We start from the raw sequence: 72,089 nt of genomic DNA, 5'->3' as shown, positions 1-72,089 counted from the left end.
ATATGCTTTTTTAACATCACACTTCATTGCAGCAAGTCACATGTTTTGAGATCTTTTTTTGCGGGTCATGTTTTGGGATCTTGGTTACAGGGGATAAATAAGCTCTTCCACCTCCTATTTTAGTGGGATTTGTTGTGGTGTTTTGTTCTATTTGTATATGTCTAAATGATCTAGCTTTTTAAAAAAGAGGTATACCCTCTTTTGGTTGTGATTGTGAGTTGTCCTACAACGATCACGACACTAGGAACACATGTTGCCTGGCTCCCATAAGTTAAAGTGTCTTACTTAGGAGTTTATGTCCCATTTTGGCTCATCTGTTTGCATTTGTTCGCATATGCTTCATAGTGTTTGATACGTCCAATTTGCATCACTATTTTATATCATAATTTGCTGTTATTCATTGATATATTTCATATTTGGAGATAATACTTATGTTATTTCATCTATTTTGCATGTTTCATGATTATTGGAGGATCGCGCACCGGAGCCAGGATTCTGCTGGAAAAAGCGCCGTCAGAATGCAATATTTCGGAAGATCAACAGTTGATGGAAATTATACGAAAAATCCTATTTTTCCAGAAGACGAAGTGAGCCAGAAGAGGGAGCCGAGGGGACCCGAGGTGGGCCCACCCCATAGGCCGGCGCGGCCCAAGGCCTGGCCGCGCCGCCCTGTGAGGAGGGGGCCCATAGCCCCCTCTCGCCTCCTTTTCTTCGCGTATGCCTTCATCCCGAAAACCTAAGCTCCAGAGGGTACCTCGCGAAGAGACACAGCCGCCTCTGCGGGGCGGAGAACACCAGAGAGAAAAGAGCTCTCCGGCAGGCTGAGATCCGCCGGGGAAATTCCCTCCCGGAGGGGGAAATCGACGCCATCGTCACCGTCATCGAGCTGGACATCATCTCCATCACCACCATCATCATCTTCATCATCATCACCGTCGTCTCCACCGCTGCACATCGTCACCGCTGTAACAATTTGGGTTTGATCTTGATTGTTTGATAGGGAAAACTCTCCCGGTGTTGATTTCTACTTGTTATTGATGCTATTGAGTGAAACCGTTGAACCAAGGTTTATGTTCAGATTGTTATTCATCATCATATCACCTCTGATCATGTTCCATATGATGTCTCGTGAGTAGTTCGTTTAGTTCTTGAGGACATGGGTGAAGTCTAAATGCTAGTAGTGAAGTATGGTTGAGTAATATTCAATGTTATGATATTTAAGTTGTGGTGTTATTCTTCTAGTGGTGTCGTGTGAACATCGACTACACGACACTTCACCTTTATGGGCCTAGGGGAATGCATCTTGTACTCGTTTGCCAATTGCGGGGTTGCCGGAGTGACAGAAACCTAAACCCCCGTTGGTATATCGATGCAGGAGGGATAGCAGGATCTCAGAGTTTAAGGTTGTGGTTAGATTTATCTTAATTACTTTCTTGTAGTTGCGGATGCTTGCAAGGGGTATAATCACAAGTCTGTATTAGTCCTAGGAAGGGCGGTACATTAGCACAGGTTCACCCACACAACACTTATCAAAACAATGAAGATTAATTAGCCGTATGTAGCGAAAGCATTAGACTAAAATCATGTGTGTCCTCGAGAACGTTTGGTCATTATAAGTAAACAAACCGGCTTGTCCTTTGTGCTAAAAAGGATTGGGCCACTCGCTGCAATTGTTACTCTCGCACTTTACTTACTCGTACTTTATTCATCTGCAACATCAAAACCCCCTGAATACTTGTCTGTGAGCATTACAGTGAATCCTTCATCGAAAGCCTTGTCAACACCTTACGCTCCTCGTTGGGATCGACATTCTTACTTATCGAAGATACTACGATACACCCCTATACTTGTGGGTCATCAAGACTATTTTAAAGGCGCCGTTGCAGAGTGAAGCGCTATTGGTAAGTGGAATTGGTAAGGGAAATTTCTACTGTTTGTGCTGATTTTATTTCTGCCTGCTGCCATAATTCATTATGGAGAGATCTTCTCTTGAGTTTTTATTTGGAAAATCTACTACTACTGCAAAGGTAGTGGATGAGGCGCCAGGTGAGGAAGAGATACCATACAAAATACCTATGAAAATTATTGAACGTGTAGTGGATAACCGTTATACAGGGGATGGAACTGTCCACCCTGGAGATCATTTACTGTTCTTACATGAATTATGCGGTTTATTCAAGTGTGCAGGTATTGCTATGGATGAAGTGAGGAAGAAATTATTCTCTATATCGCTGTCTGCAGTAGCGGCGCATTGGTATAAATTACTGGATAATGGGGATTCTCTTGAATGGAATGATATTGTGCCCCGGTTTTATTCTAAGTTCTATCCTCCAAGTGAAATTCACAAGGATCGGAATCGCATATATAATTTTTGGCCTCATGATGGAGAGAGTATTGCCCAAGCATGGGGGAGATTGAAGTCTTTAATGCTCAAATGCCCCATTCATGAGCTTCCTGGTAATGTTATTATTGATAATTTCTATGCAAGACTTTCTTTTGAAGACAAGACCTTCTTTGGATACTTCTTGTTCTGGATCATTTACGCGCAACAAAGAAGAGTTTAAAAGGGACCTTCTTAATCGGATCCAGGAGAATACTGAAGGATGGGAGAACGACAAAGATAGAGAATCAGGTATAAATTATAATTATAAATGCATTGAAGCTTTTATGGATACTGATAAATTTCGTAATATGAGTGCTACTTATGGTCTTGATTCTTAAGTTGCTGCAAATCTTTATAAAGCTTTTGCCTCTCATTATGAATTGCCTAAGAAGAATTTTGATAAGTATCATGAACCGTATAAAGATAAAATTGATTCATCTATTAATAAATGCGTTGTAGTTGAAACTGTTGATCATGTTATTCCTGAAGCTTATATTGAAAAAACTCCTTTCCCTGCTAAAATGAAGGAGTACTCTGTTATAAATAGTGCGGTTCATAAAAGTGAAAAGAAACCTATAGAACTGAAGAACAAATAAAAGTTGAACCTCTTTGTTGCAATAGTTAAAGATCTTGTGACTGAAAATATGGAGGATGGTCATATTATTTTCTGTGAAGATGCTTCTAATATTGTTTCACATCCTAATAAGTCTAAGAAAGCTAGTGTTCCTATGCTATCTGTTAGAATTGGTGATCATTGTTATTATGGTTTATGTGATATTGGTGCAAGTATTAGTGCTATTCCTTATGAGCTTTACACGGAGATTATGCACGAAATTGGTTCTTGTGAACTTGAAGATATTGATGTGGTTATTCGGCTGGCTAATAGAGAAACTATCTCTCCAATTGGTACTGTTCGAGATGTGGAAGTTCTATGCGGTAAGATTAAATATCCTGCTGACTTTTTGGTACTTGGTTCTGCTGCTAGTAAATATTGTCCTATCATTTTTGGTAGACCTTTTCTAAATACTTGTGGAGCTATTATAGATTGCAAGAAAGAGAAAATTTTGACTAAATTTGCTGGTGAATCTTATGAGTTTAACTTCTCTAAATTTACCAAAACTCCTTATAAAGCTGATTTGCCTAATAATGATTTTAAAGTTGAACAGTGTGCATCTATTGTTCTTGCTCCTAATAATCCCTTGCAGCAACATTTGGAGAATAGTGAGAGTGAAGTTTTTAGGGAAGAAAGAGATGAGCTTGATGAAATTTTCCTTCGTCAACCTATTCTTAAGCATGATTTACCGGTGGAAGATCTGGGTACAACACCACCACCAAAGGAAGATCCTGTCTTTGATTTAAAACCATTGCCTGATAATCTTAAATATGCTCATATTGATGATAAGAAAATATATCATGTTATTATTAGTTCTAAGCTTACAGAGTTTGATGAAGAAAGGTTATTGGAAATATTAAAGAAACACCGAGGTGCTATTGGCTACACTCTTGATGACTTGAAGGGGATTTCTCCCTCTATTTGCCAACACGCCATTAATATGGAAGATGATGCCAAGCCTGTTGTTGAACCTCAACGTCGTCTAATTCCTAAGATGAAGGATGTGGTAAGAAATGAGGTATTAAGACTTCTTGAAGCTGGTATCATATATCCTATTGCTGATAGTAGATGGGTTAGTCCTGTGCATTGTGTTCCTAAGAAAGGAGGAATGACTGTTGTGCCTAATGATAATGATGAGCTCATACCTCAAAGAGTAGTTGTAGGGTATAGAATGTGCATTGATTATCGAAAAGTTAATAAGGTTACTAAAAAAGATCATTACCCTTTGCCTTTTATTGATCAAATGTTAGAAAGGTTATCTAAAAATACTCACTTTTGTTTTCTTGATGGTTATTCTGGATTTTCACAAATTGCTGTTAAAACTAAGGATCAAGAGAAAACCACTTTCACTTGTCCCTATGGAACTTATGCTTATAGACGTATGCCTTTTGGTTTATGTAATGCTCCTTCTACTTTTCAAAGATGCATGCCTGCTATTTTTCATGGCTTTTGCGAGAGTATTGTAGAGGTATTCATGGATGATTTTTCTGTCTATGGGAATTCTTTTGATAATTGCTTACGGAACCTTGATAAAGTTTTGCAGAGATGTGAAGAAACCAACCTTGTTCTTAATTGGGAGAAATGCCACTTTATGGTTAATGAAGGAATTGTATTGGGACATAAAATTTCCGAGAGAGGTATTGAAGTTGATAGAGCTAAAGTTGAAGCAATTGAGAAGATACCCTATCCTAGGGATGTTAAAGGTATTCGTAGTGTTCTTGGTCACGCTGGGTTTTATAGGAGGTTTATTAAAGACTTCTCCAAGATTTTAAAGCCTCTTACTAATCTTCTTCAAAAAGATGTACCTTTTGTTTTTGATGATGATTGTAAGGAAGCTTTTGAAACTCTAAAGAAAGCCTTAACAACTGCTCCTATAGTTGAACCTCCTGATTGGAACTTACCATTTGAAATTATGTGTGATGCTAGTGATTTTGCTGTAGGCGCTGTTCTTTGGACAGCGAGTAAATAAAAAATTGAATGTTATTCATTATGCTAGTAAAACCCTTGATGCTGCTCAAAGAAATTATGCTACTACTGAAAAAGAATTGTTAGCTGTAGTCTTTGCTTGTGATAAGTTTAGATCTTATATTGTTGATTCAAAAGTTACTATACATACTGATCATGTTGCAATTAGATACCTTATGCAAAAGAAAGATGCTAAGCCAAGACTTATTAGATGGGTGCTTCTGTTGCAAGAATTTGATTTACATATTGTAGATAGGAAAGGTGCTGATAATCCTGTTGCTGATAATTTGTCTAGATTGGAAAATATTGCTTATGATCCTGTTCCTGTTAATGATAGTTTTCCAAATGAACAATTGGCTGTAATAAAGGTGAGCTCGCGAGACAGTCCCTGGTATGCTGATTATGCTAACTTTATTGTTTCCAAGTACTTGCCTCCAACCTTTTCAGCTCAGCAAAGGAGGAAATTCTTTTATGACTTGAGGCATTATTTCTGGGATGACCCACACTTATATAAAGAAGGAGTGGATGGTATCCTGCGAAGATGTGTTCCCGAATATAAACAACAAGAGATATTGAGTAAATGTCATGGTAGTGCTTATGGAGGACATCATGATACGTCCAATTTGCATCACTATTTTGTATCATAATTTGCTGTTATTGATTGATATATTTCATATTTGGACATAATACTTATGTTATTTCATCTATTTTGCATGTTTCATGATTATTGGAGGATCGAGCACCGGAGCCAGGATTCTGCTGGAAAAAGCACCGTCAGAATGCAATATTTCGGAAGATCAACAGATGATGGAAACTATACCAAAAATCCTATTTTTCCAGATGACGAAGGAAGCCAGAAGGGGGAGCCGTGGGGACCCGAGGTGGGCCCAGACCATAGGCCGGCGCGGCCCATGGCCTGGCCGCGCCGCCCAGTGAGGAGGGGGGCCCACAGCCCCTCTCGCCTCCTTTTGTTCGCGAAATCCTTCGTCCCGAAGACCTAAGCCACAGAGGGTACCTCGCGAAGAGTTACAGCCGCCTCTGCGGGGCGGAGAACACCAGAGAGAAAAGAGCTCTCCGGCGGGCTGAGATCCGCCGGGGAAATTCCCTCCCGGAGGGGGAAATCGACGCCATCGTCACCGTCATCGAGCTGGACATCATCTCCATCACCATCATCATCATCTCCACCATCATCACCGCCGTCTCCACCGCTGGACATCGTCACCGCCGTAGCAATTTGGGTTTGATCTTGATTGTTTGATAGGGGAAACTCTCCCGATATTAATTTCTACTTGTTATTGATGCTATTGAGTGAAACCATTGAACCAAGGTTTATGTTCAGATTATTATTTGTCATCATATCACCTCTGATCATGTTTCATATGATGTCTCGTGAGTAGTTCGTTTAGTTCTTGAGGACATGGGTGAAGTCTAAATGTTAGTAGTGAAGTATGGTTGAGTAATATTCAATGTTATGATATTTAAGTTGTGGTGTTATTCTTCTAGTGGTGTCGTGTGAACGTCGACTACACGACACTTCACCTTTATGGGCCTAGGGGAATGCATCTTGTACTCGTTTGCCAATTGCGGGGTTGCCGGAGTGACAGAAACCTAAGCCCCCGTTGGTATATCGATGCAGGAGGGATAGCAGGATCTCAGAGTTTAAGGCTGTGGTTAGATTTATCTTAATTACTTTCTTGTAGTTGCGGATGCTTGCAAGGGGTATAATCACAAGTATGTATTAGTCCTAGGAAGGGCGGTACATTAGCACAGGTTCACCCACACAACACTTATCAAAACAATGAAGATTAATTAGCCGTATGTAGCGAAAGCACTAGACTAAAATCCCGTGTGTCCTCGAGAACGTTTGGTCATTATAAGTAAACAAACCGGCTTGTCCTTTGTGCTAAAAAGGATTGGGCCACTCGCTACAATAGTTACTCTCGCACTTTACTTACTCGTACTTTATTTATCTGTTACATCAAAACTCCCTGAATACTTGTCTGTGAGCATTTACAGTGAATCCTTCATCGAAACTGCTTGTCAACACCTTCTGCTCCTCGTTGGGTTCGACACTCTTTCTTATCGAAGATACTACGATACACCCCCTATACTTGTGGGTCATCAAGACTATTTTCTGGCGCCGTTGCCGGGGAGTGAAGCGCTATTGGTAAGTGGAATTGGCAAGGGAAACTTCTACTGTTTGTGCTGATTTTATTTCTACCTGCTGCCATAATTCATTATGGAGAGATCTCCTTTTGAATGTTTATTTGGAAAATCTGCTACTACTGCAAAGGTAATGGATGAGGCTCCAGGTAAGGAAGAGATACCATACAAAATACCTATGAAAATTATTGAACGCATAGTGGGTAACCGTTATACAGGGGATGGAACTGTCCACCCTGGAGATCATTTATTGTTCTTGCATGAATTATGCGGTTTATTCAAGTGTGCAGGTATTGCTATGGATGAAGTGAGGAAGAAACTATTCTCTATATCGTTGTCTGGTAAAGCGGCGCATTGGTATAAATTACTGGATAATGGGGATTTTCTTGAATGGAATGATATTGTGCCCCGGTTTTATTCTAAGTTTTATCTTCCAAGTGAAATTCACAAGGATCGGAATCGCATATATAATTTTTGGCCTCATGATGGAGAGAGTATTGCCCAAGCGTGGGGGAGATTGAAGTCTTTAATGCTCAAATGCCCCATTCATGAGCTTCCTGGTAATATTATTATTGATAATTTCTATGCAAGACTTTCTTTTGAAGACAAGACCTTGCTGGATACTTCTTGTTCTGGATCATTCACGCGCAATAAGGAAGAGTTTAAAAGGGACCTTCTCAATCGGATGCAGGAAAATACTGAAGGATGGGAGAACGACAAAGATAGAGAATCAGGTATAAATTATGATTATAAATGCATTGAAGCTTTTATGGATACTGATAAATTTCGTAATATGAGTGCTACTTATGGTCTTGATTCTCAAGTTGCTGCAAATCTTTATAAAGCTTTTGCCTCTCATTATGAATTGCCTAAGAAGAATTTTGATAAGTATCATGAACCGTATAAAGATAAAATTGATTCATCTATTAATAAATGCGTTGTAGTTGAAACTGTTGATCATGTTATTCCTGAAGCTTATATTGAAAAAACTCCCTTCCCTGCTAAAATGAAGGAGTACTCTGTTATAAATAGTGCGGTTCATAAAAGTGAAAAGAAACCTATAGATCGAACCTGAAGAACAAATAAAAGTTGAACCTGCTGTTGCAATAGTTAAAGATCTTGTGACTGAAAATGTGGAGGATGGTCATATTATTTTCTGTGAAGATGCTTCTAATATTGTTTCACATCCTAATAAACCCAAGCCAGCTAGTGTTCCTATGCTATCTGTTAGAATTGGTGATCATTTCTATTATGGTTTATGTGATATTGGTGCAAGTATTAGTGCTATTCCTTATGAGCTTTACACGGAGATTATGCACGAAATTGGTTCTTGTGAACTTGAAGATATTGATGTGGTTATTCAGCTGGCTAATAGAGAAACTATTTCTCCAATTGGTATTGTTCGAGATGTGGAAGTTCTATGCGGTAAGATTAAATATCCTGCTGACTTTTTGGTACTTGGTTCTGCTGCTAGTGAATATTGTCCTATCATTTTCGGTAGACCTTTTCTAAATACTTGTGGAGCTATTATAGATTGCAAGAAAGAGAAAATTTTGACTAAATTTGCTGGTGAATCTTATGAGTTTAACTTCTCTAAATTTACCAAAACTCCTTATAAAACTGATTTGCCTAATAATGATTTTAAAATGGAACAGTGTGCATCTATTGTTCTTGTTCCTAATAATCCTTTGCAGCAACATTTGGAGAATAGCGAGAGTGAAGTTTTTAGGAAAGAAAGAGATGAGCTTGAGGAATTTTTTCTTCGCCAACCTATTCTTAAGCATGATTTACCGGTGGAAGATCTGGGTACAACACCACCACCAAAGGAAGATCCTGTCTTTGATTTAAAACCTTTGCCTGATAATCTAAAATATGCTCATATTGATGATAAGAAAATATATCCTGTTATTATTAGTTCTAAGCTTACAGAGTTTGAAGAAGAAAGGTTATTGGAAATATTGAAGAAACACCGAGGAGCTATTGGCTACACTCTTGATGATTTGAAGGGGATTTCTCCCTCTATTTGCCAACACGCCATTAATATGGAAGATGATGCGAAGCCTGTTGTTGAACCTCAGCGTCGTCTAATTCCCAAGATGAAGGATGTGGTAAGAAATGAGGTATTAAGACTTCTTGAAGCTGGTATTATATATCCTATTGCTGATAGTAGATGGGTTAGTCATGTGCATTGTGTTCCTAAGAAAGGAGGAATGACTGTTCTGCCTAATGATAATGATGAGCTCATACCTCAAAGAGTAGTTGTAGGGTATAGAATGTGCATTGATTATCGAAAAGTTAATAAGGTTACTAAGAAAGATCATTACCCTTTGCCTTTTATTGATCAAATGTTAGAAAGGTTATCTAAAAATACTCATTTTTGTTTTCTTGATGGTTATTCTGGGTTTTCTCAAATTGCTGTTAAAACTAAGGATCAAGAGAAAACCACTTTCACTTGTCCCTATGGAACTTATGCTTATAGACGTATGCCTTTTGGTTTATGTAATGCTCCTGCTACTTTTCAAAGATGCATGTCTGCTATTTTTCATGGCTTTTGCGAGAGTATTGTAGAGGTATTCATGGATGATTTTTCTGTCTATGGGAATTCTTTTGATAATTGCTTGCGGAACCTTGATAAAGTTTTGCAGAGATGTGAAGAAACTAACCTTGTTCTTAATTGGGAGAAATGCCACTTTATGGTTAATGAAGGAATTGTATTGGGACATAAAATTTCGGAGAGAGGTATTGAAGTTGATAGAGCTAAAGTTGAAGCAATTGAGAAGATGCCCTATCCTAGGAATGTTAAAGGTATTCGTAGTGTTCTTGGTCATGCTGGGTTTTATAGGAGGTTTATTAAAGACTTCTCCAAGATTTCAAAGCCTCTTACTAATCTTCTTCAAAAAGATGTACCTTTCGTTTTTGATGATGATTGTAAGGAAGCTTTTGAAACTCTAAAGTAGGCCTTAACAACCGCTCCTATAGTTGAACCTCCTGATTGGAACTTACCATTTGAAATTATGTGTGATGCTAGTGATTTTGCTGTAGGCGCTGTTCTTGGACAGCGAGTAAACAAAAAATTGAATGTTATTTATTATGCTAGTAAAACTCTTGATGCTGCTCAAAGAAATTATGCTACTACTGAAAAAGAATTGTTAGTTGTAGTCTTTGCTTGTGATAAGTTTAGATCTTATATTGTTGATTCAAAAGTTACTATTCATACTGATCATGCTGCAATCAGATACCTTATGCAAAAGAAAGATGCTAAGCCAAGGCTTATTAGATGGGTACTTCTGTTGCAAGAATTTGATTTACATATTGTAGATAGGAAAGGTGCTGATAATCCTGTTGCTGATAATTTGTCTAGATTGGAAAACATTGCTTATGATCCTGTTCCTGTTAATGATAGTTTTCCAAATGAACAATTGGCTGCAATAAAGGTGAGTTCGCGAGACAGTCCTTGGTATGCTGATTATGCTAACTTTATTGTTTCCAAGTATTTGCCTCCAACCTTTTCAGCTCAGCAAAGGAGGAAATTCTTTTATGACTTGAGGCATTATTTCTGGGATGACCCACACTTATATAAAGAAGGAGTGGATGGTATTCTGCGAAGATGTGTTCCCGAATATGAACAACAAGAGATATTGAGTAAATGTCATGGTAGTGCCTACGGAGGACATCACGCCGGAGAAAGAACCGCGCAAAAGGTTCTGCAATCAGGTTTTTATTGGCCGACTCTCTTCAAAGATGCAAGAAAGTTTATCTTATCTTGTGATGAATGTCAAAGGGTTGGTAATATCTCCAGACGCAATGAAATGCCTATGAATTATACTCTTGTTATTGAACCGTTTGATTGTTGGGGATTTGACTTCATGGGACCTTTTCCCTCTTCAGAAGGTAACACTCATATACTTGTTGCTGTTGATTATGTTACTAAATGTGTGGAAGCCATACCTACAAAAAGTGCTGATGGTGAGATCTCTTTAAGAATGCTTTTAGATATTATTTTTCCTAGATTTGGAGTTCCTAGATATATTATGACTGATGGAGGTTCTCATTTTATTCATGGTGGTTTTAGAAAAACTCTTGCTAAATATGGTATTAATCATAGAATTGCTTCCGCTTATCATCCTCAAACTAGTGGGCAAGTAGAATTATCAAATAGAGAGATTAAATCTATCTTGGAAAAGACTGTTAATAAAACTAGAAAGAATTGGGCTAGTAAATTGAAGGATGCACTATGGGCTTATAGAACTGCTTATAAAAATCCCATGGGAATGTCACCTTATAAAATGGTTTATGGAAAAGGTTGTCATTTACCTTTAGAACTAGAGCACAAAGCTTATTGGGCAGTTAGAGAATTAAATAAAGATCCTAAACTTGCCGGTAATAGTTGTTGCAATTGAGTTCTCCAGATGAATGGAGAAGTTAAGCCTATGAAAACGCTAAACTCTTTAAAGAGAAAGTTAAGAAATGGTATGATAGAAGGATTATCAAAAGAGAATTTAATATTGGGGATAAAGTCCTATTGTATCGGTCTCGTCTCAGATTCTTTGCAGGGAAATTACTCTCGAAGTGGGAAGGACCATATGTTGTCGAGGAGGTGTATCGTTCAGGAGCAATTAAAATTAGCTCTCTCCAAGGCAATGCCACGCAAGTGGTGAATGGACAAAGACTCAAGCATTATATCTCAGGTGATTCATATAATGTAGATGTTGATATTATTCGAGTGGAAACACCGGAGGCCTTCATCAAAGGACAAATCGACAGTCCGCCAGAACTCGACTTTGAATAGGTAACAGTACTGGTAATAAAAAGTTCGCAATTTACTTTCCGAACAATATTTTCGCTATTTTTGGAAAATATGAAAAATTACGAGATCGAAACGGAGTGGAGGAGACGCACGAGGGATTGCTGCCATAGGCCGGCGCGGGCCCCTGCTAGGCTGCGCCGCCCTATGTGCTGGCCGCCTCGTCGCCCCTTTCCAACTCTGGTTCGACCTGGTACTTTCCTTTTGTCGTGAAATTTTTTGCTATATAATCCCCCGGATCCCTGGAGGTCCGTATATCGTTTTCTCGACGTGTTTTGTTTCGAGCTGTTTCTGCCAGGATCTCTTTTCGGTCTAGAAGCACCATGGTCTCCAAGAACAAGGGCAATGAGCTTTCGGATGAGGATAATCAAGATCTTGAGTGGAAAGAGGAGGACAAGAGCGTCAAGGAAGAAGATGAAGAAGAGGTGGAGGAAGACTCGCGTGCACACTCGCGTGCTACCATCGCAAGCGTCAAGGTGGTGGAAAACCCCTTCAGTGCAAACAAGAGCGCAAGAATTCGCACCGGAGGAGGGGTTCCACGTCATTACCTAGCTCCGAAGACATCTTTCTCAGGCACTCACCATCCCTTCCGCAATCTAATTTTCAATAATCAAATTGAAAGGATTCCCAGGGCAGCATTGCCTAGCAATTGGGATATAGATCGTTCTAACACTGCAGGAAGGATGAAGCCTGAGGGTGAAGAGTGGGGAAATAACTCCAAGAGTTGGGACTCGCCGTCGGACATACTTCTTAACCGCGTCGAGCACAATTCGGAGATGATTCGCAACCTCACGTACAAGATTGATGAGCTTCAGGAGCTTGTTGAGAAGCTTGTCAGGAATTCATCACCACCATCGCCAAAGGAGTAATTCGTCATCGGTATTGGCATCCCCTTGGTTTGTTCCAAGCTTGGGGGAGTGCCGCGGTATCACATCATCACTATCTTTTACTTTTTACTGTCAAGTAGTGTCATATCATGAGTAGGGAAGTTATCATATAAGATGGGTTGCAGTTTGGAAGTATCTCTCCTTTAGTTAGTCGTCTATGTATCCCTTGGTGTGAGTTATCGTTATGGAATATTAATGAGAAGTCTTATCATTTACATATTGCACATCTTATTTTAGTTTGCAATCTCTATTATATGATTTACCTTGTTGATAGTATTGGTATCACTTTGGGAGCATTGAATAAATCAATTTGGTTTTGGCAAACTTAGCATTGGTCAATAGCAACAACACTTTGAGTTTTAAGCAGAAAAGAGAAATACATGTAGTTGTTTCATTGTGTTTCTTTCTTGTTAGCTCATAACTTATTATTCTGAAGATTAAACTGTTTGTGCTTACAAGGAAGATGCATGATTGTTTCTATCACATGTATATTTGTTTGTTTCCTTCAACTCTTATGCTTGCTAATTAACCTTGCTAGCCAAAGACCTGTACTGAGAGGGAATACTTCTCGTGCATCCAAACCTTAACCCAAACCTATGCCATTTGTGTCCACCATACCTACCTACTACATGGTATTTCCTGCCATTCCAAGTAAATACTTTGTGTGCTACCTTTAAACAATTCAAAATTTACTATCTCTTATTTGTGTCAATGTTTTATAGCTCATGAGGAAGTATGTGGTGTTTTATCTTTCAATCTTGTTGGGCAACTTTCACCAATGGACTAGTGGCTTCATCCGCTTATCCAATAATTTTGCAAAAAGAGCTGGCAATGGGATTCCCAGTCCCAAATTAACTAAACTAAATAGACACTCCTCCATGGTATGTGATTGATGGACGGCACCCGAAGGATTCGGTTAGCCATGGCTTGTGTAAGCAAAGGTTGGGGGGAGTGTCATCATAATAAAACTAAAATAAAAAGGCACTCCTTCATGGTATGAGATTGTTGGCAGGCACCCGAGGATTCGGTTAGCCATGGTTTGTGAAAGAAAGGTTGGAAGGAGTGCCACACAAAATAAAAATAAAATGGGAGCCGCTCTTTGAAGGTTGTCTGGCAAGGGGGTTAGAGTACCCGCTACCAGTCGTTGACAACAACAAACACCTCTCAAAATGTTACTTTTATTCTCTTTATATGATTTCAAAACTGAAAAAGCTCTAGCACATGATTTAATCCCTGCTTCCCTCTGCGAAGGGCCTGTCTTTTACTTTATGTTGAGTCAGTAAACCTATTTCCCTCCATCTCAAGCAAGCATTTGAGTAGTTGTGATCAAACCATTATACTGTGATTTACTACATCATGTCTTTTATTTTTCCTTGTTTATGTACAAGTTTTATCTGAATGAATATAGCTTTGCACGTTATCAATGATCATGAGGAGACTATTATGATTGAGTATGCAAGTTGGGCCATATAAACTTTAACATGAGAACGCTGCTCAATGAGATAAGTATAATCTGTTAATTGTTCTCTGACCAAGAACGAAGTTTGCCATCACCAACTATGATTTCTTATGCACCTTTATTTGTGATTACCTTACACTTGTTTCAAGTTGAATTATATGAAGGAGTTGTTTACTAGAATGTCTTGTGTGAATGAATATGATGCTTCTTGTCCGTATTTTATTTATCGACTCTTCACTCTATAAACATGTGGTCCTGTTTACCGAGTTCAGTTTCGCTTGGGGACAAGCGAAGTCTAAGCTTGGGGGGAGTTGATACGTCCAATTTGCATCACTATTTTGTATCATAATTTGCTGTTATTCATTGATATATTTCATATTTGGACATAATACTTATGTTATTTCATCTATTTTGCATGTTTCATGATTATTGGAGGATCGAGCACCGGAGCCAGGATTCTGCTGGAAAAACACCGTCAGAATGCAATATTTCGGAAGATCAACAGCTGATGGAAATTATACCAAAAATCCTATTTTTCCAGATGACGAAGGAAGCCAGAAGGGGGAGCCGTGGGGACCCGAGGTGGGCCCAGACCATAGGCCGGCGCGGCCCATGGCCTGGCCGCGCCGCCCAGTGAGGAGGGGGGCCCACAGCCCCTCTCGCCTCCTTTTCTTCGTGAAATCCTTCGTCCCGAAGACCTAAGCCACAGAGGGTACCTCGCGAAGAGTTACAGCCGCCTCTGCGGGGCGGAGAACACCAGAGAGAAAAGAGCTCTCCGGCGGGCTGAGATCCGCCGGGGAAATTCCCTCCCGGAGGGGGAAATCGACGCCATCGTCACCGTCATCGAGCTGGACATCATCTCCATCACCATCATCATCATCTCCACCATCATCACCGCCGTCTCCACCGCTGGATGATACGCGTACAACACGCGTCCATTGGGAACCCCAAGAGGAAGGTGTGATGCGTACAACGGCAAGTTTTCCCTCAGTATGAAACCAAGGTTTAATCGAACCAGTAGGAGCCAAGAAGCACGTTGAAGGTTGATGGTGGCGAGATGTAGTGCGGCGCAACACCAGGGATTCCGGCGCCAACGTGGAACCTGCACAACACAAACCAAGTACTTTGCCCCAACGAAACAGTGAGGTTGTCAATCTCACCGGCTTGCTGTAACAAAGGATTAGATGTATAGTGTGGATGATGATTGTTTGCAGAAAACAGTAGAACAAGTATTGCAGTAGATTGTATTTCAGTAAAGAGAATTGGACCGGGGTCCACAGTTCACTAGAGGTGTCTCTCCCATAAGATAAACAGCATGTTGGGTGAACAAATTACAGTTGGGCAATTGACAAATAAAGAGGGCATGACCATGCACATACATATTATGATGAGTATTGTGAGATTTAATTGGGCATTACGACAAAGTACATAGACCGCTATCCAGCATGCATCTATGCCTAAAAAGTCCACCTTCAAAGTTATCATCCGAACCCCTCCAGTATTAAGTTGCTAACAACGAGACAATTGCATTAAGTATTGCGCGTAATGTAATCGGTAACTACATCCTCGAACATAGCACCAATGTTTTATCCCTAGTGGCAACAAGACATCCATAATCTTAGAGATTTCTGTCACTTCCCAGTTCACGGAGACATGAACCCACTATCGAGCATAAATACTCCCTCTTGGAGTTACAAGCATCTACTTGGCCAGAGCATCTACTAGTAACGGAGAGCATGCAAGATCATAAACAACACATAGACATGAATTGATAATCAACATAACATAGTATTCTCTATTCATCGGATCCCAACAAACGCAACATATAGAATTACAGATAGATGATCTTGATCATGTTCGGCAGCTCACAAGACCCGACAATTAAGCACAATGGGGAGAAGACAACCATCTAGCTACTGCTATGGACCCATAGTCCAGGGGTAGACTACTCACTCATCACTCCGGAGGCGACCATGGCGGCGTAGAGTCCTCCGGGAGATGATTCCCCTCTCCGGCAGGGTGCCGGAGGCGATCTCCTGAATCCCCGAGATGGGATTGGCGGCGGCGGCGTCTCTGGAAGGTTTTCCGTATCGTGGCTCTCGGTACTGGGGGTTTCGCGACGAAGGCTATTTGTAGGCGGAAGGGCAGGTCAGGGGGCCACACGAGGGCCCCACACTACAGGTCGGCGCGGCCAGGGCTTGGGCCGCGCCGCTCTAGGGTGTGGCCACCTCGTGGCCCCACTTCGTCTCCTCTTTGGTCTTGTGGAAGCTTCGTGGCAAAATAGGACCCTGGGCGTTGATTTCGTCCAATTCTGAGAATATTTCCTTACTAGGATTTCTGAAACCAAAAACAGCAGAAAACAGCAACTGGCACTTCGGCATCTTGTTAATAGGTTAGTTCCAGAAAATGCACGAATATGACATAAAGTGTGCATAAAACATGTAGATAACATCAATAATGTGGCATGGAACATAAGAAATTATCGATACGTCGGAGACGTATCAGCATCCCCAAGCTTAGTTCCTGCTCGTCCCGAGCAGGTAAACGATAAACAAAGATAATTTCTGGAGTGACATGCCATCATAATCTTGATCATACTATTTGTAAAGCATATGAGCTGAGATCAAATCATTCAAAGCAAGTATCTATATTGACATAAGAGATGATAATGCAAGAGTTAGACAAGCTAAAAGTTTTCATGAACTATTGCTTTAAAGACATGCAACCGTACAAAGTTCATTAAAGATGTATTAAGTATTCAGCATAGAAGTTCTATCCTTCATTCCAAACATCAAGTAAATTTTCACAACATAAGAAGGATTCAGTCAAGTAAACATAAACATGAACGTCATGAATCAACTGTTTCGAAGTCTACTCAACCGGTGAGCGCAAGCATTTGGTATTAGCACCAGGATGTTATGGCATAAAGAACGTTAATGGGGGTTTGGAAGGCCAAATGGAAGAAAGGCTTGCAAAGCTGTAAATGACCATTAGACAAGAGGAAGCCTTATGATCGATGCTATGCAAGGAGTAGTGATTGCCATGCAACGGATGCACATAGAGCTATATGTGTATGAAAGCTCTCCAATGGAACTAGTGGGGGTGCATCCAACTTGGTTGCTCACGAAGACCTAGAGCACTTTTGAGGAGGCTCATCATTGGAATATACAACCCAAGTTCTATAGTGTAAATTCCCCACATAGTTATACTAGTAAAACATGAAAACTCTCTCATATGAATGTAGGTGCTGAACATGAGCACAAATGATGACTATGAATAATGCGGGTGCTAAAACATGAGCACAAGTGTGGATAAAAGATAGTAATGCTGCCCCCTTTTTTCTTTATTCTCTTTTTTCTTTTTTCTTTTTTTTTCCTTTTCTTTTTTCTTTCTTTTCATTTTTTCTTTCTTCTCTTTTTCTTTTCTTTTTGATGGCCTCCACGGCTCTTTTCATTTTTAGGGGCAACATCCTAATATGACAACACACTTTTTGGTACAAATAACTCATAATGAATGAAACATGATGTATGAAACTGTATGCCTCTGCCAGTGTAGCAGGATGTGCAATGATCTAGCGTAACATGGGTAAACCACACATCAGCTGTATATGATCATGCAAAGCAATATATAAATAATAAATGACAACATGGCATGTAATGTAAAATGGATGTTGCATGGCAATATATCTCGGAACAGCTATGGAAATGCTGTGGTAGGTAGGTATGGTGGCTGTTTTGAGGAGATGTATGGGCTTATGTGTAGGAGAACAAGAGAAAGTTCTCCCACGGGTTTGGATGTACCGGCGAAGTATGCACAATTCTCAATGTGAGCAAAAGGCAATGCACAGTACCGAAGAGGCTAGCAAATTTGGATGGTGGAAGTGCCAAAAACCGTAGCTTAACATTAGTCAAAAAGAACTCACAAGCTTATTGCAAACAACTAGCAGGTTCATCATTAAGAGCATGATTAAAATTTACTCCAAGGAGGGCCATTCACGGTGGCACAAGTACCCCGCTAGCTCCCTCGACCTTCAGCACAACTTAGTTATTACGATAAACTCTCAGACATGGAAAGCTATCAAGTCCAACTACGCCTTCAACTATTTAAATAGAGTTTGTAGTACGACACAAGCTTAAAGACAACAATCCACTACTAATTTTAACTCATTTATCCAGCAAGCCTTACCATCTAAATATCTCAAAACATTTGCAAAGAATCAAGTTATCAAAGCTCAATGTTCTACAAGTATTTTATTATTCACTACCACATGCAATATTTCCCGTTTCCAACCATACAACAATTTAACGAAGAAGAAACTTCGCCATGAATATTATGAGTAAAGCCTAAGGACATACTTGTCCATATGCTACAGCGGAGCGTGTCTCTCTCCCACAAAGTGAATGCTAGGATCCATTTTATTCAAACAAAACAAAAACAAAAACATACCGACGCTCCAAGCAAAGCACATAAGCTGTGATGGAATAAAAATATAGTTTCAGGGGAGGAACCTGATAATGTTGTCGATGAAGAAGGGGATGCCTTGGGCATCCCCAAGCTTAAACGCTTGAGTCTTCTTGATATATGCAGGGGTGAACCACCGGGGCATCCCCAAGCTTAGAGCTTTCACTCTCCTTGATCATGTTGTATCATCTCCCTCTCTTGATCCTTGAAAACTTCCTCCACACCAAACTTAGAACAACTCATTAGAGGGTTAGTGCACAATCAAAATATACATGTTCAGAGGTGACATAATCATTCTTAATACTTCTGGACATTGCACAAAGCTACTGAAAGTCAATGGAATCAAAATATCCATCGAACATAACAAAACAGGCAATGAGAAATAAAAGGCAGAATCTGTCAAAACAGAACAGTTCGTATTGACGAATTTTATCAAGGCACCATACTTGCTCAAATGAAAATGCTCAAATTGAATGAAAGTTGCGTACATATCTGAGGATCACTCACGTAAATTGGCATAATTTTCTGAATTACCTACAGAGAAAACAGCCCAGATTCGTGACAGCAAAGAAATCTGTTTCTGCGCAGTAATCCAAATCTAGTATGAACTTTACTATCAACGACTTTACTTGGCACAACAAAACACTAAACTAAGATAAGGAGAGGTTGCTACAGTAGTAAACAACTTCCAAGACACAAAATAAAAACCAAATACTGTAGTAAAAACATGGGTTGTCTCCCATAAGCGCTTTTCTTTAACGCCTTTCAGCTAGGCGCAGAAAGTGTGTATCAAGTATTATCGAAGGATGGTGCATCTTTATCATGAGCTCCCCCGTCCGTAGTGGTACTAAGGGCTTTGTCAATTTTAGGCCTATAATAATACTTCTTTGGTTTAGGCACTTTAGAGACATACATAAACTTTTGCTCCTTACCCACATAAGCTTTCTCCTTATATTTAAGAGAAGAAAATGTTGAACCCAAGGTTCCCATAGCTTTTTCAAGTTCGTCAATCCTATTGCTTTGATCATCATGGACAACACAAGTTCCTAGGACACTAATTCTTTCATCAATTTCTCCTAAGGATTTATCAAGTTCATCAGTTTTATCAAGTAACATCTCCAATTTAGCTTCAATACTTGGAAATTTTTTCTCTATGGTTTCCAATTTTTTCATAACATCTTCAAGAGAGATTTCAGTTTTAACTTCATCGACAGGGGGTATTCCAAATAGACTCTCAATAATGCAGCTAGCTTCTAATGCAGGAGTACTTAGGAAGTTACCTTTCGCGAGACTATCAAGAACATACCTATTCCAGCTAGAGATACCAACATAAAAATTCCTGAGTAGGATAGTGGTGGAGTGTTTCTTAATGCACCTATTATGGGCATCACTAATTCTATACCAAGCATCTCTTAAACATTCTCCCCCTCGTTGCTTAAACGTACGAACTTCAACTTCAGGATTACTCATTTTAGCAACAGTAAATAAAGCAAACTAGATAAAGTAAATGCAAGTAACTAATTTTTTTGTGTTTTTGATATAGCAAACAAGATAGCAAATAAAGTAAAACTAGCAACTAATTTTTCTGTATTTTGATATAGTGCAGCAAACCAAGTAGTAAATAAACTAAGCAAGACAAAAACAAAGTAAAGATATTGGGATGTGGAGACTCCCCTTGCAGCGTGTCTTGATCTCCCCGGCAACGGCGCCAGAAAAAGTGCTTGATACGCGTACAGCACGCGTCCGTTGGGAACCCCAAGAGGAAGGTGTGATGCGTACAGCGGCAAGTTTTCCCTCAGTATGAAACCAAGGTTTAATCGAACCAGTAGGAGCCAAGAAGCACGTTGAAGGTTGATGGCGGCGAGATGTAGTGCGACGCAACACCAGGGATTCCGGCGCCAACGTGGAACCTGCACAACACAAACCAAGTACTTTGCCCCAACGAAACAGTGAGGTTGTCAATCTCACCGGCTTGCTGTAACAAAGGATTAGATGTATAGTGTGGATGATGATTGTTTGCAGAAAACAGTAGAACAAGTATTGCAGTAGATTGTATTTCAGTAAAGAGAATTGGACCGGGGTCCACAGTTCACTAGAGGTGTCTCTCCCATAAGATAAACAACATGTTGGGTGAACAAATTACAGTTGGGCAATTGACAAATAAAGAGGGCATGACCATGCACATACATATTATGATGAGTATTGTGAGATTTAATTGGGCATTACGACAAAGTACATAGACCGCTATCCAGCATGCATCTATGCCTAAAAGTCCACCTTCAAAGTTATCATCCGAACCCCTCCGTATTAAGTTGCTAACAACAGATAATTGCATTAAGTATTGCGCGTAATGTAATCAGTAACTACATCCTCGAACATAGCACCAATGTTTTATCCCTAGTGGCAACAGCACATCCATAATCTTAGAGATTTCTGTCACTTCCCCAGATTCACGGAGACATGAACCCACTATCGAGCATAAATACTCCCTCTTGGAGTTACAAGCATCTACTTGGCCAGAGCATCTACTAGTAACGGAGAGCATGCAAGATCATAAACAACACATAGACATGAATTGATAATCAACATAACATAGTATTCTCTATTCATCGGATCCCAATAAACGCAACATATATAATTACAGATAGATGATCTTGATCATGTTCGGCAGCTCACAAGACCCGACAATTAAGCACAATGGGGAGAAGACAACCATGTAGCTACTGCTATGGACCCATAGTCCAGGGGTAGACTACTCACTCATCACTCCGGAGGCGACCATGGCGGCGTAGAGTCCTCCGGGAGATGATTCCCCTCTCCGGCAGGGTGCCGGAGGCGATCTCCTGAATCCCCCGAGATGGGATTGGCGGCGGCGGCGTCTCTGGAAGGTTTTCCGTATCGTGGCTCTCGGTACTGGGGGTTTCGCGACGAAGACTATTTGTAGGCGGAAGGGCAGGTCAGGGGGCCACACGAGGGCCCCACACTACAGGTCGGCGCGGCCAGGGCTTGGGCCGCGCCGCTCTAGGGTGTGGCCACCTCGTGGCCCCACTTCGTCTCCTCTTCGGTCTTCTGGAAGCTTCGTGGTAAAATAGGACCCTGGGCGTTGATTTCGTCCAATTCCGAGAATATTTCCTTACTAGGATTTCTGAAACCAAAAACAGCAGAAACAAGAATCGCACTTCGGCATCTTGTTAATAGGTTAGTTCCAGAAAATGCACGAATATGACATAAAGTGTGCATAAAACATGTAGATAACATCAATAATGTGGCATGGAACATAAGAAATTATCGATACATCGGAGACGTATCACTGGACATCGTCACCGCCATAGCAATTTGGGTTTGATCTTGATTGTTTGATAGGGGAAACTCTCCCGGTATTAAATTCTACTTGTTATTGATGCTATTGAGTGAAACCGTTGAACCAAGGTTTATGTTCAGATTGTTATTTGTCATCATATCACCTCTGATCATGTTTCATATGATGTCTCGTGAGTAGTTCGTTTAGTTCTTGAGGACATGGGTGAAATCTAAATGTTAGTAGTGAAGTATGGTTGAGTAATATTTAATGTTATGATATTTAAGTTGTGGTGTTATTCTTCTAGTGGTGTCGTGTGAACGTCGACTACACGACACTTCACCTTTATGGGCCTAGGGGAATGCATCTTGTACTCGTTTGCCAATTGCGGGGTTGCCGGAGTGACAGAAACCTAAGCCCCCGTTGGTATATCGATGCAGGAGGGATAGCAGGATCTCAGAGTTTAAGGCTGTGGTTAGATTTATCTTAATTACTTTCTTGTAGTTGCGGATGCTTGCAAGGGGTATAATCACAAGTATGTATTAGTCCTAGGAAGTGCGGTACATTAGCACAGGTTCACCCACACAACACTTATCAAAACAATGAAGATTAATTAGCCGTATGTAGCGAAAGCACTAGACTAAAATCCCGTGTGTCCTCGAGAATGTTTGGTCATTATAAGTAAACAAACCGGCTTGTCCTTTTTGCTAAAAAGGATTGGGCCACTCGCTGTAATAGTTACTCTCGCACTTTACTTACTCGTACTTTATTTATCTGTTACATCAAAACCCCCTGAATACTTGTCTGTGAGCATTTACAGTGAATCCTTCATCGAAACTGCTTGTCAACACCTTCTGCTCCTCGTTGGGTTCGACACTCTTTCTTATCGAAGATACTACGATACACCCCCCTATACTTGTGGGTCATCACATCATGCCGGAGATAGAACCGCGCAAAAGGTTCTACAATCAGGTTTTTATTGGCCAACTCTCTTCAAAGATGCAAGGAAGTTTATTTTATCTTGTGATGAGTGTCAAAGGGTTGGTAATATCTCCAGACGCAATGAAATGCCTATGAATTATACTCTTGTTATTGAACCGTTCGATTGTTGGGGATTTGACTTCATGGGACCTTTTCCCTCTTCAGAAGGTAACACTCATATACTTGTTGCTGTTGATTATGTTACTAAATGGGTGGAAGCCATACCTACAAAAAGTGCTGATGGTGAGACCTCTTTAAGAATGCTTTTAGATATTATTTTTCCTAGATTTGGAGTTCCTAGATATATTATGACTGATGGAGGTTCTCATTTTATTCATGGTGGTTTTAGAAAAACTCTTGCTAAATATGGTATTAATCATAGAATTGCTTCCGCTTATCATCCTCAAACTAGTGGGCAAGTAGAATTATCAAATAGAGAGATTAAATCTATCTTGGAAAAGACTGTTAATAAAACTAGAAAGAATTGGGCTAGTAAATTGAAGGATGCACTATGGGCTTATAGAACTGCTTATAAAAATCCCATTGGAATGTCACCTTATAAAATGGTTTATGGGAAAGCTTGTCATTTACCTTTAGAACTAGAGCACAAAGCTTATTGGGCAGTTAGAGAATTAAATAAAGATCCTAAACTTGCCGGTAATAAGAGGTTGGTGCAATTGAGTTCTCTAGATGAATGGAGAAGTGAATCTTATGAAAATGCTAAACTCTTTAAAGAGAAAGTTAAAAAATGGCATGATAGAAGGATTATCAAAAGAGAATTTAATATTGGGGATAAAGTCCTATTGTATCGGTCTCGTCTCAGATTCTTTGCAGGGAAATTACTCTCGAAATGGGAAGGACCATATGTTGTTGAGGAGGTGTATCGTTCAGGAGCAATTAAAATTAGCTCTCTCCAAGGCAATGCCACACAAGTGGTGAATGGACAAAGACTCAAGCATTATATCTCAGGTGATTCTTACAATGTAGATGTTGATGTTATTCGAGTGGAAACACCGGAGGCCTTCATCAAAGGACAAATTGACAGTCCGCCAGAACTCGACTTTGAATAGGTAACAGTACTGGTAATAAAAAGTTCGCAATTTACTTTCCGAACAATGTTTTTGTTGTTTTTGGAAAATATGAAAAATTACGAGATCGAAACGGAGTGGAGGAGACGCACGAGGGCGTGCCCCCATAGGCCGGCGCGGCCAGGCCTTGGCCCGCGCCGCCCTATGAGCTGGCCGCCCCGTCGCCTCTTTCCGACTCTGGTTCGACCTGGTACTTTCCTTTTGACATAAAAATTCCTGGTATATAATCCCCCGGACCCCTGGAGGTCCGTATATCGTTTTCTCGACGTGTTTTGTTTCGAGTTGTTTCTGCCAGGATTTATTCTCAATCTAGGAGCACTATGGCCTCCAACAACAAGGGCAAGGGGCTTTCGAAGGAAGAAGTGAAAAGGGTGTCGTGAAAACAAGAGCAACAAGCCGTTGGGAGTATGCAAATCTTGGTGGGATCGGTTGACACTTGACGTTCTTTTTCTCATAACTTGCAGGGACCCTTACCAACTGCTCTTAGCCTCGACTCTTTCCCTGTGTTGGAAGAAGCTCTACGGACTACCGATGAGTTTTGTGATCAATACCGGGCTCTAAGAAGATAAGTGGAGATACTCCAGGAGGAGAATTACCGACTCCGTAGAATGCTGGAATATTACTCGATTCCCATCACAAGGTCGCCACCTCCAACTTCAGATAACAATGAATCTCTTCGAGTCTTAGTGCAGAATTGCCAAACTAAGAAACTGAAGCTGAAGGAGATCTGTAAGAAGCGCGGGAGGAATTCATCACCACCATCGCCGAAGGAGTAATTCGTCATCGGTATTGGCATCCCCTTGGTTTGTTCCAAGCTTGGGGGAGTGCCGCGGTATCACATCATCACTACCTTTTACTTTTTACTGTCAAGTAGTGTCATATCATGAGTAGGGAAGTTATCATATAAGATGGGTTGCAGTGTGGAAGTATCTCTCCTTTAGTTGATTGTCTATGTATCCCTTGGTGTGAGTTATCGTTATGGAATATTAATGAGAAGTCTTATCATTTACATATTGCACATCTTATTTTAGTTTGCAATCCTTATTATATGATTGATCTTGTTATTAGTATTGGTATCACTTTGGGAGCATTGAATAAATCTATTTGGTTTTGGCAAACTTAGCATTGGTCAATAGCAACAACACTTTGAAGTTTAAGTAGAAAAGAGAAATACATGTAGTTGTTTCATTATCTTTCTTTCTTTCTTTTTAGCTCATAGTTTATTATTCTGAAGTTAAAACTGTTTGTGCTTGCAAGGAAGATGCATGGTTGTTTCTATCACATGTATATTTGTTTGTTTCCCACGACTCTTATGCTTGCTAATTAACCTTGCTAGCCAAAGACCTGTACTGAGAGGGAATACTTCTCATGCATCCAAACCTTAACCCAAACCTATGTCATTTGTGTCCACCATAACTGCCTATTACATGGTATTTCCTGCCATTCCAAGTAAATACTTCGTGTGCTACCTTTAAACAATTCAAAATTTACTATCTCTTATTTGTGTCAATGTTTTATAGCTCATGAGGAAGTATGTGGTGTTTTATCTTTCAATCTTGTTGGGCAACTTTCACCAATGGACTAGTGGCTTCATCCACTTATCCAATAACTTTGCAAAAAGAGCTGGCAATAGGATTCCCAGTCCCAAATTAATTAACCTAAATAGACACTCCTCCATGGTATGTGATTGATGGAAGGCACCCGAAGATTCGGTTAGCCATGGCTTGTGTAAGCAAAGGTTGGGGGGAGTGTCATCATAATAAAACTAAAATAAAAAGGCACTCCTTCATGGTATGAGATTGTTGGCAGGCACCCGAGGATTCGGTTAGCCATGGTTTGTGAAAGAAAGGTTGGAAGGAGTGCCACACAAAAATAAAATGGGAGCCGCTCTTTGAAGATTTGTCTGGCAAGGGGGTTAGAGTACCCGCTACCAGTCGTTGACAACAACAAACACCTCTCAAAATGTTACTTTTATTCTCTTTATATGATTTCAAAACTGAAAAAGCTCTAGCACATGATTTAATCCCTGCTTCCCTCTGCGAAGGGCCTGTCTTTTACTTTATGTTGAGTCAGTAAACCTATTTCCTTCTATCTTAAGCAAGCATTCGAGTTGTTGTGATCAAACCATTATATTGTGATTTGCTTCATCATGTCTTTTATTCTTCCTTGTTTAGTACAAGTTTTATCTAAATGAATATAGCTTTGCAAGTTATCAATGATCATGAGGAGATTATTATGATTGAGTATGCAAGTTGTGCCATATAAACCTTAACATCGTAGCTGCTCGGTAAGATAAGTATAACTTTGTTAATTGTTCTCTGACCAAGAACAAAGTTTGCCATCACCAATTATGATTTCTTATGCACCTTCATTTGTGATTACCTTATACTTGTTTCAAGTTGAATTATATGAGGAAGATGTTTACTAGAATGTCTTGTGTGAATGAATATGATGCTTCTTGTCCGTATTTTATTTATCGACTCTTCACTCTATAAACATGTGGTCCTGTTTACCGAGTTCAGTTTCGCTTGGGGACAAGTGAAGTCTAAGCTTGGGGGGAGTTGATACGTCCAATTTGCATCACTATTTTATATCATAATTTGCTGTTATTCATTGATATATTTCATATTTGGAGATAATACTTATGTTATTTCATCTATTTTGCATGTTTCATGATTATTGGAGGATCGCGCACCGGAGCCGTGGATTCTCGCCGGAAAAAGCGCCGTCAGAATGCAATATTTCGGAAGATCAACAGTTGACGGAAATTATACGAAAAATCCTATTTTTCCAGAAGACGAAGTGAGCCAGAAGGGGGAGCCGAGGGGACCCGAGGTGGGCCCACCCCATAGGCCGGCGCGGCCCAAGGCCTGGCCGCGCCGCCCTGTGAGGAGGGGGCCCACAGCCCCCTCTCGCCTCCTTTTCTTCGCGTATGCCTTCGTCCCGAAAACCTAAACTCCAGAGGGTACCTCGCGAAGAGACACAACCGCCTCTGCGGGGCGGAGAACACCAGAGAGAAAAGAGCTCTCCGGCAGGCTGAGATCCGCCAGGGAAATTCCCTCCCGGAGGGGGAAATCGACGCCATCGTCACCGTCATCGAGCTGGACATCATCTCCATCACCACCATCATCATCTTCATCATCATCACCGCCGTCTCCACCGCTGCACATCGTCACCGCTATAACAATTTGGGTTTGATCTTGATTGTTTGATAGGGGAAACTCTCCCGGTGTTGATTTCTACTTGTTATTGATGCTATTGAATGAAACCATTGAACCAAGGTTTATGTTCAGATTGTTATTCATCATCATATCACCTCTGATCATGTTCCATATGATGTCTCGTGAGTAGTTCGTTTAGTTCTTGAGGACATGGGTGAAGTCTAAATGTTAGTAGTGAAGTATGGTTGAGTAATATTCAATGTTATGATATTTAAGTTGTGGTGTTATTCTTCTAGTGGTGTCGTGTGAACGTCGACTACACGACACTTCACCTTTATGGGCCTAGGGGAATGCATCTTGTACTCGTTTGCCAATTGCGGGGTTGCCGGAGTGACAGAAACCTAAACCCCCGTTGGTATATCGATGCAGGAGGGATAGCAGGATCTCAGAGTTTAAGGCTGTGGTTAGATTTATCTTAATTACTTTCTTGTAGTTGCGGATGCTTGCAAGGGGTATAATCACAAGTATGTATTATTCCTAGGAAGGGCGGTACATTAGCACAGGTTCACCCACACAACACTTATCAAAACAATGAAGATTAATTAGCCGTATGTAGCGAAAGCATTAGACTAAAATCCCGTGTGTCCTCGAGAACGTTTGGTCATTATAAGTAAACAAACCGGCTTGTCCTTTGTGCTAAAAAGGATTGGGCCACTCGCTGCAATTGTTACTCTCGCACTTTACTTACTCGTACTTTATTCATCTGCAACATCAAAACCCCCTGAATACTTGTCTGTGAGCATTACAGTGAATCCTTCATCGAAACTGCTTGTCAACACCTTCTGCTCCTCGTTGGGATCGACATTCTTACTTATCGAAGATACTACGATACACCCCCTATACTTGTGGGTCATCAGTGTTTAAGTTTGACCTACCCCACTTTATCAATCAGACTACGTTTTGGGTGACTTGAAAACTGTGTAGTCTACGGTAGTCTGCATCTTCGGTACAAAAGTCGAAATAATCAACATCTTCCATTTATACTGATATGTGATATATCATATATCTCTGGTTTGAGATTTAGCTAATGCAATGATTAGATGTAGTTTGGTAACTCCTTTACCTTAACTAGCAAAAATCAGCGCGGCGGCACGCCGCACCAGTGTAGTGGCTGATTGTTGAAAGATTTGGTGCAAAAATATGGATACACTAAAATTATAATACATGTTTAGACTAATCCTAAACTCAGGATGGTACAATTATTTTTTTCATTATTGTTTTCACCTTGGTCTGTGAACTGGCAATAGAGAAAAACGACCACAGCAAAGCAGACAAAACTTGCTAATTTCAATCCCAGTCATAGATCATGATACTGAGAATTTGCCTTCTCTGATTAAGAAACTTATTGATCTAAGCTGTCATTGAATGACAGAAATCCACGAAGAGGAGCTGGAAGTACAATTTACATTTAGTATAGCGATTCCAAGCCAGAGTATGTTGCTTGTTGATTTTTCTTTCCAGAAGTGTGACATACCTTTGGCTTAAGCTGCCATTACAATATTGTTTCGCAGTTCTCGTATTAAGATAGCAATTCATACAAATCAGCAGCTAGAACAATTCAGCCTAGATCAATCTCTATTACAATGTTCAGGGACGGACCCAGAGCAAAATCAAGCCGGTGTTAGAGCCAAGAATGTCATATACTACAAATGTATAAAATATAGCAAAGAAAAGGGATTTCACCAGGCACCTGCTAGTATAACGTGGGTACGCCCCTGACTATGTTCGAAGAAGTGCAAGTTGATTTACAGACTAAAGAACAGTCAGTCATCTACTGATATCACAGCATTTTATTTCCACACAAATGACCTAGAAGCGAACACCACTAATTGTCGGCCTTCCTGAACACTCCTAAGTTCACTTCATGTCCAGTTCAATCACCTACCTGACACAGCTTAATGACATCAGAATGGAATTAAAGAATCTTGAAAACTATTCAGTGACCTTTCAGGAAAATTAACATCTCCATTATCAGCAAAAAAATCATCTCATGGCGGTATTATAACAGCAAAGCAATATTACCCTTGTTGAGATCTCGAGTGGTCAAAGCGGTGCTCTCAATCTTTCTTTATGACCTCCGTCTGTCCGTCCATATCCTCCCCAATCCCCATCGAGCTCCACCTCGATGATTTGTTCACGTTCTATCTAGTGGAGCCGTACCTCCACCCACCTCCTGCGTTGAGCGCTGAGCTACCGCCTACCCCAAACTATTCCCCATCCAAGCTCTCCGCTGCCCTGGTCTCCCTCTGATCGAGCTCCTCCGTGAACCACAGTTGTCGTCTGGGTTGGGTCTACGGGGCGATACCTCATGAAGCCGTACCTGGAGTAGCACCGAGGGCGCCACCTCGGATCTGTGGGAGCTAGGTTGTCGCTGGGAGGAGACCTTCTTCAAAAAAAGAATCAACTCAGATACCTCGTGTAGTCCAAAAGATCATAGGTTCTCGTAGAATTCATCCAACCCAACAGAGAGACTCAGGGTAAATGAAGAACCTACCACGCGTCAGAATCTATAGTTGTCTGCTTCAAAGTCTTGCATTCACTGGTCCAACAAATCTAAGAAAAAAATGGAAACCAGCAGCAAAATTTTGTGAACATCATGGACACATGTCATGGCCGAAAACCCTTCTTGTGAAGCTATATTCCAGTGTTCATAATACAAATTGTCCAATAAACAAAAACTTCAAGGTAAACTAATATATGTTTCTTTTTTAGGAGAAGATGTTGCCTTTATTAAAATAAAGTAATTTGTACTGCCTGTGTTTGGAAGAGAAAGTTGTATGGTTACCGGCATCAACTAACCTCGACTCTCAAAAGAAGTTAGCACGATGGAAAGCCCAAATTCAGCTACAACATAATATAGTGTTGGACTCGGGTGATCCTGGATAAGAAATTCATAGGAAGAAAAAAAAAACTTGAGAAGATGCATGTGTTATAATCCCAATGAACGCGTACAGTAAAAATGTTGTTGAATAAGCGACTATTGAAAGATTAATTTCATGTATTTCCAAATCAAAAATGTATCAATAGAATGCTCGTGAGATTATATCACCGAATGATTAGAATAGAAACATTAATCTAGAAAATATTAGAACAAAAGTTAATAATGGCTCTGCATTGCTTCGAAAAAACTTGAAAACGACGGCAAGTAACAGTCAGAGTGCACAATAAAAATTATAATTTAACTGCAGTAAGATTTGGCAACCCTCAGCTTATAAAGAAAGAAGCATTTCATGTAATTTGGGAACATAAAAAGCATCTTGGATGTCACCTTCAGAGTCCTTAAACCCTAGTACATGACTTGGGTAGATAAATTTGATTTCAAGGGAAAAAGGAAAAGCACTGAGAGAACTTAGTTGTATTGCAAATATCTCTGCAATAGAAACTTAAAGAGATCACTAATTATACTTCTTATTTGAATCAAACATTGATCTGAAATAAGACATCTGAATATTGCATGATGATGTGTCCCCTTGGCAACAAATACAATAAGTTGCTTCTCATCCTCTTATCTTTTCTAAGAAAGACCATTAAGGCCCTACTAACCTTAGTGCTACAGAACCCAATCATCTTGGCGATAAAAAATGTGTACCCTATAAAAGGAAAGGCATGATTTCCTGCAAATATTTACAGAAAATGCTGGAAACACAAATGATGGCAATCATGATGCGACTGAACTATAGCACCTTGCGCATAAGAAAACACTCAACGAAATACAAAAGAAATAGCATCTTTACGTTTTAGACAGCAGGTGCAATCATGGATGATAATTTCTTTTGGAGGTATGTTAAAGAGATAAATGCTGATTACAAAACATTACACAACAAAAGTTTCATAATGGCAGACTCGAAAGCATCTTCATGTGCACATTTTACCGAACTCACATCGGCCACATGTATTAGATGATGCTAACCACATATATAGCAGATAATATATAGAGGAAGATTAGATCAGATACCAGTCTGATATCGATGGTGTAGTCTTTTGCACATCTAAATTTTATACATCTAGTCGTCTACATCATCATGATTGTTGGATCAGGCCTTAACCTGTCTTAAGACAAAAAAAAATACTGAAAAATAAAAACATATATGCTAACAGCAGACGGACAAAGACAACAAAGCAACGACTTCACCATCTAGTGGCAAAATAAAGCAGAGGGAGCCTTTGGGGCATGCTCACATAATACTAATGTTCGTTCACACAACAAACAACCATCTTCTTAAATAGGACATGGGACCTCTCATTTGGAAAATGAACAGAGGAAGATGGTAAACATTCTCATGATATGACTAACTAACAAGATACCGGTATTTCAAGAGAGGGGTATGACTATATATGACAAACATGTCCAAAGAACAACAATAGACTGTTTTTCAGCGGCATCATTTTTTTTGTAACAGCTGTCTGAACTGGCCACTATTACATCACATTTGAATGTACATGAACACCACAACTCTTGACATGGAAAAGAGGAATATTTGCCGCCCCATCAGTTTCAGATGAAGCACGTCAGCGTAGCATCTGAGCAGTTTAAAAATCTGAAAATGAAATAACCATGTCTTGTGTTTGAACTGTTGCCTATTAGGGCACAACATTCATAACATTGCTGATTTATAGTGCATAAATATGTCTATGTGAAGGTCTATCTCATGACCTTACTGATTTATTCTTGAAAACACTAAGAATATTGATTTTTTTTCAATAGAACTGTAACGATATCATGGTTTGTAAGGTATGGAGACAACAAAGATATGGACAAATCAGGCTCCCACATAAACAATCGATATTCTTAGTGTCTTCGAAAGAAACATTGTTTAAGATAATACCTTTGCATAATTTTTCATTAGCCAGAGAAAGACATTCCTTGACCTCCATTGCATGCATGCTTGACAATATAATGCGCTCAAACATCTAACTGTACATAAAAAATGAAGATTGTCAGATCTCACCCGACGGCCCTAAGATATCAAAGCTAGGAAGAAGAAAGACCAAATGCACTGTATCCTACGCAGGTGAGTTAATCGGGTTGAATACATTACCTTAGCCTACAGACCAAATGATAAATCTTAAAATACACTGATTTGGTTCTTATAGGCATAACAACAAATACGCACCAAAATCGCAAACTAAACTTGGGTCTTTAGTGGCAATCATGAAGAGCCAACTACGCTTCCCATGATCTTTTTAGCAGTGGAAACTTTAAAGCATTACAAAAGTATTGGGGAAGGAGGAGATTGTGAGGGTCAATCTCACCGAACCGCCCGAGCTGGCCATCGGGGAGGGAGCTTCCCACACAAATCGGAGCCATGGTGCTGTAGGGTGGGATAGAAAAGACTGGTCCGGAATCAATGCAGTGCATAAAAGAAGTGTGCGGCAAAAAAATGTTGTGGGAAAGGAGAACCGCAAAACTGGTACCTGCCAAGAGATGTAGGCTCCCGTGCATTGGTGTCATATGTTGTACCATCTTCGTTGGGCCAATCATCCTGCAATCCAACCTCCACACAGCCGTGCTTGCGGCCGTCACTGTAACTACCAGGCAGCTTCTCCTGCAAACAAAATGACCGTATCATCCACAAGATCTATATGTGATATTCGCCGAGGCCTACATAGCAGCAACAACTGCATGTGTCATTTTTGACACATGGAAGGTCTAGGAAGATATCGTGTATAGCTATCTTCTACAATCATGATTAAGAAAAAAAACATTCAATTAGTAGTAAAGCAATGAGGGGGCATAGTTGACAGTTTATTATAGCAAATATCTGTTTCTTCTTAAGATGTAGCATATCTAGTATTTTGCACTGCATGGAAGCACAAATCCATTATAAACTCAAGTTTCTAGTATTGTATTTAGCAAGAAAAGATTCAGACAATGGATGAACTAACTTCGTTGAATGATATGTAAATAAAGTATATGAGCTGACTATTTCAGCTAATGATTTGCCAAAATGAGATAACTGAACTGGAAAATAAGACTCATGTACCTTCCAACAAAATATAAAAAAGCACATATAAATCGATAAATCTGTGGAAGTTAAATTATAAAATGATCACCTTAGATCAGCTTTGGAAAAATATGATGAAATCATCAACTGAAGACATCTCTGCTTGCTGAGCTAACTATTATCGCTAAAATAAAAGGCTACCTGAAATCAAGAATGGTATTTTTCTGATGTTAAGTATGATAAAGAAAAGAACTACAAATTCTCTATTCTTGGGGATAATATCAACCTCCCTAAGAAACCACTAAATTAAGGACAATGGTAGGTAATAAACATCTATTTATAGTAAACCTGAAGCAAGAAAAAAGGCACCAACGCCTAGATGTATCAGAGGAGCTAAAGCCAACCTGAAGCTCAAAACTCAGAGCACCAACGACGTTGCAGATTCTAGGCTGTCCTTCATAGTTGGTCCCATGTAAAGCCTAAGGCGAGAGAACGGAGGGGCACCCATACGGTACAGCAAGGAACGGGGAAGAAATATTAGATCAAAAGGGAAATTATAGGCAGCAAACAAATAAGGGGCAAAGTGATTTCGTACACATGGGGCAAGCACGGCTACAGATTGATCCAGCAGCGGCAACCACGCTGATATCATTCGTTTCCTCTCCTGGACTCACCATTAAGACTCCGATTAATTCGATATCTTGTCATGCTGCCTCACCATGAAGAGGCTAAATGGAGCAAAATGTGCACACACATCTACGAAGTAGAAGAGAATCAGGGGAGGAGAAGACAAATCGACCTCGACACTGACCTGCTCTCGTCCTGGCCGTGGTCGGCTACTGCTACCGTATCTACGACGGTCATGAAGATGAGATCAGACAGGTCAGAGTCGACAGGCGGCTCGGGCAACAGCCTCTGACCACCGCCCAACCCCTCTCCGGCTAGGCCCGCCTCCTCTCCGGCGCACACCCTCGACGACTACAACCGTCTGCTGCAAGCCCTGGGCGCAGGACGGGGGTGGCTCCGCGGCGCTATGTGTTCTGCACATCAGGCGTCAGGCCTCCTCGCCTGGAGGGACGTTGCGGCATACGTAGGTTGGAGGGCTCGCGGCGGAGGTCGACATCGCCCTCCCGTTGCCGGCCGCGCATTGCGTCAAAGTGGAAGGAGAGGGTGAGATTGCGAGAAAATAGATGTCTCTGAGAGAGAGGGGACGGGGAGCGGCTAGGGGCGAGGCGACCTGAGATGGAGAAGGCGCCGCTGCCTTCCTTCAGGCTTGTGGACACGGCAGCCTCCGCTCCACCGATGGACATCGCTGCCTCCCTCCCTGTTGCTGGACGCCGCAATATCTATCCCCTCCGCCGCTTCTTTCGCTTTTGGACGGTGCGGAAAACCACCCGGTCCGCTGCGTCGGCGAGCGGCGCTGAGCGGCGATGCAGGGACAGAAGGTGGGGCGGGCCGTGTTGTGTCCCGTGCGGTGAAGGAAGATTTTCCTAGATGGCCAGAACGGTGAACGGTGGTCAAAGCGGCGGTACATTAATGCTACATCCACCCAGAACAAAAGCCTAGCACAGAACAAAGAACAGTAAAACAAAAAATGCAAGAGGATAACTGAAGTGCACACAAGAAAATAACGGGACGAATCTCAAAATTCTGAGAAAAAAGAAGTTTGTTACCCTTTAATATAGTAGTTATTTTGACTCTTTCTGTGATAGATGAAGAAATGTTCAGAGTGCATGCATGGTATGATTGTTTGTTATGATGCATGATCTGATCTAAGACCTAATAGCTTGTTGGTTTTTCATCCCTCGTGACAAATACTTATGTATAAAAGATAAACAATATATGTAGTGTGTTCTCTAGCAAGTCTGCTGATCATTCGTTGCCCCTCTCGGTCTCCAACCTCACTGATTTTTTCTTATCAGGACAAAAGTAGAGCCCTCCCCGGCCATGGCTGCTTCCCCATGGGGCTCATAAGCTCCTTGTATTCAGGAATAGTTCAATGTGACGCCTTTTTGTTGTGCTAGTTCAACTTATTTTACAGGTCCACCGATCCCCGTGACATGGTTATGCCATGATATAGCAATTGCAACAAATAAATTGTTTAAAGATCGATGGGAAGCTTGGGAGAGTAAGGATGGCAACAAACGATAAATGCAATAAAGGGGATTTCCCCCCACATCCAAATAGGCTTTGGTACCATAGTGGCGATAAAGTGGGGTTCTCTGTGTCCTGAAATCCACTAGGCCTATATAGAGCATCAACAACTGGTCGAAAAGTCCAAGACAATTACTTCTGCCACCTTGTAATCGTCAGCTGTTTTCCATGTTAATGGAACAATAATTCTCTATAAAGTTGCAAGAAGGAAGCAAGTAGTATAGGACATGCTTAGCTTGGTATCAAGAACCATTTTTTTGTCTAACTTATGGTGGAAGATCCCACTATGTTATCAAACTGATTATGATCGATGTTTCAAAGAGCCATGCAGTCTAGGATTGCTATAATGTTGAGATGTTTCTCCCGATGCCGCTCATTCCTAAGACGTGGTCACGCCACGATTGAAAATCCAACATGTTTTTCCTGTATCAAACTTAGAAAGAGATAATGTGTGGGGGTTTTGCTTGACTACATGGGTTGTGTTGTGTGACTCGTGGCACGACTCAGATCTCCCGTATATGTAGAGAGGAAGAGGGCATATTGTGTCATAATTTTTTTTTTGAGAGTTCATATTGTGTCATAATTATGTAGGGTGTCATTCCTTTTTTTACTTTCGAAGTACAGTGGTGTGGTGTGCTAAGGCAAGTAATAGTACAATGAATAAGTTTTCTTTGCAAATGCTTCTATGAATAAGTTGGTGATAGTACAAACCAAAATTTTATAGTCTCGATTTTATACAGTCTCATCTTTATTTTAGTAGATGCAGTTTCATCTTTTTTTTTGGTATAGGAGGGTAACGTAAGTTTTTTTTTTTTTGCGCTACATCAGGCTCTAGCTTTTATCCTTTTTGGTGGATTATTTAGTGGGCACTCCTATAGTCTCAGAACCAAGAAACCATTAGGCCCATATACGGACGCAGCGTGTTTGGTCCAAAAGCCCACGCGGCGTTGGACAACGTAATCGCCTTCGTCACGGCGACCATAGCGCCGCCGCCTCTCTTCCTTTCCCCTCCCCACAAATCTGCAGCTACAAAGCCTACAAAACCCTAACCAAAATTCTCCATCCCCCATCGCGCCGCCCATCTCCTTCGATTCGATTCAACCCGCCCTGCGCAAGATGATGCCGGGCTCTGCCCCGCCGGCCGCCGGCAGCGGCATGTTCGTCCCGACGCACACCGCCGGCACGGTGCTCTGCTGCATGTGCGGCGTCTCCATGCAGCCCAACCCGGCCAACATGTGCGCGCGCTGCCTCCGGGCGCGCGTCGACATCACCGAGGGCGTCCCGCGCAACGCCGCCGTCGTCTACTGCCCCGACTGCTTCTCCTACCTCCAGCCCCCGCGCTCCTGGGTCAAGGCCGGCCCGGAGTCCCCCGAGCTCATGCAGATCCTCCTCCGCCGCCTCAAGCACCCGCTCGCCCGCCTCCGCGTCTCGCTCTCCGGCGCCGAGTTCGTCTTCTCCGAGCCCCACTCCAAGCGCCTCCGCCTCAAGCTCCGCCTCCGCCGCGAGGTCCTCAACGGCATCGTCCTCGAGCAGACCCACCCCGTCGAGTTCGTCGTCCACGACCGCCTCTGCGACTCGTGCGCCCGCGCCCAGGCCAACCCCGACCAGTGGGTCGCCGTCGTCCAGCTCCGCCAGCACGTCCCACACCGCCGCACCTTCCTCTACCTCGAGCAGCTCCTCATCAAGCACGGCCAGGCCGCGCTCGCCATCCGCGTTGCCTCGGCCCCCGGCGGCCTCGACTTCTTCTTCGGCTCGCGCTCCCACGCTGCCCGCCTCGTCGACTTCCTCGGCACCGTCGCGCCCATCCAGACCAACACCGCCAAGCAGCTCGTCTCTCACGACACCAAGAGTTTCATCTACAACTACAAGTACACATTCTCGGTCGAGATCTGCCCCATATGCCGTGAGGACCTGATTGCCCTCAGCCCCAAGGCCTCCCGTGATCTCGGTGGACTTGGCCCGCTGGTCCTCTGCATCAAGGTCACCAACGCCATTGCCCTGCTCGACCCACTCACCCTGCGTGTGCATCATCTTGAGGAGAAGAAGTACAGGGTGTACAACTTCAAGGCCGCTCTCACTAGCAAGCAGCTCGTGGAGTACATGGTGCTTGATATTGAGCAAGAGTCGCCGGAGATCACTGTCGATGGATCCAAGTACCAGCTGGCATATGCGCAGGTTGCCCGGATGTCTGATTTTGGGAAAAATGATACGGTATTCACGGTACGGACTCATCTTGGGCACCGGCTCAACCCTGGGGACCTTGCCCTCGGCTATGATCTCTATGGAGCCAACATGAATGATGATGATATGGACAAGGCTTTGCTACGCCAGAATTTGCCTGAAGTGGTTCTCGTCAAGAAGAGCTACGAGAAGAAGCCACGCACACGCAGATGGAAGCTCAAGCGGCTGCCTGTCGAGGAAGATCTGGGCAACAAGGCCAAAGGTGAGGAAGAGAGGAGGGAAGATGAGTATGTCAAGTTTATGCTTGACTTGGAGCGTGACCCAGAACTAAGGTTTGGGATTAATCTGTACAAGAATGAGGACTACAGGTCAGAAATGGCATCAACTATTGGTGATGATGTCCCTACTATTCCAATTGAGGAGTTGATTGAGGACCTCAGCCTCGGTGATGACGAGGATGATGAAGAGGAGGAAGGCAGTGCAGCACCTGCTGGTATGGTGGAATGAGCAACCATGTCTACTTATAGCATTGCTCATGGCGCTTCTGCAGATCATAGGTCTGAAATGCATCTGTTTAATCCATATAAGTTTTGTTTTTCTTCACTGCTACTAGCTATGAATATGTAAGCTGTTGCTTTAAAGTTCTAAGTTTTGGATTTCTCTGTTTGTTGCTATCGACAGTATTTGAAACCATATCTCTTATCTGGGTGGAACAACTGTCATAAGTTAAATACATTTCCTGGCATATTCTATGCTGTTTGTGATATGCTGTTCAGTTATTCTTTGGCTGTTCAAAAGTTCATAGAGTAGATGCAACATTAGATTCTTGGAACATATATTTGTATTGTGATGTGGTTAGTGGATTTTGGGGGAAAAGAAGCCAAAGCTGGGGAAGAAATTCGGAACAAGTCTACTGTTGCCTATTGGTGTAAAATAAAACCTTCCATTGTGCTCTTATTTTTGTTTTTGTTGGGAGAACTTATGTAGTACCATCTAGTTCTCGGACGAGTTCAGAGATACTACCTGAATATGCATGTTACTAGTGTAAGATATTCTTAAACATAGGTGACTAGAGCCTTTGCCTGTCTCCGACTACCTCAGCTCAGTAATAGTGCAATATTATTATTATTATCAACACTCTGGTGCAACCTGTTAATGGTGACTCTTGCAGCAACCTCGTCCAGCTACAGCACTACAGATCCTGTTGAGCCGAAACTACATAAACTTGAATTCCATTATGCTCTCATTTTTGTTTTTGTTTGGAAAACTTATGTAGCACCATCTAGTGCTCGGATGAGTTCAAGATACTACCTGACTGTGATAAGAGATTCTTAAACATAGGTGACTAGAGCCTCTGCCTATCTCCTACTACCTCAGCACTGGTATGGTGGAATGATCAATCATGTCTACTTAGAGCATTGCTCATGGCTGTTCTGTCCCGCTGCAGATTATAGGTCTGAACTGCTTCTATTTAATCCATTTAAGTTTGTTTTCTTCACTGCTACTAGCTATGAATGTGCGAGGTGTTGTTTAAAGTTCGAAGTTTTGGATTTCTCTGTTTGATGCTATGACATTGTTTGAAACCAAATCTCATATCTGGGTGTAACAATTGTCATAAGTGATACTCTGTTCTGTTGTCATTGTTTGGTCGTTCAAAATAACAAGAGTAGATGTAACATTTGATTCTTGAAACATATATGTTCGTATTGCAATGTGGTTAGTGGATCTTGGTAAAAAAAGCCAAATGTGAAGAAGATTGAGAACAAGGCTACTGCTGCCGTTTGGTAGTAAAAAGAAGTTCTTGCATCATGCTATTCTTTCTTTTTTATTGGACTAGACAGCCGGTAGATGACTAAATCCGAAGGGTTCTGCATGTCTACTTGCATAAGTTGGGGGAGCTTTTGCGCGGTGTGTGGATAAAAGTTCAAGATACCTATGTTAACTGTCTGACTGACTATGCATAGATTATAGAGCACAGGTGACCCTGACTGTTCGCTCCAGAAGTTCATGGATTATTTTCCCCAAAGCTGCTCATGCCTAAGTCATAGCCTTACCAGAATAGCAATTTCAGAAGGTTGTTAGTCACTCAAAGATGTTAAACTTTGGTGACTAAAGATGCAAACAGAAAGATCAGAAAATATGAATCAAAAGCTTTATGATGTGTTGTCACTCAAATCTATGGTATATATGGAAGGAAAAAGTGGTGTCTCATATAAATAGGTGGCTTTACTCACGGCATCAACCATTTTAATGTTCCAAGCACAGGTGGTAAAAGGGAGTGGTAGTAGTGAAGGTGTAGTTTCACTGGGTAGATACTATTTTAGTTTGCTAAAATGGCTTAAATTGTGGAACAGGGTGATACCAACTAGCTCGAAGACACACCAGTCTTAGGGTGTGTTTGGTTGGGATTCTACAGCCAGATTCGCGGCAAGAAAGCTGAAATCTCAACCAAAGGCATTCCAGCTCAACCCAGATTCTACAAACGCAGCAGATTCTCGTAGTGCAAAAGGCAAAGCTGGGTCGACCCTGCTTCCACAGCTTCGCGTTGAGCCAAAAGAATGAAGGGAAAAGCTAACAAGAAGCGCCGCACTGCGTGCTATCTCGTGCGGCGGAAAAAAAAATCGCACGCGCCCCTTAATAACTGATGTGACTTAGAGCAAGTACAATAAGACTGCTCATAGTGGGAGTAACATAGCTAGTAACATCACACATCTCAATGCATTTTGCTGACATGGCATGCTAATAAATGAAGAAAGAGAATGGGATGGTAACTAGCTATGTTACCATAACATCACACATCTCAAGAGAAGATGAGTCTACAACATAATTAATGATATAATGCATGACACTATATATAAGTTACTACCCACTATGAAGGTAGTAACCTAGACTAGTAACATGCCATATGTTACTAGTCTAAGTTACTCTCCACTATGACCAGTCTAAGTCCTAGTCAGCTGGCTATAAGGATTAAAATAATATATTGTTGCCTAGTTGGAGGAGAGAGATGAGGAGAGAGAAGAGAAGTGGGCTCTAATGCAAGAGCTAGCTCTAGCACGTGCTCCTAGGCACTTTGTGAGAGTGAATGGTGGGCCATGCACTGATAAAGTAGTACAATTCTATAGCTCACTATTATACATGTTGGCTCTATATTAGCTACTGATGACATGACACATGACTTATAGCCAATAGTTGGCTTTACTATTAAACTTGCTCTTATGCCCTCGTGCATTGTTTTGGACCACAAGAAAATTATTCCTTCCTGAGACCACCACGGGATTCAGCGGCCAGCGCCGCACAGAGCCGCCGCGCGAGCACGCCGCGGGAGGCCACCACCGCGCGAGCACGCCCAGTAGGGACAGCCGCCGCCGGCGAGCACGCGGCAGGGGCGGCCGCGGCCGACGAGCGCGGCAAGGTTGGCCGCCGGGCGAGCACGCGCATCAGGGGTGGTAGCTGACGACGAGCGCACGGCAGAGGTGGCCGCCACCGATGAGCTCGCGCGCGGCAAGGTTGGCCGCCGTCTCTGTGCGAGCACGCCCAGCAGGAGTGGCCACCGCCGAGCGTGCGGTAGGGAGGCCGCCGCAGTCGAGCGCGTGGAGGCATGCGCGTGAGCCGTGAGGAGGAGGCGCTCGTCGGCTAGGTAGGGAGCTCGCTGCCGAGCACGAAGTTGAGTCGCCGCCGGCAAGTGCGAGGAGGAGGCCGCCGCCAGAAGCTCGTGGAGGCAGCGGCCGCTCGATATCACGAGTCCGTCGGCGTGATGTTTGCCTGAGTTTTTCTTCTCCTTATACAACTCGATTTATTGATCTCAGTATTACTGATGGAGGTACTCATGGAGTTTTTTGCATATGAACTGTCGCGTGAGCCATTTCCCAGTTGCATATGTCTCCAATTTTCTAATGTTTAGGGAATTTGATAGCTAAGCCTGTGAATTTGGCAGCCAGGCGGTAGAAATTGGGCAGCTAGGCACCATGAATTTGGGAGCTAAGTGCTTGAAATTGTGCAACTAAGTGCTAGGAATGCGGTAGCTAGGTGCTTGAAATTGTGCAGCTAAGTTCAATGAATTTGGCAGCTAAGCCGGGGAATTTGGCAGCCAGGTGGTAGATTGGAAGCTAGACACCACAAATTGTGCAGCTAAGTGCTATGAATAGGGTAGCTAGGTGCTTGAAATTGTGCAGCTAAGAATAAAGAATTTGGCAGCTAACCACAAAGGATTTTGTAGCTAAGCGCTAGGATTTCGATAGCTAGGCACGATGAACCCGGCGAGCACTCATGGCTAATTTGGTGCATAGGCACCATTCAACTTACAACTAGTAGTATAAATTATACTAGAGAAGTAGTACATACTACGTTATATGCTGCGGCAAAGTACTGCAGCTACGTGATGGTGCAGCAGGTTATTTTTTTATTAATTAATTCATGTGGATCAAATGATTCTTTACCTTTTGTGTAGGGCCACATTTGAGGTGGACCATTGCTCAGACATAAATTGGAATAAAAAAAATGCTACGCGAGCACGCACGGCTGCATGGGAGGGTGAAAAGGGTGACAGGCTGGCGCCGCACGGAAGCAAATATATGCGGCGCCGCTGGCTAGTACAGTCCAAGAATGAAATTACCCGCCGATGCCATTCCTAAGTGAAACTGACCGGTTCGTTTTCTTTCTTTTCTCCTCCCGTACATCTCTTCTTCCCCGTGACTCACACCAGGAAGCAAACAGCCCAAGCTAGGGTTCCTGATGCTTGACTATTCCGGCAGCCTTCGGCGGCGCGCCGGCCAGGAATCGAGCGCCACGAGGCTATCGATCCTTTTCACCTGCTGTATTGGCCCGAAGGTCGACCCTACAATAAGCGCCAGCCCCTAGCCAACTCCGCCTCCATAGCTTGGTCTGTCGAGCCACCGCCTGAAGGAACAAGGCCCGACGTCGGCCGGCCATAGATCGTCTACTGCGTCTCCTGGAGTTGTCTTTCTCCCCGCTTCTCCCCCCCTTCACATCTCCTTCCTCTTCCCTCCCGTGCCATGTATAATATATTGATATACAGTAGCATTTTCTTATTTTATCTGATTTTCTAACATTGCTTCTTTGCGATCATTCTGTGCAAAACGGTCGCTAAATTGGTCTGTGCAATATAGCATTGATTATTGAATAATTGTGTAATTAGTTCGTGCAATGGTTTCTATAGAACGTGGTCTGAAGTTTGCGTGCAAGGTGTATGTCAAAATCATGGAAAAAAATAGCGCGCTATTATAACGCTAATAGCACGCTATAGCATATCTGGAGAGTCGACGCTACGCTATTTCGGTGCTATAGCGCGCTATTCACGTTAATAGGACGCTATAGCATGCTAATAGCGTATTTTTAGACCCACGCTATTTTGTTATAGCGCGCTATTCTCAAAATGCTTCTGTAAAGAAAGATACTTCTACTCCGTAGAAGAAATGAAAGAATCATTCCCAAAATGATCATTTTAATGTATATTGGTGTATAAATAATCTCTAAGCGACTCATAGCATTAAAATATTACTATCAAATCCACAGTTCACAGTTGCTCCAACCAAACAACTTTTAACTTTCTCACAGTTCTCAGTTCACAGCAGCTTTTCCACAGCAGATTTTTCACAGCTGATTTTTAGGAATCTACAGCTCAACCAAACACACCCTTAAAATCTTAATTTCTCATTACATTTTACCGAACAAATGGTTCCTTAAAAATACAAGTTCGTCTGAGTTGGCATTTTGGCTTGCTCAAGGCGTGGATACAAACACCCCTCTTTCACCAAGTTTTCTCTCCAAAACAAATTAGAAGTTATATGCTCATCATAAATGAAGATGGCGCAAATATAAAGAATGGCAGGTAACTAGTGATACATCTGCATAGCCCAACTGATTCCATTTACATCAGTAGGTAGTTTCATGCACTCCAGAGTGACATGCACCAAAATATAGAACTTTCTGAACGAAAAGAAGGCTTCAAAACCAGACTGTTTCGAAAGAAGTGACTATGCCGTTGAAACAAAGTCAGTTTTGCTAGTAAATCTTTTACCTTTACTCTTGGGGCCTGATTTTGTATACTCATACGAATCTTTAATAAACAAAACCTTACGGTTGATTGAATTGATCTCCCTAGAATCTTTCTTTCACAAAGTTAGGGATTGATGTTACACGTGTTTGATCAACTTTGTACAAGCTCGGGACGAGCCTACACCCCACTGTACAACTTAACCCACTACATGTCTAGACTGGCACCGGGGATCAAGACTTGTAAGTCAATCACATCGACGGTGGACCAAGAGCGAGCTTTGGATCAAATCATGTGGAGGAGACTGCTCATGCTAGGTGATGTGTTGTCGCAGACAACCGCGCTGCAATGCTTCTAAATCCGCCACAGCTGTGATGGGCTTTCTAAGTAAAGTTCATTTGAGGAGCTGGTGAATTGTTTTTCCTGGTGCCGCTCATCCCTAAGAGCATCTCCAGTCGCGTCCCCAAACCGTCCCCCAAACCGCGCCGGATCGAGCATTTGGGGGACGTGTTTTGTTCGTGCCGCGTTTGGGGGACGTCGCTCCCCAGCCGCGTCCCCCAAACGCCGCCCCCAAATGAATATTTGTGCACGAAAATAAAGGTTTTCATTCAACTTTGATTATATATTACAAAGTTTGAATGAAAACGGCTAGATTTCATCTAAACCTAGACTACTGACCGCCCGGCGGCGCGTTCGATGGCCCCGCCCCGTCGTCGCATCCCCTACGCCGCAGCTCCTCCTGCGCGCGCCTCCTCTCCTTGCGTTCGGCGGTGGCCAGACGGTGCCGCTCCCGCCGCGCGTCCTCCGCCGTCCCCTGCTGCGCCGCCTGGAGGGAGAGCTCGATGGCGCGACGAATATGCGCCTCTTCGAGGGCACGGGCGTCGTCCTGGAGCTTCTTCTCCGACTCGAAGGACTCGACGAGGGCGCGTTGCTGATCGGCCGTCTCGTCCGGGTGCGGGGCGTCGTCGTCGGACCAGTCGAACTCGTCGTCGTCGTCGTCGTCCTCCACCTCGGTCTCCTCCGCCTCGGCCTCCTCCTCCTCCATTGGCGCCTCCTCCTCCACATCTGTTGGCGCCTCCATCATCGCCGCCGCAAACGCGTCGGCCGCCGCCAACTGCTCCGCCCGCCTCCCCCATAGCGCCGTAAGCGCCGCCTCCCGCTGTCGACGCTCCTCCGCCGTTGCCTGCTGCTGGAGCTCGATCGACTCACGCCGCCGGCGCTCGATCGAGTCACGCTGTTCACGGAACAACGCCTGCCGCTCATCGCGCTGGCGCCGGCGCTCGTCAGCGGTACCGGCGCCGTCGCGCCTCTTGTCCCGTCGAGGCGTCGAACGCCGCAACGGTGTCGCACTGCTGCTCCTGCCACGCTGCTCCCGCCGCGGCCTCCTCAGCTGCGGAGGCAGGGGCGGAGAACGCCGCTAGATCCGCCGCCTGCTGCGCCTCACGCCGCTGGCGGGCCTCCTCCTCGAGTGCCTCCTCGAGTGCCGCACGCCGCTGCCGGCTCGTCAATGGAGGAGACGGCGGTGGAGGGAAGTGGCCATCGCCGGGGCGGTTCGCCATTGCCACTGGTGATGGAGGAGACGGCTGTGGAGCGACGAGGGCTGTGTTTGTTGCCGACGGGGTGTGGTGGCTACCATTGATGAGCCGGGAGACCTTTTATAGACGCCGGCGTCGGGAAGAAAGCGCGGGAACAGACGAGAAGAGGCGGGAAGATCGCGCGGGAACGGGCTGTGGCGTGCGAACGCCGGCGACGCGTGGAGGTTGCGCAGCACCGACGAGACGTCTCGCCTGCCCCTCCGTCGCCATTAAGGCAAAGATGCCGCTGCGCGCGAATAACTTCCGTCGCGAGGTAGGCGACGGTTAGGTTTAAATTAACTGTGCCGCTGATGGGTCGGCCCCGCGTCGGTTGGCCTCGCTTTTCGTTGTGTCCGGCGTCCCCGGAGCGTTCCCTGTGGGACGGGGACGGGCTCGGGGCGCCGGACACCGTATCGGGCCGCGCCGGACAAAAATGGGCTTTGGGGGACGCGGCTGGAACGCTTTTTTTGTCCGGCGCGCCCCAAATCCCTTTGGGGGACGCTTTGGGGGACGCGACTGGAGATGCTCTAAGGCACATCCATACCAGAATAGCAATTGGAGAAGGTTGTCTGTCGCTCAAAGATATTATTAAGCTTTTGGTGGCTAAAGATGCAAGCGGAAGAATAATAATGTACACCTATGTTTTTTTTCTTCACTACATGGGATGAGTTTCCACTCAGATCATCAACCATTATAATTTTTCAAGCGCATAGGCTGTATATATAGGAAGAAAAGATGAATGATGCCCCTTATAAGTAGGTAGCCTTGCTTATTGCATCAACCATTATAATGTTCTAGGCGCAATGTTGGTACAAGGGAGTAGTTCCACAGGATAGATACTACCAAGTGACTGTGACACGCTAGAGTCCCTTAACAATTTGCCAAGCACATGGCTTGTTGAAAAAAAAAGGATCCTCGTAGAATTTAACAATAACATCAGCTTCTAGTATCACATGCTCATTAGTCACTAAGCACTTGAAGTATATATCACATACTAATCACATGTACAAGGTCATTATGAGTTAAAAGGTCGTTAAACGTTGAAGATCTTTTATCCATGGCTGTTTATTCATTTTAAAATCCACCATGGAAACCGTCGTCGCCATTAAGGCAAAGTCATAGCGCTTCGGTTCGAGCCGCTGACAAGGCGGGCCCGCCGTTCGGCGCCCCCGCAATGTCCCCTGTGTAGCGGGGTGGGCTAGGGGCGTCAGACATCGTATTGGGCCACGACATACCGAAAAAATCTCAGTTGGGGCCGGTCAAACGTCCGACGCGCACCGAATCTTTCTAGGGGGCGGTTTGGGGGGGGGGGGACTGAAGATGCTCCGAGCCACAGCGATGACAAGGAGAACAAAGGGGAGGATCTCTTATTTCGGCGTAACAATCTGCCACAAGTTAAATACCTTTCCTGCCATGTTCTATGTTTTTTGTCGTATGTTGTTCAGTTATTATTCTTTTGTTCGTCAAAATTACAGAGAGGAGATGCAACATTTGACTCCTGAAACATAAGTTTGTATTGCAATGTAAAGGGGTGTGGGTGTAAAGAACATTCTTACATCGTGCTCTTCTTTCCGTTTTTGTTGGACTAAGCAGCCGGTAGACTGATTCAGACATAACTATTTTCTGAGATACCTATGTTAGTATGTTAGCAGTATAGCACTGGTGAACAAAGCCGCACGTACCTCCACTGGCTTGAAGCTACAGGTTACATGGTGCCACCATATCCCGACCTGATTGTCCGCAGATTGTGGCGTTATGCACGACCCGTTCACGGCAACCACTTAGCCTTGTGCGTAGCTTTAGGTCTCTCTCTATTTTCTGTTGTATACACGACCTCACGTTGTCTCTGTATGAATACAATGCTGCACTCACCGAAGTGCATTTTAATCCCAATTCAACCATCTCTAGTTCCGTGGCGCAGTACCACAGTAAAGTTTGTTTGAGTAGCTGATGGATTGTTTTTCCCAGTGCCTTTCATCCCTAACGCACATCCATACCAGAATAGCAATTTCATAAGGTTGTCTGTGGTTCAAAGATATTACTACTATTAAACTTTGTTGACTAAAGATGCAAGCGGAATAATAATGATGTACACCGATGTTTGTTTTACTACGTGGGATGTGTTTTAACTCGGATCATCAACCAACATCCATTATAATTTTCCAAGCGCAAAGGCTGTATATATAGGAAGAAAAGATGTATGATGCCCCTTATAAGTAGGTGGCCAGAGGCCTTATTGCATCAACCATTATAATGCTCTAAGCGCAAAGGTGGTACAACGGAGTGGTTTCACAGGATAGATACTACCAAATGACTTGTGACACGGCTGAAGACTCTTAACAGTTTGCCAAGCACATAGCTTCTTGAAAAAACAAGGCTCTTCATAGAATTTAACAATGACATCAGCTTCTAATATCACCGGCGCATTTGTCACTAAGCACTTCAAGTATATATCACTTCTAATCAAATGCACAAGGTCATTATGAGTAAAAAGGTCGTCATACATCGAAGGTTTTTTATCCATGATTAGAGGGCAGTTTATTTATTTTTAGATATATATATATGTCGTTCTTTTTTTGAGAATTTTTAGAGGTGCTCCCGTGCTGCTCCCGCGCCACCGGGACCAACCCTAGCCGCCCTTAAAATCTCCTCCCCAGTGTAGATCGACGATGTTCAAGTGTGGCTGGGGCGGCATGGTCACTTCTCGTTGAGCGCGGCAGCCAGGGTGGAGTCCTCTGGTTGAGGCGGTGGTGTTGTTTTTCTTCCTCAACAATGCCATTCCTGTGGGGAAGGGGCGATGATGTGGATTTTGATCCACCGCCCTCGATCTCCCGGCCTAGTTTCGGTGGGTCTGGTGGCTGATGATGACCGGTAGTGTGGGGGTTGTCGGCATGGCTTTGAATAAAAGGGGTTTGGTCCTAGGATCCCTCTCATGCCATGTCGAAGAACTTCTTGATGCATGTCTTCATTGATCTGGCCGGAGTGTCGAGTTCCAAAAGGCTCTGCTAGCAAAATCCAATGGTGAACTCCAATGGACGACATGCCTGGAGATTGCCACACTACATGGGGTTCGATCGCGCGCAACCATGTTTTTTTACCGCTTGGTTTCAGAAGGAGCGATGAAAACAACACTTCGAATTCAAATTCAGAATCTGCTTGTATCGACCGAGAATCTCCATCTATTTGTTGCTAAACGGTGACTATAATGTGCTATTGAAAATAGCCCGGTTTTAGTGGTTTTGTTTGTATGTCTCTTATCCTTATTCTGCTAACATCCGAACCTAATTTTCTTATAAACAAAGTCGTATGGTTAATTGAATTGATTTATACCCTGAAACAAATATCTTTCAGAAAGTTAGGTACTAGGTTGCCACAAGTGTTTGGACAATAGATGCAACATATGACAGAAAATAACTTGTGTAGCATCGCACAAACATTTAGCTAGTAGTGAGCTGATGATACAACCCGCCGTACCGTCATCACCATGTCAAGCACTACACCATATGAAAAGTCTTCATGGGCTCTAAAGTTGAACTTAATCCACCCTACAAGTCTCTTTACTTTACTTTACTTTACTTTACTTTGTGAATGGTATACTTAACCTCTATTAGGGTTCAAGTGTGAGCCCTTCGAGAGGAACGGCACGGAGGCGTAGGCCTCCCGGTATCGTCGCGCGACAGAGGCGAATGGTGTCGTGCCGCTCCGCCTATGGTGACGACGTTGTTGGTGTGTGGACGCAGAAGAAGCCATGGTGGCGGAAGCCCAACGAGGAGTGCGGCCTCGTGGTCATTCTCTGCGCAACGGCCCCATCTATTTGGCATCGTGGCGGGTGCGGACAGTGGATCTATAATGTGTCGCGATATCGCTGGCGGAGAGGGAGGTCGTGCGACGGGGATGAAATGGATAGAAAAGGCTAGTTCATTTAGTTCAAAAGAAGCCAGGGTAGGTGGAGGAAGGTGGGCAGTTACTTAGGAGGAAGGTGGGCAGTTATTTCAAAACAAGCACACACATTATTTGTTTGACTGCCTTTTTGAGTTCAAAATTGGAGCTAAAATGCGGTCAACCGGATACAAAAACGGGCATGTGGTCTATTTGTGGTGTCGCGCTAGGCCGTGCATTTTTTGTGGTCATATCTATTTATCTAGTCTACACTGATTGATACACACAAGTTAGTGGAGCTTGATTGTGAAAAAAAAGTTGATTGGTTGCCGAATTAGGGCTCCTTTGATCCATAGGATATAACAAGTTTAGGACTAGGAAACATATAGAATTAGAATATCATGTATATATGTTTCCGAAAAAAAGAATATCATGTATATATATGAATCCTATAGGAAGAGCAGTTCCTTTTAATTATGGTGAATGATTTTTTTAATAAATTATAACCTAATGTCCTTTTAGGAATTAGTGCCTATGGTATCTGATCATCTGAACCAAGCCTAAAGTAGTACTATAAATTAAAGGAACAGTTAATTATGCATAGTATATGGTGTTTACGTTTGCTTTGAGTTTGCTGGGTTGGGTTGGTGGCCTTAATTCTGCTGTGAGTGCAGCTGTAGTGGTGGGGTGACTTGGAGTACACTGACCCAAAAATGCTTTGCTATTTTGTCCGTGCACTATCTTTTGTGTACTGGAGTATCAAGTTTATTCATTTGCCAAAGCAGATGCAATGCATGTGGACAACATCTATCACGATGCGGCTTCACTCTGGTCGGCTTGGCGGTCAGACCGGTGGCATGATCATCCTACGCTCTCCGGTAAGCCATGGTTGGATGAAGAAACGAACCTGAGTTTACATGACAGATGTTGGCGGTGGGTGAATGAAGGTGAACGGTGACCTGGTTCAAAGTTCAGACCCTGGCTGCATGTTCGACCGAGTAGATGAGTTTGAAGTTGCGGGACACCTCTTTAGCTAGTCTTGTTTGGTGGTTGTGTTATCCCACATTTCAATGTAGGTTCGGACATTTTGGTGTGTGACTGTGTGCAATGTGGCATCCACTACCATTTGCGGGGTTGCTTCCTACGTCACTAGTAGCGTTGCAATAATACTGGCACGTATTAAACTGGACCGACGTACGTCCGTTTATAATTTGAAACTCTCCAAAGGCTGTGGCATCATCTCAAATTCAGGTCAGTAAAAAAACTCATATTTAGTTGTGTTAGAATATAAACCGTATATGTATTTGTATAGAGATACGGTTGTATATGTGTAATCCTGTATGTGTCCGTGTCGTATGTGACAAGGACTCTGTCTTGTATTCCCCCTATATATAGATCAATACAAGACACCACAATGTGTGGTTCCTAAACTCTTACATGGTATCAGAGCAAAACCCTAACCCGGACCGCGTCGCCCTCCTCTTCCGCCGCCACCTCTGCGAGCCACCCACCTCCTAAACCCTAGATCCTTTCTTGGCAGCCATGGGCGACGACAGCGAGCGCGCTGCGCGGGAGCTCAAGGAGAAGCAGGAACGCGAGGCCTCTAGCAAGCTTGCCATCGCCAACCCCGCGCACTCCAGCGCGGGTTTCTTCTCCATCTCCTCCTTGCACGCTCAAGCCGTCGGCCTCTCCTCCATCAAGGGGCATGTTCCCGTCGAGCTCGCCCTCGACACCGGCGTTCACCGCCAATGGCGCACGTTCTTCCGCGCCGCCCTTCGCAAGTACGCCCTGCTGGATCACATCGACACGGCTGCTCCGTCCGATCCGACGCTGGAGTGGACTCTGCTTGACGCCACGGTCGTCTCGTGGCTCTACGGGTCCGTCTCCCTTGGCCTCCTCGACGCCGTCATGAAGCCGGGCGATGATCCTATAGCCGTCGAGCTCTGGACCAGCATCAACGACCTCTTTACCGACCACAAGATCAACCGCCAGCTTCATCTCTCCACCGAGCTCGACGGGCTTGACATGGGCGAGCTGATGATGAAGGACTACTTGACCAAGGTTAAGAGCCTTTCTGATGGCCTTACTGATCTAGGCGCTCCGGTCGACGACGCCAAGCTCGTCATCCAGTGTCTCAACGGCCTCCCCGAGCAATACGACCCGGCTGCCGATCTCATCTCCCTCATGCCCGGGATGAACTTCGACAAATGCCGATCTCTTCTTGAGCTTCAGGACATGAAGAAGAAGAACCGTCGATCCCGCTCTGGTGACACGGCTCTCTACTCCGCCACGCCCAACCCAAACCCTAACCCTGGCAAGGGTGACGGCAAGGGAAAGAAGAAGAAGAAGAAACAGGACAAGGAGAAGCAGGAAAAAGAGGTCGCACCCGCCACGGCCCCGGCCCCAGCCGCCCCATCTTGGACGCCAATGCAGCTCCCCTGGAACGGCGCCTTTCAGGTGTGGCCCTACGGCCAGGCTGGCTTGCTCGGTCGGCAGCACTACGTGCCCCGCCCCGCGCCGCCCTCTCATGCCTACTACGCGCACAGCCCGTATGGTGCGGTTCCCTCCTACGGCTATGGCACTCCACCATTGCCCCACGGCTACGGCAACACCGCTCCCATCGTTGCGCCTCCACCTCCGGCACACTCGACGGCCTCCTGGGACCAGCAGGCTCTGCTCAATCAGTTCCAGACCATGGGACTGCAAGCTCCCCCTCGTGAATGGGTGATGGATACTGGCGCATCCTCCCACTTCGCGTCAGACCCCGGTATGCTCACTTCCGTGTCTCCCCCTTCACCTTCTTCTCGTGCGGTTATTGTCGGTAATGGTTCCTCTCTTCCGATCACTGCTACCGGCCACGCACGTCCCCTTTCCTCCTCCACCCGTCCACTTTACCTTCGCAATGTCTTAGTAGCTCCTCATATTGTCAAAAACCTTCTGTCCGTGCGTCAATTCACTACTGATAATCATGTCTCCGTTGAATTTGACCCTATTGGTTTCTCTGTGAAGGATCTGCGTACCAGGACCGAGATTCTCAGATGCAATAGCTTCGGAGCTCTCTACCCGGTGCAAGCTTCTTCCACCAGTCCACCCACTGCCTTCCTCGTTGCCGATTCTGCACTGTGGCACCGTCGACTCGGACATCCAGGCCGGCCTGTCATGGACTCCTTAGTTCGCTCTTCAGTTATACCTAGGGAAAAGAATAAAGATAAGACTAGCTTGTGCAATGCCTGTCAGTTAGGTCGTCATGTTCGTCTTCCTTTTTCCTCCACCAATCGTGTAACTGTCGCCCCTTTTCAAATAATACACTGTGATTTGTGGACGTCTCCTGTTGAGAGTATTTCTGGGTTTAAGTACTACCTTGTTTGTCTTGATGATTTCACTCAGTATGCCTGGGTCTATCCTCTTCGAGCAAAGTCTGAAGTTTTCTCACACTTAGCGTCCCTGCGTTCCTTGGCTCACACCCAGTTTCAAGCATGCCTGCAAGCTATACAATGCGACAATGGTCGTGAGTTCGATAATTCTCTCCTTCACACGTTTGCCAAAAATCATGGAATAGCACTCCGCTTTTCATGTCCATATACGTCTCAACAAAACGGTAAAGCAGAAAGGATTATTCGCACACTTAACGACATTACGCGCACTCTCCTCATACAAGCTAGCATGCCACCTCGCTTCTGGGTCGAAGCCCTTCATACAGCCGTTCTTCTCCATAATCGGCTTCCATCCAAAGCCATTGCGGGGTGCGTTCCTTTCCGCGCCCTTCTTGGTAAGGACCCCTCCTATGCTGGTCTTAGGGTTTTCGGATGTCTGTGTTACCCCAACACCTCGGCTGTTGCACCGCATAAACTTGCTCCTCGCTCCGTGCCTTGTGTGTTTCTCGGATATCCGTCGCATCATCTTGAAGGAGATATGCCCTAGAGGCAATAATAAAGTGGTTATTATTTATATCTTTATGTTTATGATAAATGTTTATATATCATGCTATAATTGTATTAACCGAAACATTAGTACATGTGTGATATGTAGACAAACAAAGAAGTCCCTAGTATGCCTCTTAACTAGCTTGTTGATTAATGGATGATTAGTTTCATAATCATGAACATTGGATGTTATTAATAACAAGGTTATGTCATTGTATGAATGATGTAATGGACACACCCAATTAAGCGTAGCATAAGATCTCGTCATTAAGTTATTTGCTATAAGCTTTCGATACATAGTTACCTAGTCCTTATGACCATGAGATCATGTAAATCACTTATACCGGAAAGGTACTTTGATTACACCAAACACCACTGCGTAAATGGGTGGCTATAAAGGTGGGATTAAGTATCCGGAAAGTATGAGTTGAGGCATATGGATCAACAGTGGGATTTGTCCATCCCGATGACGGATAGATATACTCTGGGCCCTCTCGGTGGAATGTCGTCTAATGTCTTGCAAGCATATGAATGAGTTCATAAGAGACCACATACCACGGTACGAGTAAAGAGTACTTGTCAGGAGACGAGGTTGAACAAGGTATAGAGTGATACCGAAGATCAAACCTCGGACAAGTAAAATATCGCGAGACAAAGGGAATTGGTAATGTATGTGAATGGTTCATTCGATCACTAAAGTCATCGTTGAATATGTGGGAGCCATTATGGATCTCCAGATCCCGCTATTGGTTATTGGTCGGAGTGAGTACTCAACCATGTCCGCATAGTTCTCGAACCGTAGGGTGACACACTTAAAGTTGGATGTTGAAATGGTAGCACTTGAATTATGGAATGGAGTTCGAATATTTGTTCGGAGTCCCGGATGAGATCCCGAACATCACGAGGAGTTCCGGAATGGTCCGGAGAATAAGATTCATATATAGGATGTCATTTTATGTGAATTAAAATGTCGCGGAAGGTTCTATGGAAGGTTCTAGAAGGTTCTAGAAAAGTCCGGAAGAAACCACCAAGGAAGGTGGAGTCCACAAGGGACTCCACCTCCATGGCCGGCCAGCCCTAGTGGGGGTGGAGTCCCAAGTGGACTCCACCATAGGGGCCGGCCAACCCCACATGGGAGGTGGGAATCCCACCTTTGGGTGGGAGTCCTAGTTGGGCTAGGTTTGCCCCCTCCTATGGAAGGTTTTGGTTTCGGGTCTTATTCGAAGACTTGGACACCAACACTTGGGATCCACCTATATAATGAGGGGCCAAGGGAGGGGGCCGGCCACCCCAAAAGACCATAGCTTGGCCGCCCCCCTTGAGTGGCCGGCCACCCCCTCCCAAACCCTAGCTTTGCTCCTCCACTTCATATTTCCCGCGTAGCTTAGCGAAGCTCCGCCGGACTTCTACACCGCCACCGACACCACGCCGTCGTGCTGTCGGATTCAAGAGGAGCTACTACTTCCGCTGCCCGCTGGAACGGGGAGGTGGACGTCGTCTTCATCAACAACCGAACGTGTGACCGAGTACGGAGGTGCTGCCCGTTCGTGGCGCCGGAACCGATCGTGATCAAGATCTTCTACGCGCTTTTGCAAGCGGCAAGTGATCGTCTACCGCAGCAACAAGAGCCTCATCTTGTAGGCTTTGGAATCTCTTCAAGGGTGAGACTCGATACCCCCTCGTTGCTACCGTCTTCTAGATTGCATCTTGGCTTGGATTGCGTGTTCGCGGTAGGAAAATTTTTGTTTTCTATGCAACGTTATCCTACAGTGGTATCAGAGCCGTGTCTATGCATAGATGGTTGCACGAGTAGAACACAATGGTTTGTGGGCGTTGATGCTCTTGTTATCTTTAGTTTGAGTACTTTGCATCTTTATGGCATAGTGGGATGAAGCGGCTCGGACTAACTTTACATGACCGCGTTCATGAGACTTGTTCCTCGTTCGACATGCAACTTGTATTGCATAAGAGGCTTTGCGGGTGTCTGTCTCTCCTACTATAGTAAAGATTCAATTTACTTTTCTATTGATAACATTAGTATCAACGTTGTGGTTCATGTTCGTAGGTAGATTAGATCTATAACGAAAACCCTAAACCACGTAAAATATGCAAACCAAATTAGAGAGCGTCTAACTTGTTTTTGCAGGGTTTGGTGATGTGATATGGCCATAATGTGATGATGAATATGTATGAGATGATCATTATTGTATTGTGGCAACCGGCAGGAGCCTTATGGTTGTCTTTAATTTTCATGTTGAGTAGTATTTCAAAGAAGTTGTAATAGTTGCTACATGAGGTGAACAACCATGAAGACGACGCCATGAACCTTGACGCTACGCCGACGATGATGGAGATCATGCCCGTTGATGATGGAGATCATGTCCGTGCTTTAGAGATGAAGATCGAAGGCGCAAAGACAAAAGGGCCGTATCATATCACATATGAACTGCATGTGATGTTAATCCTTTTATGCATCTTATTTTGCTTAGATCGCGACGGTAGCATTATAAGATGATCCCTCACATTAATATCAAGATAATAAAGTGTTCTTCCCTCGTATGCACCGTTGCATTGTTCGACGTTTTGAAGCATCTCGTGATGATCGGGTGTGATAAACTCGACATACAACGGGTGTAAGCCATGTTGCACACGCGGAATACTTGGGTTTGCTTGACGAGCCTAGCATGTACAGACATGGCCTCGGGACAACGGAAACCGAAAGGTTGAACACGAGTCATATGGATGATATGATCAACATGTTGATGTTCACCATTGAAGCTACATCATCTCACGTGATGATCGGTTTTGGTGTAGTAGATGTGGATCGTGTACCACTTAACAACTATGAGGGATGTTGTATTAAGTGGGAGTTCATTAGTAATTAGATTAAAACATGAACTAATTATCATAAACATAGTCTGAGTAGTATTTTGAATTAATTTTGTAGTATTGGCATCCGTTTACTACTATGCGCTAGTCTTGTTATTGAGATAGAAATACTGTTAAAATCTGACAAGAAACTTTACGGATTGGTACCGTATTGTTAAAGAATCAAGAATTGATTAAGTCCTATTGCAAACTTTTAGTAAAACCTCACATTGTTGATTCAAAGAGCTATGGTTTCAATTAGTACCTAAAGTTATCTTGTCTCCATGAAACTTGAAAGTTCAAATATGTTTGAAAAATAAGGAGCTGAAAATTTAGTTTTCAGAAATAATCAAGGTATGAGATATATGTGATATCTAAGACCTTATTGCAAGATGATAGAATATAATTTGGTGAGACTACATAAACTCATAAGTTTTATGGGAATGTATGAAGGTTGAAGACGCAAGACGTCACAATCCTCCAGCTATTGGGGCACTAATGATATTCGCATATCCATGAAGTTATCATCCTTAATATGCACCATTGCTAAGACTCGTCGTTTCGAAGCATCACGTGATGATCGGGTGTTATAGATTCTACGTGTGCTTACAATGGGTGCAAGCCTGATTTGCACATGCGAATACTAAGGTTAAACTTTATGAGCCTAGCATGTACAGACATGGTCTCAAAAAGTTGTCATGAATTGATGGATAAAATTATGAGTGAAATTGTTCATCATAGTTACTAATATGTGAAATCTAGAACACTTGTCATATGATGATCAACTTCAAAGTAAGAACCTCAAGGTTATTGGTATTTGACCAACAAACCTAGAAGTTATTGATGTTGAAATGTTTTTCTGAATAATGAGGAAAGCTAAAAGAGAAACTGCAAAAGATATTTTGGCAACGAGAAAGAAAAGATTAGAAAGTCTAGCTCAGGTGTATATAAATGATATACATGTTATGGTTGTATTCCTAGTTAAGTCACACAATGAAATTCTTGGGTATTAATACCATATTGGTTGGTATGAAGTGTCATGCAAAACAACGCAATTCAAGAATACAATGGCCTAAGTGACTGGCAAGGAATATGATAAGAATGTTCGCCTGGAACAAAAATAAAGTGTTATTATGTTCGTCGTTGGCATTCTATCTAGCCCTTAGAATTTATAATAAAGAGCTTAATAAATTGTTATTTTTGCTCTGGTCAAATGAAAACAATGAGTTGTTCAAATTATGACATTACTCCATGTATGATGGATAAGTTATTATAAATCTTAAATGGTGAAACACACATACATAACACTGACGCTAAAAATGCCATAAGGCAAATGATTTGAATTCCACTTATTTGTGGAACCGCAATTTAGGTCATGTTAGAAAGGATCGCATGAAGGAACTCCATGCAAATGGATTTTTGGAGTCATTCGATTTGTTGAATCGTTTGGCACTTGCAAAATCTTTTCTAAAAGGTAATGACTGAAATACCGTTCATAGGCCGAAGAGTTGAGCAGACAACTAACTTAGTGAAAACATACATAATGATATATGTGGTTCACTGGGCATAGTTGTGTGCGGAAGATTCTTCTACTTCATGAAAACTTTCAAACAATGAATTGAGTATATATGTGGATATATTCAATAAGGAAAAGTTTGAAACATTTGAATAGGATTCAAATAAATTTCAGCATGAAGTGGAAATCATCGTAATAGAAATCAAATATCTATGATTGGATCATGGTGGAAATATTTGAATTACGAGTTTTAGCGAACATCTAAGAGAGTTATGAAATTGTTCTACAACTTACGTTTCTTGGAGTATCATAGTGATGATGAAGTATCCAAGAGATATATCCAAACTTTGTTGGATCAATGATGAGATAAAATATTGATGCCATTATATTTTTGTGGATTATGCTTTAGTGACTACCGCTTTTACACTTTGAATAGAGCATCATCATGATCCGTTGAAATGACACCATACAAGTTATGGCATGGGTATAAACCCTAATAGTCAACCAAAATCGGATGAATGTCTTTGTTGGTTATCCCAGAGATTTAATTGGGAATTCTTCCCACGAGACAAAGACAAAAGTGTTTGTCAATGTTTCTTATTTCCGAAAAATTGTTTGAGTGAAGTATTTGAGTGGGAGGACAATATAATTTGATAAGGTTTATGAACCTGAGCATAATGATCGAGTAGCGCAGCATCGGAATTGGTTTCGGAAGCGGCCACGCCGATCATGGCTCTCATGACTACAAAATGTTTTAGCCATGGAGATCGAAGTACATATTGAACCTTGTAGGTATGGTTTACTTTGTGATCAAATAAATGATTTGTGGACAAAGGATTGATTTTGATCAATGATAAACCAACTACAAAACAAAGAAGTTATGATGGGCCACGACTCCGTTAAAATGGCCATACGCCATGAAATCCAAAATAGATGAATACTTTTTGAAAGAAAATAGATCTATAAAATTGATGGACTTGGATGAAATATCCTTGAAGAAGCTTAACTTGTCGAAAAGTTGTTTACGACAAAGTTCAAAGAGTTGACTACGACAAGATTAGATCTTCCGTAGCAATGCTTAAAGTCTATATGGATTATTCTAGTAATCACTACATATTTCCTTTATGAGATATGTTAGTAGGATGGCAAAATACATTACTTATCAGAAGTGTGTATTAAAAGGTGTATACAAGATACAACCAAGAGTTTTGCTGATCCGTGGAATACTAGATAGGTATACAAACTTCAATTTGATGAAGTAAGTATAGCGGAGTTTGAATCTTCACTAGATGAAATAGTCAAAGAGTTTTTGATTTCATCAGAAACAATGAAGAGGCTTGCATTTGCAAGAAATTAAGTGGGAGCGCTAAGACACATTTATAATACTTTATGTAGGTGACATATAGTTGGTTATAAATGATGTAATTATATACTTGATTAAAAAGGTTTCATTGAGAATTAACTTCAATGAAAGGATATGGACTGAAACAAATTTAGTGTCAAGATCTATGAAGATAGATTGAAACACATAAATAAGTTTAAGTCAAAGTACATATGATGGATATTGAAGAAGTTCAATATAGAAATATTAAGAAAATGTTCTTGTCATGTGAAGGTTTAACAAGACTTGAGTGTATCTGACACTCAATGAGTAAAAACACATGAGTGATTATAGATCACGAATAATATGTACACAATCAGATATCATGTGCTATAAAGTGTTATGAGCATATACCAGAATGATTCATATGATGATCATTGGACGACAGTAAGAATATCCTTGAGTACTTTAGAAGAACTAAGGATATATATATTTTTTTTTATATGAAGAAATGACAAACAAATCGCTGTAAGGTGTTACACCGATATTGGTTTTGTCACATATAAAATATAATCTCAAATTAGACAAAGTGTTGTTTAAAAGGTAGCACAATGAGCTAGAAGTTGTCTATGCTAGATTTAGAAGAGTTCTAAATATTGTGACGGATTCTACAAAAAGAAGGCGAGTATGTCATTGTTTTGACAATGACAAAGGATGTTAAGTCAAGAGGTTCTTTGAGAACTTGGTGTAGTTCCGACAGTCGAACTTTGAAGCTATATTGTGTGTGACAATATAAGTGACATATTTCAGACAATGGAATTAAGGTTCCACCAGAAGATCAAACATATATAATGCCAACTCATTTGGAAATGAGTGATGCGTTGAGACGCAAATGAATTACAAAATACATACGTTTACGAGCGTGTCGATCCGATGACTAAAAACCTCTCCCGTGAGCAATACATGATAAAGCACCAGAAGGCCAAGGTGTTATATCTTTACAAATGTAAACTAGATTATTGACTCTAGTGCAAGTGGGAGACTGAAGGAGATATGCCCTAGAGGCAATAATAAAGTGGTTATTATTTATATCTTTATGTTTATGATAAATGTTTATATATCATGCTATAATTGTATTAACCGAAACATTAGTACATGTGTGATATGTAGACAAACAAAGAAGTCCCTAGTATGCCTCTTAACTAGCTTGTTGATTAATGGATGATTAGTTTCATAATCATGAACATTGGATGTTATTAATAACAAGGTTATGTCATTGTATGAATGATGTAATGGACACACCCAATTAAGCGTAGCATAAGATCTCGTCATTAAGTTATTTGCTATAAGCTTTCGATACATAGTTACCTAGTCCTTATGACCATGAGATCATGTAAATCACTTATACCGGAAAGGTACTTTGATTACACCAAACACCACCGCGTAAATGGGTGGCTATAAAGGTGGGATTAAGTATCCGGAAAGTATGAGTTGAGGCATATGGATCAACAGTGGGATTTGTCCATCCCGATGACGGATAGATATACTCTGGGCCCTCTCGGTGGAATGTCGTCTAATGTCTTGCAAGCATATGAATGAGTTCATAAGAGACCACATACCACGGTACGAGTACAGTGTACTTGTCGGGAGACGAGGTTGAACAAGGTATAGAGTGATACCGAAGATCAAACCTCGGACAAGTAAAATATCGCGAGACAAAGGGAATTGGTAATGTAGGGGACTGGTTCATTCGATCACTAAAGTCATCGTTGACTATGTGGGAGCCATTATGGATCTCCAGATCCCGCTATTGGTTATTGGTCGGAGTGAGTACTCAACCATGTCCGCATAGTTCTCGAACCGTAGGGTGACACACTTAAAGTTGGATGTTGAAATGGTAGCACTTGAATTATGGAATGGAGTTCGAATATTTGTTCGGAGTCCCGGATGAGATCCCGGACATCACGAGGAGTTCCGGAATGGTCCGGAGAATAAGATTCATATATAGGATGTCATTTTATGTGAATTAAAATGTCGCGGAAGGTTCTATGGAAGGTTCTAGAAGGTTCTAGAAAAGTCCGGAAGAAACCACCAAGGAAGGTGGAGTCCACAAGGGACTCCACCTCCATGGCCGGCCAGCCCTAGTGGGGGTGGAGTCCCAAGTGGACTCCACCATAGGGGGCCGGCCAACCCCCACATGGGAGGTGGGAATCCCACCTTTGGGTGGGAGTCCTAGTTGGGCTAGGTTTGCCCCCTCCTATGGAAGGTTTTGGTTTCGGGTCTTATTCGAAGACTTGGACACCAACACTTGGGATCCACCTATATAATGAGGGGCCAAGGGAGGGGGCCGGCCACCCCAAAAAAGACCATAGCTTGGCCGCCCCCCTTGAGTGGCCGGCCACCCCCTCCCAAACCCTAGCTTTGCTCCTCCACTTCATATTTCCCGCGTAGCTTAGCGAAGCTCCGCCGGACTTCTACACCGCCACCGACACCACGCCGTCGTGCTGTCGGATTCAAGAGGAGCTACTACTTCCGCTGCCCGCTGGAACGGGGAGGTGGACGTCGTCTTCATCAACAACCGAACGTGTGACCGAGTACGGAGGTGCTGCCCGTTCGTGGCGCCGGAACCGATCGTGATCAAGATCTTCTACGCGCTTTTGCAAGCGGCAAGTGATCGTCTACCGCAGCAACAAGAGCCTCATCTTGTAGGCTTTGGAATCTCTTCAAGGGTGAGACTCGATACCCCCTCGTTGCTACCGTCTTCTAGATTGCATCTTGGCTTGGATTGCGTGTTCGCGGTAGGAAAATTTTTGTTTTCTATGCAACGTTATCCTACACATCTAGGCTATCGCTGCCTCGACAGGTCTACCCAGAAGATCATCATATCTCGTCACGTTGTTTTCGACGAGACGAGCTTTCCCTTCGCTAACACTGTGTTCTCTCCGTCGTCTACTCCTTCCTCGCATACCTATGAGTTTTTGCAGGTCCCTGAGCAAACGATGGTGCCGACACCGTATACCGTGCCTGCCACGGTCGCTCCAGCTGAGCCTCCTGCCGCGCCTCTTGCGGCGGATCGGCCGTCTGCTTCCGGGCAGCCTGTCGCGCCTCGCTTCTCTGCCACGGCAGACGAGCCTGCGGCGGATCGGCCGTCTGCTGCCGGGCAGCTGCCGCGCTGGCTTTCTGCCGCGGCAGCACCCTCCGCTGCAATCTCGCCGCCCGAGCTTGCTGCTCCTGCACCGGTTCGACGACCGCGTGCACCACCGCCACCGCCCTCTCATACCATGGTCACTCGCGCCAAATCAGGGGTTGTGCAGCCCAAGAAGATTTTTGATCTTCACGTCGAAGGTTTATCTCCCATTCCGAAGACATATCGTGCTGCACTCAAGGATCCTAACTGGTGCTCAGCTATGACTGATGAGTACGGTGCTCTGCTCTCGAATAACACTTGGGAGCTTGTTGATCCTCCTCGCAATGCAAACATTGTCACAGGCAAGTGGATCTATCGTCACAAGCTCAAGTCTGATGGTTCTTTGGATCGATACAAAACTCGTTGGGTTCTGCGAGGATTCACCCAACGTGAAGGGATTGACTTCGATGAAACCTTCAGCCCGGTTGTGAAACCAGCCACCATCCGTACAGTGTTGTCTATTGCCCTGTCTAGCAACTGGCCCATACATCAGCTCGATGTCAAGAATGCTTTTCTCAATGGCACTCTAGTGGAAACAGTCTATGCTCGCCGGCCCGTCGGGGTTTGTTGATCCCAACTTCCACGACAAAGTGTGTCGTCTCAACAAGTCCTTATACGGATTAAAGCAAGCACCTCGGGCATGGTTTCGGCGGTTTGCCACCTACATCACATCTCTTGGGTTCATTGGCTCCAAGTCCGACGTGCTTTGTTCATCTATCGGCGTGGACCGGACACGACATATCTTTTGCTCTATGTGGACGACATAGTATTGACGGCCTCCTCCTCAGCTCTCTTGGCTAGCTTAATTGCCTCGCTTCGATCGAGTTTCGTATGACGAGATATGGGAGATCTTCATTACTTTCTCGGCGTCTCCGTCAAGCGCAGCAAGGATTGTCTGTTTCTCTCCCAAGAGAAGTATGCGTTGGAGCTTCTTGAGCGTGCGGCATGTTGCATTGCAAGTCCATCACCACACCGGTTGATACCGCCTCCAAGTTATCAGCCAAATCAAGTGAACCAGTGGCAGATCCTACAGAGTATCGGAGTCTTGCAGGAGGTCTCCAATACTTGACATTCACCCGGCCAGACATCTCCTACGCGGTGCAGCAAATCTGTTTACACATGCATGATCCTCGAGCAAATCACCTGCTTCTTGTCAAGCGTGTTCTTCGCTACATCCGCGGCACCACAGACTATGGACTGACCTTGTTTCGCCGGAGTTCCGATGGCGACGGCCTATTCAGATGCTGATTGGGCAGGATGTCCTGACACTCGACGATCTACCTCTGGATACCGCGTGTTCCTTGGCTCAAATCTCGTGTCATGGTCTGCCAAGCGACAACACACAGTGTCTCGTTCTAGTGCTGAGGCTGAATACCGGGCGGTTGCAAATGTGGTGGCAGAGACTTGTTGGCTTCGCCAGCTTCTTCAGGAGCTTCATCGACCAGTCTCGGGTGCAACTATTGTATTCTGTGATAATGTTAGTTCAGTCTACATGACACAGAATCCAGTGCACCATCAGCGCACCAAGCATGTGGAGATTGATCTTCATTTCGTGCGAGATCGAGTCACTACAGGCGATGTTAGGGTACTTCATGTGCCGAGTTCTTCACAGTTTGCGGACATCTTCACTAAAGGATTACCATCTCCTCTCTTTTTGGATTTTCGGGACAGTCTCAACATTCGTAGGACGCCCATTTTCGACTGAGGGAGGGTGTTAGAATATAAACCGTATATGTATTTGTATAGAGATACGGTTGTATATGTGTAATCCTGTATGTGTCCGTGTCGTATGTGACAAGGACTCTGTCTTGTATTCCCCCTATATATAGATCAATACAAGACACCACTCTTACAAGTTGCCTTCTCTATTTACTAATTTTTTTTAGGGTTAAGATTGCCACTTAATTATATTAGGAAGCAAGTTTATGTACAACGGGTGTGAGAAGAGAAAGAAAGATGGCCAGGGTGCCCAAAAAATGTGGAGACTTGGCCACAAACAACTAGTTGCTCCGGCCTCCCTAGGTCATATGTTTTGATCAATATAATGTATCTTGGACTAATTTGTTGTGCCGTGGCAATGTACGGGCATTCAACTAGTTATGTACAAGGTGCACCACGTCTAACATGGGGAGCCCCAATTCGTGAATAGTTAGATGTGATGATTCCCCCTAGTTTTACTTTGCTTTTTGTACTTAAAGATGTAACTTTGTTCTGAACTGGAGCAGCAGGTATTAGACGTACTATTTTCCTTCCAGAATACCTAAGGGGACTGAAATATTTTTAATGAGGCAGCATGCTGGCTCGTTATATATAGTATTATGTTTTCAAAAAAAAAAACATGGGGAGCCATAATTTGTGAAGACCCTCTCGTTGCACTCTTTTTAGACCCCTAAATAATGTAGGTAATAAGAGTGTGCAACCGGAAACCACTCAAACCAACCAAATGGCCAGTGACAACATAGTTCATTTTCTTTCACATATGCAATCCAACTTCTGAGGTTGTACACAAAATTTGAACTAGCTATAACCAACCAACCTAGCCAAATTGTTTCTGCACAAGTTTAGTGGTGATTTTGCTTGCCGACCTCTTCTCCTCCATGGGTGAACCCTCCCCCTCCCGGGTCGCTCGCACAGCGGCGGCGGCTCCGGAGGGCCAAGGATCCCAGGCCAACCCTCCCGTCCCGAGGCACACATCGCCGATGCCACCACCGACACCGGCCGTGGTGGCAGCGTCCGGGCGCCAAACGGTGGAGGGCTTGGAGGTGCCCCTTGTTGATCCTCACCGTGCGGAGGTGGTGATGCGATGGGTGGCGCGGAGGCGGGCGTCCAGCCGATGGACAAGGAAGACCGTCAGGGCGAAGCTGAAGGGCGGTGTGTTATGCGCCCAAGCGTTTGGGTCTGGTGTAGGTCCCTGCGGGCTCGATCTGGGCCTCACGGGCCCAATTTGGGAGGTGGTATTCGGCCTGATGCGTTGCGCTCTTTGGCTCGTGGGGACGTGTACACCACGACGATCTGGTCGCTATGCGTGTTGCCCTCTTTTGAGGTGGGGGTTGCTCGTCTGCATCGATGAGTAAAGGTGGTTGTCCTTGGGTTTCTCTTGTGTAAAGATGAAGACCTACTTGAGGCCGGTCCTTCTTGATCTGGCTAGAGTGTTGAGTTTAGGAAGGCTCCCTAGCGAATGTAACAGTGCACCATATGCCTGGAGTTTGCTGGAATGGGTGGCACTCGATCGTGCGCACCCATACTTTTATTTTGGACCGTTTGGTTCTGAAGGGAGCGGTGCGAAGCTCTGTTCTTTGTTGGCACCGGGTGACATTTTTGTCCATGGTGAAGTCAGAGGCGGAGAATATCATGGAGGCCGGATTGGAGGACTAACAATGTAGATTCGAGTCTCCATGTTGTTGAGGGACTTGATTGGTATTCTGAGTTTCGCAGCAACAATATTTAAATGGGTGCGGCAGCACATGTGAAGTTAGTCTTACCTTTCAGTGTGAAAATCCAAAGTCTGACCTTAATTAGTTGTGTCTGGCAATGGCCTTGTTGAAGGCATTGGTTCGAGAGCGGGGCCTATCTTCAGAGTGAGAACCTAAGATCTTTGATCGGCCGACGACGGTGTTTGTGCATTGTCCCCTTGTTGGAGGCGTTGATTTTGGAGAAACAGGTGTTTTTTTGGTGGTGGTTGCATTGTTGCTGCTAGTGCTAGAATTCCGTATCGAGACTTTTATTTCTTAGTTTTTTTTTCTTTTTGGCCGTGTGCATCTATGTTGCCATTAGAGTTTTACGTTATTGCAGCGACTGAATGTAATTTATATCTTTTCACATTAAATATATTTTTTCTTTATCCAAAATTGAGATGGTGGCTATGTAGTTAAGCCACCATCCTTTTCGCAAAAAAAAAAAAAAAATTAAGCCACCATCCGTGGAAGTCTCTATCCGTCGTGGAAGTTCCGGTAGACACCGAACTATTCGTTAATACTCCGTACAACATGTTCTTTTAAGCTAAGCTGGATTGGCAAAACGGTTAGGAGTAGTAGTTCTTTCTCTTTTTTTTTTTTGCGAATTTTAGTAGTTCTTTCTCTACATTCACAATAAGTGTAACTGTGCAAGAGGGTTTAGGTAAACTAGAGGCAACACTCGAATTGAGGGTGCCATGACGCTGTGTGAAATTCAGCTACTCATCGAAAAATTGGTGGTACTCGACGATGGCACGAGCCGAGCGCCCTAAATCCGCCGCACCCATGTGCCTGCCATCCATCCAGAGAAACAATCGTCGTGGCCTCCTGGGGAAATGTGCAACGAGTGCCGCAAATAACCTCGTCGCTTCTGCTGTCGTCGCCGGATCAGATGTTCAGATCTCGATATTTTTTGCAATTTTCGGAAACTGGTCTCCACTGATTGTGCGTGGGGACTCTGGGCGATCGTCCTTCCCTATTGATGCCACGCCACATCGTATCGTATCGCCGTTGTAATGTGAGCAGAGCACCAGATCGGGAAAGCTAGGAAGGGAGGCAAAGCCACCTACCAACCCCCAAACTCCGCCGAAACCCACGCTCGAGGTCGACTGAATAAACCCCGAGTCCAAAAGCAGCATTCCGAATCACCACTCCCCAAACAGCGCTCGCTCTTCCTTCCCCTCCGACGACGACGGCCGGAGGAGACGGAGAGGCCTGCTGGTGGTGCCGCGCTGCCCCGGGTTGATCCCTTCTTCTTCGTATCTCGGTAAGGAACACTGACTCCTCCCCTCTTCTTCAGGCCCTGCTTGATAACCGTACGGCTTTCTCCGGTAGTTCGTGCGACCCTCCCTTCGCCGTGGCATTGAGGAGTCCTAGCCCGAACCGTTCGCCACCTCTGGCCGGCTGATCGGCGATCCGCTTGGCGGCGCGGCGCTCGGCTGGTTGTCTGGTCCGATGCCTGATCGGCGGCGCGGTGCCCCGCTACCCATCCCTCCATTCGTGGTTAGGGGGTATCTTCCTCTGCAGATCCGAGTTGATTCCGTATGACGACTTACTTCTTCGGTTTCAGGCGCATGCTTTTATCTTCTGACGGACTTTGGGGGTTCCACTGAATATCCCCACGGTGCCCACGTGAACCGTGCCTTCGCCTTCTCCATACATGCGCACCCTCTCTGTTTTGTGTGATTATTAGGTACACAACATTTCACTGCATCTGCAGACATAAACAGCTTTATGCTATTAACTGATGTACTCATTATGTTAATAAAATTTACGGCCTAGAAATACGTGCAAGCCCTATGAACTGGGACGGATGTAGTATCTGTCTGTCTCTGATTCGGACGTCTGATGGTATTGCTACGATCAACCAACTATACAACTTGTGATGATTCCATTACTCACCACAGCGTACAAAAAAAAATCCTACGAGATCATCATGCTGCTCGTTTTGTGCGATTAGATTCAGACCCTTTCTCTGCATCTGCAGACATAAAGAGGTTGATGCTTCTACTGATGTATCCGTTTGTCTGTTACTAGGACGTGTTAGTATGTCTTATGATATTGGGATGATCAACCAACTACAGAACGTGTGATGACTCGATTACTTATATCACACTGTGAACTTTTTTCGTATGAGATCATCGTGCTGCTCGGACCGACTTCATATCTATGTTTTACACAAATTTATCAAGCAAACTATTGCGAAAACAATTCTGATCTGAATTTCTGCACATATGGAGCAACCAAAATGAATTATCATACATTTTTTACATGATGCTTTAATTTAACTGAATTGTATTTAGCAGATGGGGGACATAGCCAAGGACCTGACTGCCGGGACCGTGGGGGGGATCGCCAATCTGGTCGTCGGCCACCCGTTCGATACCATCAAGGTCAAGCTCCAGAGCCAGCCCTGCCCTGCTCCGGGCCAGCTCCCCAAGTATGCTGGCGCCTTGGATGCTGTCAAGCAAACGGTTGCGGCCGAAGGGCCGAGGGGATTGTACAAGGGGATGGGGGCTCCTCTGGCCACCGTTGCAGCGTTCAACGCTCTCCTGTTCACAGTGAGGGGGCAGATGGAGACTCTCTTGAGGTCGGAGCCTGGGGCGCCGTTGACGGTCAACCAACAGGTAGTCGCTGGTGCTGGTGCGGGGCTTGCGGTCTCCTTCCTGGCATGCCCCACAGAGCTCATCAAGTGCAGGTAATTAACTGTAGTGGTAATTTTCATTCCACTTACTTCCATGATTTGATCTAATCTCCGTATGATTTGGCCAATGAGTTTGTGCATGTGAGGTTATAATATATATTGCGAAGTCATGACATTCATCCTTTTCTTAACTTACCATTTCCCTGAACGCGCTTGATGTCGTTCATGCTATGTACTTCCTTGCGATGAATTCCATTGTAATACAGTTCATCTCGTTTGGCTTGCATCAATATCATGCATCACCGTAATGGATTAATGCTGTACAATCTAGGCTCATTGAAAGAAAACCCCTGAGGATCAATTATAGGCCTTGGTGCTGTAAAATCAATTGCCAATAGGGTGCATAGCTTGTGTTTCTAGTCAGTTAAAGGAAGTGCCTGGATTTAATGCCTGCAACATCCAGTCTTGTAGTTTATAAATCTGTGTGAGAATCTCATAATATTTACCATTTATGTGGTAAAGTCGTGATATCCATCCTTTCCTTAAGTTGCTCTTTCCTGCTCACACTGGATGCAATTCATACTATGCACTTTGTTGACATGCATTCCATTGTATCACAATTCATCTCATTAGCTTGCACTGTTATCATGCATTGCCGTGATGCATTAGTTCTATACAATCTAGGTCCCGGAAAGAAAGCATCTGACTGTAGGCCTTTGTTGCGGTAAGACCAATGCCAATAGGGTGCATAGCTGAAAAGGTGAATTTGTCTCCAGTCAGTAGGGTGTCAGTTAAAAAAAAAATCCCTGGGAATTAATGGCTGTGACATCCGATCTGTGAGTTTCCTACATAGGTTCCTAAACTCATCCGATCTGTAGCAATGACATTCTAGACATCATCGATACTGTGCACTTCATATAGATTCTACTGCATCTCATTCATTGCTGCAGTGAATTTGCGTTTGCTTATTCTTAAGGTCGCTGAAAACTATCTCTGGGACTTGATTTCCTACTGCTCTTGAGGCAAATGGCATATAATTTTATAGCTAAATAAACTGAATTTTGTCTCAATTAACTAGATACTTTGTATTTTGTAAAGTGTTTCCATTATTCCCTTCACAAATCGAATCTTGAATCAATGATGACTTGAAACAGCATTTTGGCCGCTGTTGGTGTGTTGCACTTGATTTTGTTTGGCATCGCAATGCAATTCAGCGATAGGCAACATATGAATCTTGTGAATCATTGCTGCAGTGGATTGCTTGTCAATTCTGGGGCACTGAAAAAGTCGGATTAATTTCCTAGTGTTCCAAGGCAACAAATGGCATAAGACTGCATAGCTAAAAAGCTGAATTATGTGCCTTTTTTTTGCGAAAAGAATTATGTGCCTGTTAACTATAAACAAACTCTATACCTTAATAGTCTTTTCATTATTCCCTTTGCAAAATGCATCTTTGAATAGATGATGACTTAAACTTGCTTTTGGGAGCTGCTAGATTTTTACACTTGATTTTGTTTGGCATCGCAGTACAATTCAGCGATAGGCATATATCCAAAGAATACATATCATCCCTTGCTGTACTTTCTTATGTCTTAGTGAAGAATATAATTTTTTTATGGTTCTGAGTTACCTTTGCTGGTTTGCAGGTTGCAGGCCCAGAGTTCTTTAGCTGAAGCAGGTGCTATCTCCGCTGCGGCGCTACCGAAAGGTCCGATGGATGTGGCGAAGCATGTCATGAAGGACGCTGGCCTCAAAGGTCTATTCAAAGGCCTTGTCCCAACAATGGGCCGTGAGATCCCCGGCAACGCCATAATGTTCGGCGTGTACGAGGCAGTCAAGCAGTACATGGCCGGCGGTCCGGACACGTCGAACCTCGGCCAGGGCTCTCTCATCCTCGCCGGTGGCCTCGCCGGAGGAGCGCTGTGGCTTACAGTGTACCCCACCGACGTCGTGAAGAGTGTGATCCAGGTGGACGACTACAAGAAGCCTAGGTACTCAGGGTCGATCGACGCACTCAAGAAGATCGTTGCTGCCGAAGGAGTGAAGGGTCTGTACAAGGGGTTCGGGCCGGCCATGGCTCGCAGCGTACCCGCCAACGCCGCCACCTTCGTGGCCTACGAGATCACAAGATCGGCTATGGGCTGACCCAATGTTCAAGTGCACGCCTCAATCTCTTCTCCGGCATAGCTGAAGCAACAGTTCACAGAGCAATACAGACAGAAATCAGGATCACGGCAAGCAAAAACACAGAACATTAACCATTCTTCTTTGCTGCAACACCATGTTCCGAAAAAACTTGCAAATATTGGCAGCAATGGCAGGATTGTTGGCATAATAAAGGTTGAGCTTTACCTACCTGTGCGTGTGTCATGTGTGGAGTTAGTGAGTATAGCTGGTAATTTGGCTTGTCGTGATGGTTGGCTGGGAGTGGATTGGCCATCCGACGGTGATCCAATGGTTAGGGAGTGGTTCTCTGATGTCGATGGGGTGGTGGCCTTCGTTGTTTTGTTGGGTTGCAGCGTCTGGTGACTGAGTGAGTGGGTGGTTCTGCCGTTCTCGTCTTGCTTGGCATCTGAACCACCTCTCCCTTCTTCCTGGCCTGTATTTTTTTGCCCCAAGCCCTGGGTCGCAGTGTGTTTTTCATTCCTTTTTTCTTTCCTGTGGAAGGGCGGAGTGAGTCCTTGCCAAGCTCCATTGCCGCCCAGAGTCTAGGGAGTGCAGGTAATTCTCTTCTGTTTCTCCTCTGAATGCTGCTCTTCTTGTTCATCGAGAGTTTGGACACCTGGTTGGGTTTGCAGTTCTTCAGATTTTCATTTCACTGGATGTGGTGATCTTTTCTAGTTCTTGCCGAAGGTGCCTTCTGATTCTTGAAGCACAAATAACAATCGGAAGCTTTGGTGCTCTAGTTGAGAGTGAGAGATGAGACATGCTGTGCCGTTACAGTATCGATTTGTCGTGCTAACTGCATTTCCTTTGCAAGTGTGTCATCCCCAAAGTGGAACAACCTTGTCTCAGGCTCTCAGCCTCTACTTCCTCTCTTGCATAATTTCTTATCGTAGTTTCAAATTAATCTACCATAAAAACATAAAACGGAGGAAGCAGATTGTAATGAGATTGCGATGATTCAGCGAAAATGGTTCTAGTGCGTCCGTGGGTTTACTTAGTTTCTACTTCCTCTGCTCCAAATTAGTTCCAGTTTTATCTATATACCGATAAAAACCATGGAGTAGAAAATTTGTGTCTTCCGGTCAATACTGCAAGGTTACGAGATACTATCTCTATTTCCAAAAATAAGTATTACAACTTCGTCTAGACTAAAATGTATCTAGACGCATTTTAATAAAAGATGCTAGGACATTTATTTTGGAATCGTGGGAGTAAGTATGATCGTGTAGCATGCGAACATTGACAGGCTGTTCATGTCCATTTGTTAATACCCCTGATTCCGTTCAAAAAATAATACCCCTGGTGTGTTATCTCAGCTTAAACAAATCAGCAAAGAATCATTGAGGAAATTGACTGTAATCCATCACATCCCAATTATTGTGAGAGCAGATGGGTGACGTTGCCAAGGACCTCGCCGCCGGCACGGTGGGCGGCGCGGCGCAGCTGGTGGTCGGCCACCCGTTCGACACCATCAAGGTGAAGCTGCAGAGCCAGCCGACGCCCCCGCCCGGCCAGCCGCCCAAGTTCGCCGGCGCCATAGATGCCGTCAAGCAGACGATCGCTGCCGAGGGCCCGGGCGGCCTGTACAAGGGCATGGGCGCCCCGCTGGCCACCGTCGCCGCCTTCAACGCCGTGCTCTTCACCGTCAGGGGCCAGATGGAGACCCTGCTGCGGTCCGAGCCCGGCGTGGCGCTCACCATCAACCAGCAGGTCATCGCCGGCGCAGGGGCCGGCGTCGCCGTCTCCTTCCTCGCCTGCCCCACCGAGCTCATCAAGTGCAGGCTGCAGGCTCAGAGCGCGCTAGGCACAGCCGCACCTGCCGCCGCCGCCGCTGTTCCCGCTGGCGGCGCGGCTGCCACCGCCACCGTCACGGCCGCCGCCGCGGTGAAGTACGGCGGGCCGATGGACGTGGCGAGGCACGTGCTGCGGTCGGAGGGCGG

General features: G+C 43.8%; 4 protein-coding genes and 1 long non-coding RNA gene across 6 annotated transcripts in view; 4 read left to right on the top strand and 1 right to left on the bottom strand.

Annotated features, from left to right (window-relative positions):
- Window positions 1-28,957: 28,957 nt before the first annotated feature.
- On the bottom strand, window positions 28,958-33,917 carry LOC127302259 (uncharacterized). Its single transcript, XR_007852791.2, has 8 exons — window positions 33,673-33,917; window positions 33,378-33,469; window positions 32,739-32,869; window positions 31,279-32,635; window positions 30,123-30,201; window positions 29,818-29,876; window positions 29,346-29,706; window positions 28,958-29,208 (listed from the first exon to the last, which is right to left on the bottom strand). It is a non-coding gene; the product is annotated as an uncharacterized lncRNA (long non-coding RNA).
- A 2,504-nt stretch (window positions 33,918-36,421) lies between these two features.
- LOC127310978 (uncharacterized) lies at window positions 36,422-38,367 on the top strand. Its single transcript, XM_051341539.2, has one exon. The coding sequence runs from the start codon at window positions 36,539-36,541 to the stop codon at window positions 38,108-38,110; it is 1,572 nt and encodes a 523-aa protein (XP_051197499.1). The 5' UTR covers window positions 36,422-36,538; the 3' UTR covers window positions 38,111-38,367.
- A 12,247-nt stretch (window positions 38,368-50,614) lies between these two features.
- On the top strand, window positions 50,615-52,119 carry LOC139833240 (uncharacterized). Its single transcript, XM_071823462.1, has 2 exons — window positions 50,615-51,839; window positions 52,082-52,119. Exons 1-2 carry the CDS (start codon window positions 50,615-50,617, stop codon window positions 52,117-52,119), a joined length of 1,263 nt encoding a protein of 420 aa, XP_071679563.1.
- A 14,250-nt stretch (window positions 52,120-66,369) lies between these two features.
- On the top strand, window positions 66,370-70,338 carry LOC127310952 (mitochondrial carnitine/acylcarnitine carrier-like protein). Of its 2 annotated transcripts, XM_051341538.1 has the most exons (4): window positions 66,370-66,606; window positions 66,910-67,032; window positions 67,646-68,037; window positions 69,630-70,338. In XM_051341538.1, the coding sequence occupies exons 3-4, from the start codon at window positions 67,646-67,648 to the stop codon at window positions 70,126-70,128; spliced, it is 891 nt and encodes a 296-aa protein (XP_051197498.1). In that variant the 5' UTR covers window positions 66,370-66,606; window positions 66,910-67,032; the 3' UTR covers window positions 70,129-70,338. The 2 variants fall into 2 exon arrangements, with proteins under 2 accessions (XP_051197498.1, XP_051197497.1); XM_051341537.2 differs by lacking the exon at window positions 66,910-67,032 and having other exon boundaries at window positions 66,374-66,606.
- Window positions 70,339-70,508: 170 nt separating this feature from the next.
- LOC127310936 (mitochondrial carnitine/acylcarnitine carrier-like protein) overlaps window positions 70,509-72,089 on the top strand; it is a 2,149-nt gene continuing 568 nt past the window's right edge. The window contains exons 1-2 of the mRNA XM_051341536.2: window positions 70,509-70,704; window positions 71,539-72,089. The exon at window positions 71,539-72,089 is cut by the window's right edge and continues 568 nt beyond it. Coding sequence (XP_051197496.1) covers window positions 71,539-72,089 — 551 coding nt within the window. The 5' untranslated portion in view covers window positions 70,509-70,704. The remainder of the gene's footprint in view (window positions 70,705-71,538) is intronic.

This window comes from Lolium perenne, chromosome 1, assembly GCF_019359855.2.
Source record: "Lolium perenne isolate Kyuss_39 chromosome 1, Kyuss_2.0, whole genome shotgun sequence".
NCBI classification, from domain to species: Eukaryota; Viridiplantae; Streptophyta; class Magnoliopsida; order Poales; family Poaceae; genus Lolium; species Lolium perenne.
The sequence above is the reverse complement of the archived record's forward strand: the minus strand, read 5'-3'. Positions and strand labels throughout refer to the sequence as shown.

Excerpts from the sequence above, each read along its gene's own strand:
- LOC127310978 (XM_051341539.2), top strand. The coding sequence starts at position 36,539 with ATGATGCCGGGCTCTGCCCCGCCGGCCGCCGGCAGCGGCATGTTCGTC.
- LOC139833240 (XM_071823462.1), top strand. The coding sequence starts at position 50,615 with ATGGGCGACGACAGCGAGCGCGCTGCGCGGGAGCTCAAGGAGAAGCAG. Across the intron at positions 51,840-52,081 it reads CCACTTCGCGTCAGACCCCG|GATCTGCGTACCAGGACCGA; the intron begins GTATGCTCACTT and ends TTCTCTGTGAAG.
- LOC127310952 (XM_051341538.1), top strand. The coding sequence starts at position 67,646 with ATGGGGGACATAGCCAAGGACCTGACTGCCGGGACCGTGGGGGGGATC. Across the intron at positions 68,038-69,629 it reads ACAGAGCTCATCAAGTGCAG|GTTGCAGGCCCAGAGTTCTT; the intron begins GTAATTAACTGT and ends GCTGGTTTGCAG.